The following is a 72,089-nucleotide window of genomic DNA, read 5'->3' on the forward strand; positions in this document are numbered from 1 at the left end:
GACCTCTGCTTCCCAGCACTCTGATAAGGATTTGTTGCCTCCTTAAATAACCAGTGGGATGCCACTCCCTCTTGGCCACTTTCACCCCACACGGAAGTCCAGGAGATTGGAGGAATGCTGTCATTGAGCTGGGCATGTTTCTCTCACCACCATCAATCTTGTTTTATGCCAGATGCCTTTGCCCAGCTACCTGTCAGTAGGGCTGCCTCTTACTTCAGAGACCAGCACCACCCTTACCAGATGCCTGCTAGGTTGCTTCTTTCTTCAGGAGGGATCCCTGCCTGCAGCCCCATCCCCCACAAGCCCGCCCTTAGTTGCTATGTGGTTCGGGTGGGTGGCACCAGGACAGCCTCACTCCTGACCAAGCAAGAGCAGCTGGTGCCATCCCAATGGAGTATGACCTGGCCAGTGGCACAAGAGGGTTGTCTTGGCTGCCTGCAGACATGACGGAGGAGAAAGGAGGGGCTTATGTTGCTGCAGATAAGATCAGGTGGGGTCCTGCTGCCCAATATCAGACTAGTATACCTTTTCTTTTTAAACTCTTTTAGTATAAAGAGATACAGAACTCTGTACACAAGGGACCTTTAATGAAAATCTGTAGCTGTTACCCTGTTATTTTTATTTTATTTTTGGTGTGAACAAAAAGAGTTCCTCTTGGTTTAAGTGCATTCCAGTGTACAATATAGACTTTAGTATGAGCTACTTGTATAATTTCATAGGCTACAACTATCAGTCTTTCTTGAAAGAGTTGATGCAAATGACAGGTCCTAAACAAGCTGCTGTGTGCTTCTTTCACTGCTTAATGTGCACCTTTAAAAACTGCTGTGTGCCTCTAATGTGCACCTTTAAAAAAATTATAGATTTCGGCAATTTGTACTTTTGTTGTATATTGCTGTTTAATATGTGGAGAATATTTTTGGATGTGATATATCTTGCATTCTGACCTTGGCAAGTAGTTGGGAGACCTCAAAGGAATACTGGGGTGTGATGCAGAGGCAGGCAATGGCCAACCACACAATAGCACATGATACTGGCTTTCCCTAAGCATATCCTATTTCTGATGATAGATCCAGTGATTTCAGTTGATAATTTTTGCTCATTTGGCTTCTTCAAAGGTTTAAATTTGATGAACACTATAGTCACCCTTAGAGGGGAAAAAAAAGATTTTGTGTATTTGTCAGAAATGTTATTTTCAACAAACTAATATTATTGATTTCTTCTGTTGCAGGTATCATTGTGGAAAGTGATGTTTCCATTTAAAATAATATTTCTGGAGGGAAATAATATTTTGAATACTTCACTATTTATAAGTAATGTCAATTCAGTTGCCTTTAAATACCTGTTTGTACTTTGTAATTAATTCAAAAAGCCTTTGGGTTCGGCCGAAGACCTGGCAACTCTACTACTTGTGTAGACCTAAGCTTTTCTGGAGAATAAATTATGTTATCCCTCTTAGAGTTTTCCATACAAACAAACCACATTGTAAATGGAGTAGAGGCAAAGCACTGTGGTATAATAAGTACCTCTACTGCCATGACTTTTTGCATTGCAGGATTTCAAAACTTAGCACTTCTAAGAAATTAACAAACAATCGCATGTCACGATTTAAGAACACTTTAGAATCTGTTTCAAAAGCTGTGTCTGGAACTCACAGTGAACTGGTTTCACGTATCGCTCGTCTAAAACCGCGTTCCAGTACACTGAGCAAATCAACTGAAGAAAATGAGCAGGGAAATACTTTTCACGTTAGGGTAGAAAGTGACAGACAAACTAACATCAGGTCTCAGGAAGACTGTGATGATAGCTTAGATATAAAGAAGCCTGTCACGGCAAGTGGAGACCTAGAGCTGGGTGGTATTAATCAAGGTTCACGGAAAGATCTTTCAGATCTCAAAAACAGCCTTTTTCACGTTAGCTACTTTGCTACAAACTTTGGAGAAACATACAACTTTCTCGCTGGTCACATCAATTGGTATTTTAATACAAGTGTTATGGATAAAGAGAAAAAAGGGAGCTCATTCCCACCCAAACCAGAGAATCAAGCTGGAGAAGCACTTGATTCACCAGAAGAAGATATATTAAGTAATGAAAACAGGCTGGATGTAGCATCGGCTTTAATTCCATCAGCTCAGTCTCCAGAATCTGCAAAAACAAGCACCACTCCTCCAGCTTCCAGCAAAAAAAGTATTGCAAATCTTCTTTCTTATCCTAGTAACAGCGTACAGGCCTTTGTGGATAGTTACATTGGAGGGCTGGTACCCAAATTACGGTCTGATACAAAATCTGCTGTGCAAGAAAAGATGAGTATACAAGAACCTGAGGAAGTTTTGAAAGATGATGAAGAGACCAAAAGTGCAGAAGAAAAAGAGAAGAGGCGGTCTCTTCAAAGGGAAAAGGCAAGTTCCCCCACCCCTTCCTTCCCTTTTATAAAATCACTTTACTGGGAGGCTGACGAAGAAAAAACCCATGGGGAAAACTGTCTGCCATTGATTTCCTGTAGTAGGGCTGTGGACATTGATTTTGCTGTCTCCAGTGCTTAGAGTACTTGAATGGAGATGAATTGTTTTAGCCATGGCTGTTTAAAACCCTTTATGTGGCAAAGTATATATACAGAGACTTAAGTTATATCTATCATTAGTCAAGTGATTTTAAGTATGAAGTGGTGCTCTGTTTACTCTGGGATGCGTTTGTAAATGTCCACAACAGCTACTAGCCCCTATTCTGATACATGCCTATGTGTGACACATCAACAGCCTGAGATAAGGAATGAACCATTGTCTTTTTTTTAAGCCTTATGAGCACAATTTTACTTGCCACATACAAACTATTCTTACTCTACTTCTCAGGCCTATTTTTTAAAGAATTGCCACATTAATATATGTGAAATATGTTCAGAACTGTGAAGGGCCATATGAAGACTAAGTGAAATTATCAGCTTCTGTATCTGGGAAGAGAAGCTGCCTGTTCACTCCTGCCCCACAACACAAAAAGGAATTACTAATTACACAAAAACAGACCTTCGAAAGCGTTGGTCAGCATATCTTCTGTCATATATATTAGTAGATTTTTGAGATTTTTTAAAAAAATGGCATGTAGCCTATGTATAAACTCTAGCAGGATAGTTGGGTTAGTCTGTTATTAAAAGCTTGTGATTCAGTTAATCTGTAAAATGCCACGATTCCTTTTTGTTTATGCCACGAGTACAAAGAGAATTGTGTGTGTAGGCGCTGGACCACCAAAGTTTTTTGCTACTTAAGGCATAACAAGAATGTTTAAGTAAATTATCACAAATATCCTTTCCCCCCCCCTTAGATTATTGCAAGGGTAAGTGTTGATAACAGAACCCGGGCTTTAGCTCAAGCATTGCGAAGATCATCTAGCAGAAGAGTCTGTATCAACAGGGTTGAAGAATTGACATACCATCTATTGGAATTTCCAGATAGTAGAGGAGTAGCTATTAAGGTATATATAATGTGATACTTAACAATTAATCATAAATAAGGAATATGATAATTGCTGAAAAAATTGAATTCTAGAAATATTGTGTGAATTGTGCACTTGGCTTATGCATAATGTTTCGGATCCACCAAGCAGTAATGTGGAAGATTTGGAATGTTTCATGGACCTCTAGACTTCCTGGTTCCAGGAACTTGTTGCCTGTGAATCTGCAAACTCTGGTTTGCTCTTGTCCTTCAAGAATTGAAAGTATGTTTTCAATTCTTGTTTGGATGACAATCTCAAACCATATTTTTCCACATGGGATTTAGTGGCATGCTATATTTCCTTGACCAAAGAAGTTGAGAAGGGAATTGGATAACTGCAGAGTTCCTTTTCAAAGTGAAGCTCCAATTTGACTTGATACTGAGCCATAAAACCCCAGTCATCAGTGACTTTTATATTACACCAACAATTATCTGTGGTTCAGGAGCATAATATGTAGACTTCCAAGCATACAAAATAATGTTTCACAGAGACTTGCTTGCTTTGTGTAGCTAATTATGATCTTTAAAAAAATAGAATCTAGAGCAGGGTGTCAAACTCAATTGTTACGAGGGCTGGATGTGATATAAATATCACTTGGTCAGGCCGGCCATTCCTCATCAACCCAGATCAAGAGTTGGGGGGGTGGGGTGGCTGCCTCAGCTGGCTCGCAGGCTGGATAAGACCTCTCAAGGGGCCAGATCCGGCCCCCAGGACTTATGATTGACACCCCTGATCTAAAGAGTTTTTTTTATTTAAAACATTTCTATGCTGCCTTTCCATCCAATTCAGGATATCTAAGGTGGCAAACATTTCAGACGTCAAAATACATTTAAAGTACAAATATGTATAAAATATTTGAAACAATAAAATAAAGCATAATATAAACACACAAACCAGGAGTAGTAAGGTTCATGGTAGCAAGAGTTCATGAGGAAATGCCAACCCCCCCATCAAAAAAAAAACCATCAGCTGGCAGAAGAACATGAGAGAGGGAGATGGACAGATCTCCCTAGGGAGGGAGTTTCAAAATTTTGGCACCATGACTGAGAAGGCCCTTTCTTGCCTCAAATGGCAGGGGCACCAGGAGCAGGGCCTCCAAAGATGACAAGAAAGGTCAGGTAGGTTCATATGTGAGCAGTCTGTCCTTCAGGTATGTTGCCCCAAGCCATATATGACTTTATATGACTTTCAATACCATCACCTTGAATTGGGTCCAGAAGCAACTTGAAAGCCAGCATCGATGGAACAAGGCTTAAGTGATATGGTCCCTCTGACAAAAGCATCAAACATCCATATTTAGTTTTCAAATACCTAGAGTTTTCAGTTTTGTACTATAGTATGACTGCTAGTTAAATTAGTTCTTGCTACATTTAAAATATTTTTTCTTCCCTAGGAAAAAATCATTCCCTGCTTGTTGCGTCTCAGGCAAGCAAATGACGAAACTCTTGAGGCTGCTGTTAGGGAGGCATTGGCTGTAATTGGGTATACAGATCCTGTGAAAGGTTGGGGCATTCGCGTTCTCAGTATTGATGGTGGGGGAACAAGGTAAGTCAGAAAATGTTACTTCTGCAACTTCTACTGGAGTATATCCAGCCATCTACAGACTTTGCAGAGTGGGGCTTTCCCACTTTTCCCTCCCACAGTCCACTGAGCTCTCTGAAAGTTTGTTTCTAGGGAGTTGGCAGACCCTTGGAAAAAGCATTTGAGGCAAAGTGGAGATCTCCTGTGTGTGTGTATTGGGGAAGGCCTGAAAATCAATAGACCTTTTTCCAAAGACTTAAGTGCCTGTGCAAGTCTTCAGAGCTGCATGGTTGGATCCATGCCACTTGTTCTGCCAATTTGAGATCAGAGAAAAAATATTAAATTTTACTGGTCCAACAACAGTTAAAGTTTACATTCATGCCATTGGGCACTACAGGCTTCTCATTTTTAGAAGCATTTGTTTATGTGTTTATTTATTGGATATTCTCATAGAGGAACTCTGACTTCTGTTCATGTTGATGTTTAATCAAAAATGGAAGAGTGACAAACTTAAAATGGTGGGCTAAAGAATGCTTGCTTTGGAGAAGCGCAGAAATGTAGTTTTTTCATGGACAGTTCCGGTGATTCTACGTTTGTAGGTATCTGCCATCTCCCCCCCCCCCCCGCCCAAGCTGGCAGGAAGATACAAACCCAAAACAACTTAAAGAGTAGTGTAAACTGGGTGTATCTCATGCAGTTCTGAATTTATTTATTTAGCTGGTGAAATATTTCAGTCTCATGCTGTCCAGAATCTTCTCAGGGTAGCTAGCATGAAAATGTAGAGCAATGTGAACAATGCAAATACATAACATTATTTTAAATGTTTTAAAATTGTAACAAGTCTTTTTCGGGACACAAGGCAGCTTACAAGAAGGAAAAACATGCTAGAACAGCAGTGTTAGACTTGTGCCAACCAGACAGCCCCTGCTAACTGGTCCTCCAAGAATATTATATTCCTTCTAGTGCTCCATCATGAATATTTTTCTTAAAAAGAGTAGGGCCAGCTTCTTCCCCCCCCCCCAACCTTTGTCATGGTTTCCCAGAGTGCCCAGGTCGCCACCCAAAAAACTCAAGCTCTGATAGCCACATTGTTCCCCTATAGGCAGGAACATGCAACAAACACTGATGCAGAAGTCTCAGTTGCAGCACAGATTTGTGTGGGGTGAGACTATTCTGGAGCCATCCAGGTCTTGTCTTGTGGAGGTTTTGTAGGTCAGAGCCAGCACCTTGAATTGAACCCAGAAACAAATGAGTAACTCTTCATCAAGGACATTACATGCACATGTTCAAAGCATCTCACCCTCAAGAAATCTTACAGTATTCCCCAATATATGTAACTTACCTTTGCCAGTTACAAATGAAAGTGGATAATGTTATTCCTTTCCTTGATTTCTTATACTGGAAATAGGCTCCAAAGCCCAATGCAAGTGAGAGATTAACAGTTCATTCCTAAGGAGAGTTACTCCAGTCTAAGCCTGTTCATTTCAATGGGCTTAGACTGGAGTAACTCTCCTTAAGAATGCACTGTAAGTCCTCTCTTGCACCTGAATTCTGGGTGAATATGGAGGACTTGGTAAGGAGTCCATGGCAACTGCAATGAACAGCAGTCTGCTTAAGCCTTGATGACTGAACAGTGGGAAGACAGAATATAAATATTAAAACAAATTAATAAGCTAAATTGAAATGTGTGGACTCTGTCCACATATACTTGATTGCAAATCACTTGAGAGACAATCTACACTACAATCTTCATTTGAAATATGAAATAGAGGTTCATTTTCTTATTAACCATTTAATGTGTCAGCTCAGTGACATCTTGCATTTAAACAATACAACTTCAATTTCAGTTTATAGTTTTAAAAATCTATGTTTTCGATGAAGGCAAGTGCTCTTGTGTCTTTGAAGAGTGCAAATAGAATCCTATAGAGTTTAAATCAGCACATCTGACTATAGAACCTGCAACATTTGTACAAAGCTGGCATGCTTGTTGTTTTTTAACACTTTATTGATACAGGTCGCCTCATGCATGCGGATTTCTCTTGCCTCTAACTCTATTGTCTCCTAGCATTTCACTCTCGAAGTAGCTTCCAGCTTTTTTGAAAACCAGTAATAATCAGTTTAAATTTGCAATAGATTTTAATGCTGATTCTTTGTTATACTCTGCAGTTAAACCCTCATTAAACCAGCAGTAAAAACCAGCATAAGGAAGATTAAAGAGAAACATAAGGGGAAATTAAAGTATCATTTAAGGAACATACTGGCTTTTGGCAACACTCTTGAATATAGCTAATGTTGGCAGAATTTTCAGTGCCATAAATGTGCTTCCTTTGTGATACTTATAATCCAGAGCTTTTGCTCTGTGTGAGAACTCCAGCCAATTTCCAGGTGGTATTCCACACATCACCCTGCTATCTGTCTCCAATGAGATAACAACATGACCTGTGGAACTAACAATAAAATAAAAATAGCCCACCCTGAATCTTTAAATGCTTTGCTTTCATGTTTAAGGGCCCATCCTAACAATAGGATAAAAATCTTTTTTTGGTTGAGCGAGCAGGTAGCCAGAAGCATTTGGCAAAATTTATTCTTCTTGGTAAAACATCGTTCTCATTTCCCCCCCCCCCAGTTTGCATCTCAGGTTGCCAATTACAGGGATATTTTGGTTTAATTTTGCCAGCTCTCAACTATAACTTAAATTTAACACTAACCAATTAATTGCTCATAAACTAGAGTTGCCTGGAAGCAATAAATACTTGTAATCCTGCCTTGTTTTGAATCAGTGAGCTGTGAAGGCATTCAGTAATGTATTCTCCTTTCCAATTTCCTAAGCGACTGCATTCTCGCAATCCCCATTCTCTGTGTCTGTGCCATTCAAAGCCTCTGAACTTTTCACTTTCACCATGATGGGATTCATTTCTTAAGTGGTATAAGCCAAATGTCTCAAAGCTCTGCTTATCCAGTACACAAGTCTCTTCATTTTGGCCAACAACATGACAGAACAATGCAGTGTGTTTATGCTTTTCACCATGATATTCAAAATTATGTAAAATATGAAACCGTTGCCTCTTTAAGAAACTGACAGTGCAGTCCTAATCAGAGTTACACTGTTCTAAGCCCTCAACTTTAGGGAACTGAAATGTATAACTCTGCTTAGGAAAGCACTGGCAGTCTTTTCCCATAGCATTCTGAACAATAATTGCATCCCTTTATAGTGCTTCTTGATACTGCAGAAGATGACTGAGATTGAGAAAGTCGACCTTGCCAAGGGCTGTCAAGTGAACTCATGGCAGAAGGCTGCCTGATTCAGGATGGACAGGGATGGGGAAAGGGCTCTGCCCCACTCATCTGGTGGGCAGCCGAAGAGTGGGTTGGAGGGAGAGGAGGCACCACTGTGCTTTTTCTCATGGGTTCCACTGTGCCCAGGCAGGCACAGACCCTGCTGTGACCATAGTCGTCCTTGCCATCCTAGGTGCAGCGTGGCTGGCAAGGAGAAGCATGGTGGTTCCTTAAGATGATTAGCATGGGTACAGTGGTGTTCGGCGTCTCCCTGTGCCGGCATGGTGCTGGTGACAAAGAGTGTGGTGGTGTCCAGCTTAGCCCTACTTGCTTGGGCATATAATATAGCTGGTAAAGAGGGACATGTCCATAACCCAGCTTTGTCCTGTTCTGACCTGGAGGACAGTGAAGCATGTAAAGAGGAGCACCTTGCCAAGTCTAGCAGGGTGAAGCTGGGAGCCTCCATGGTCCTTGTCACCAGCTGCAGTGTACCCAGGACAACTCAGGGCTAAGCTGGACACCCCCCGCTACACGCTTTACTCTAAGGAGTCTCAAAGCAGCTTACAGTCACCTTCCCTCCCCCCACAACAGGCACCTTGTGAGGTAGGTGGGGCTGAGAGAGTTCTGAGAGAACTGTGACTAGCCCAAGGTCACCCAGCAGGCTTCATGTGGAGGAGCAGGGAATCAAACTTGGTTCTTGAGATTAGAGTCCGCCACTTTTAACCACTATACCATGCTGACTGTCACACGACATTTGGCCTGATCTACCTCACATGGTTGTTGTGAGAATAAAATGGAGGAGAAGAGAATGAAGTAAGCTGCTATGGATCCCCATTGGGGAAAAGGGCAAAGTACAAATGAAGTAAATTTAGCTGCACTGGAATCCTATCTTTTTCACTTTGCTAGAAAGGATGTTACCTGAGTAGAAGGGCTGCCTTAAATTATTTTTAAAAATTAATTTGATAATTTAACAATTTTAAATCTGACCATTTCCGTGGTATTTTCAGTATCAGGACTGCTTTTTGTTGTTTTTCAGCATTTCAGTCAACAGTGCTGTAAATTAATGTAGTCATTTTTTTTCTTAGTGTACTGTAACTTGTATAAAGCTGCTTCTTTTCTTACCTTGCAGGGGTTTAGTGGCACTTCAAACTCTTCGTAAACTTGAGGAGCTTACTGGAAAGCCTGTTCATCATCTCTTTGACTACATTTGTGGAGTGAGTACAGGTAAATATCCCTGGAAAGGAAATGGAAGCATGCTCTATTTATGACATTAAAACTCCCCACCCCACAGCAATCTGTGCAGTACTCAAACCCTATCCTGTTTTGCAGCATTGGTCAGAAGTGTTACTTAAAAGAATCAAAGAAAAGCCTTACTGCTGGTTATACAGATGTTCCTTAGAGTTATCATATGTGTCTTTGTATACCAGTTGGTTTGTAATATAAGTCATTTTGAGTAGTGCTTTTTTGCTTTTTAATGATAACGCTGTTAGAAAAGTGAGTATCATTTTCAGTTGTGTAGATGACTTTCTGCCCTGACCTGAATGGCCCAGGCTAGCCCGAGCTCATCCGTTCTCACAAGCTAGGCAGCATTAGTCCTGGTTAGTACTTGGATGGGGAACCACCAAGGAAGTTCAGGGACTCAACACAGAGGGCAGGCAATGGCAAACCATCTCTAAATGTCACTTGACTTGAAAACCCTGTAGGGTCCTCATAAGTCAGCTGCAACTTGACTGCACTTTCCAACACGATGTAACAGTTGGAATATATACTGGGTCTTAACTATGTAAAGAGTTGTGTTTATATGGTAGCAGAAATTAGTAGTGATCTGCTTATTGAAATTACTACATGGCACAGTTTTGATGCCCTATAAATCAAATGTACCCTAAATCCTACTGCAAAAAAAACGTGTGTGTTTGTTTAAAAAAAAAAAAAAGGAAAACATGTACCATCCCCTTTATTGCTGGCTTCTTCCCCTTTCAAACAGTTGGGGAGATATCCTTGTCATTGGAAAGAGGGTGTGGTAACTGGTGACAGGCAAGGATCATTATACAGAAAAGGATTACTTGCAGGCCTTCACTGGAAATGGTCGTACTTGAGCATGCTCAGAGCACGTTTTCTTGGCAGAAAGCATGAGGCTGTAATTACTTCTGTCTCCCTCATTTGAATTGGGACAGTGCTCAACAGCCTAAATCCCAGATACCGATTAGGCTTGCTCATATGCAATGCTGCTTGTCAAGAGTTACCCCTTCCTTCTTTACAAAGCAAATATATTTCCCCCTTGTGGATGGGTGTAGGCTCACTGGCAGGGAGGAGTGGTAAGTGGGTTAGGGAGGTACAAGCCTCACTAGATGCCAGGCTCAGAGACACAAGAATCTGGGCCTGGTTTTAAAGGGCTGGGGCTTTCTGAATTCATGGAGTTTGTGCTGTCCAATTCTTACTAGCTGTCACAAAGTATTATAAATCCACATGTCAACAACAGCGTTATTAGTAAGACCCACATAACACACTCAGCTGACATGGTTGATGGACTCTGTGGTAGTGCCATCCCAGTTCTTTTGCTTCCTCATTCTCTCCGTGCTGTCAAGTTCAGCACTGTGTTTGATGTTACACTTCTGAGCTCCATCTGGCAACTGTTGTGCTGGCGTGGTGGTTAAACATCTCTCAAGCATCTGTCAGCTCAGCAGGTTACTTAAGTATCTGCCAACCACTGTAAAAAAAACCCACTGTTAAAAAATGTTAGGGAATCAGTGGTTGATAAACAATTGTGAAATAGCTGATCTCTCTTTCTGAAGTCATTGATTGTGTTTTGGTAAATCCTTTCAGTGCTGAGTAAATACTTTGGGTACGATCCAAAGCCTCCCTTCTGCTAAGTGAGAGACTTCTTTAGAAATAGCCTATTGCTTAGCAGGAAGGGTATGTTTGGATTCAGTCCAAAATGGTCCTGATTTATTGTGTAGTGTGCCATAAAATATACCATTAAATGCTCTAAGTGGTGTAAATTAGTTAAAGCAAGCTTGAAAACTAAACTGAAAATCTTGATCTTGTTGAGGAACAAAAGACTGGCTTGTGAAGATTTTACACAGATTCTTCCGTCTCCCTTGAAAGTAACAGAGGATGAAGTTTTTCTGGTTCTGATAACAGAATATGGGAGAATCATATTTTGCCACTAACTTTTTCTCCTGCCTGTTGTCCTTCAACTTATTTTGAGGTCTGGTCTGCCGTTTTTAGTACTAATGTTCAGATTTATGGTGCCGTTGTCTTGTGTTTTCTAGTGACTTGTTCCAGTTCCATTTTCTTGCCACTAATACCTATTGTGAACATCCCTCATGAGTGCTAGAAATACCATTTTTGTGCTACAAAGTAAGGAATGCCTATACTTTAGAATGCCCAATTCTGCGGATTGGCTATTTTTCTTTTTAAAGGTAAAGTTCCCCTGTGCAAGCACCGAGTCATTCCTGACCCATAGGGTGACGTCACATCCCGACGTTTACGAGGCAGACTTTTGTTTACGGGGTGGTTTGCCAGTGACTTCCCCAGTCATCTTCCCTTTACCCCCAGCAAGCTGGGTACTCATTTTACCGACCTCGGAAGGATGGAAGGCTGAGTCAGCCTTGAGCTGGCTACCTGAAACCAACTTCCGTCGAACTCAGGTCGTGAGCAGAGCTTAGACTGCAGTACTGCAGCTTACCACTCTGCGCCATGGGGCTCTATTTTTCTTTAATGAGAGTTATTTCTGAGTATAAAAAAACAATCCAAGTTACTTCTGCCTCCTTTCCCTGGCATGTTACCTAGTTTTGTTCCATGCTCGAAATGGAGCATAGGCTAGGAAAAGTTTTCAATCCTCCAGTGCTTTCATTTGTAAAAGAAATCAAAATGGGGGAGGGAGTTGGTTGCTCTTCAGACTGGTATAATTTGGGCAACAATAATGTACTAACAGGGATCTGTAAATGCCTTGCTGTCAGTTTCCTGAAATTTGTTCATGTATGGACAACAAATCATTCATTGTCATTTTTTTTTCTCTTGCCCACTAGGTGGTGCTATAAAGGAATGGCTAACCATAAATCAGTTGCATTAGTATGCCACAAAAGGTTCCTTTTTTTCAAAGCTGTGACTTTCTTTACATCTTTCAAAAATACTTGCTTTCAATGATAATATCACTTTTATTGCATTAATATGTAAAAAATCCTTTCTCATTAACAAAATTTAGTACCTGTATTTACCAAAAAGAAGATGACCCTGACTGTAAGACAGTCCCCCTTAAAAAAGTTATACACAAGCCTGGTGAAGCTTAATTCTTGTTAATATTGACAAAACTGGCTATAAATTTATTCATATAACTCTGATTTGATTTTCTTTAAATATGACTGTTATTTTTATTAAATAGTAATCACTATATTATACAAAGTGTTGGTGAAACTCTTGTGTGTTTACCCATCTGGTTGTCATATAACCAGCTTCAAATATGTAAATATTTCCAGGTGCTATATTAGCATTTATGTTGGGGATATTCCATATTCCACTGGACGAGTGTGAAGAACTTTATCGCAAACTAGGAACTGATGTGTTCAAGCAAAATGTCATTGTTGGGACCGTTAAAATGGGCTGGAGCCATGCATTTTATGACAGTGAAAGCTGGGAGAAAATGCTTAAGTAAGTTAAACCTACCTAAATATTAGTAACATATTGTTGCTGTTTACCTCCTTCTATGTGGTTTCAGAATATAAAACAAAGATCATAAGTTATGCATTCCCATGATCTAAGGATCTGCATGACATTACTAATGCTGGGGCACAGTGTTAGAGAGCCAGCATGGTATAGCGGTTAAGAGCAGTGAACTCTAATCTGGTTTGATTCCCCACTCCTCCACATGAAGCCTGCTGGGTGACCTTAGGATAGTCACAGTTCTCTCAGAACTCTCTCAGCCCCACCTACCTAACAAGCTGTCTGTTGTGGGGAGAGGAAGGGACGGCGATTGTAAGCCGATTTGAGACTCCTTAAAGGTAGAGAAAAGCAAAGTATAAAAACCTACTTTACTAGAAAATATTAGTAGCATTGTAGTGACATGGCAAAGTTGCAAATGGATATGTGACAGTACCACCATTGTGTTCGTGTTGCTGCCCAGCTATTTGAAAACTCCAGTATTTTTCTGTTTGAAGGAATAAAATGAGCTGGGGAACTTTTCTTTTTGTTGATATTCTGTCTATTCCATACCTTTGTGCATAATTCATGTTGTCACTGTAGGTCTTGTGAATCACCCACTGAGCAATTTTGCTGTTAGAATTTCAGTTGTAGCACTTTCCCCTGTGAATACTCATCTTTCCAAATGATAGATCAGAACAATTTCTTGTCATTGCTATTTTTCCTAAAAGGAAGCAAAACCTGTAATGTTGTAGAAGAAAATAATATCTTACTGAAACAGTTTCAAGAGACAACAATTACATTTTCATTCATTTGTTTTTTAGTCAATAAGAACTTGAGAAGTATCAGTTATCACATTTGAAAATATGTTTGATTCAGCAGACAACTTTCTCTTTTCTTTCTGGAAAAAACAGTATTTGAAAAATGTTTCTCTTAATCAGCTTATATGTAATGCAGATCATACATGGTTTTTAAGGTAATAGTCAAATAGTGGGTTGATGTAACTTTCTCTTTGCAACTGTAGACCCCCACAATGCACCCAACACTATCCCTGGAGGTCCCTTACACTGGTGGCGGAAGGGTGCGGCAATGTTTTGGAGAGACACCGTGTATCACAACTGGTTGCCCTCTCCAGAGCCCCAGCCTTGTTATAACGTAACCGAGTCAGGTCAAATAACTCAAACCACCTTTTAAATGAAAAGGTTTATTACGAAATAAAAAGTCAAAATGTATTAAAATGCGAGTACAGTAATCTTAAAGGCACACTGACAAAGAAAATAACAAAGTCTTTCTAAATATACTTACAACTCTACTACATAGCTGAGGTTCCTTACGCTTAAGCTAAGCTGGTTCAGGCCTTGGTTTCTTGCATTGCTGTAGTTGAGCAGAATAATGTGCTAAAGCAGTTCAGATAATGAGATAGTTAACATAGAGTGAGCATGGCTAAACTTATGGCAATTTGGATCCTGGTCAGATGAACCATGACTTCCAATCAGAAACGGTGGTTCAAAGAAATCTCAAGATGGTTCAGGCCGGACTGGGCCCTAGGAGTGAAGAATGAGATCATTCCCCCCTCCCAACTTCCCACAGATGATACTAGCTTCCAATTAGGCTGGTATGTTGGCTCGGCCTTTATCGGGTCTTATCTGCCTGGTAACAGGCTGCAGGTGCATCTTGTTATCCATGGTCTCTGCTTGGCCTCCACATTACAAGACAGCAGTTTCTAGGCATTCAAAATGGAGAATAGTGATGCTAAGCTAAAAGCTAACACAAAATGGCTTTTCCTGTCTTCACACCGTGGGCTACAACAGGAAGCAGGGATTAGGAAAAATCCTTTCTCTTCTCACTATCACTCACTACACCCCTCTATAACACTGCTACCATGTTTAGGGGATCCCAGGTACAGAGCATGACACAATGAGTGGGGGGGGGGTCAATCATAAGCCTCCCCTTCTATTGGTGGAAGTGCCCTTACACTAACAGAAAGCAACAATAAGATCCAACCCAATATTTATGTATTTATTTACTTTATTTGTAGCCCAGCCTCTCCCATTAATGAGATTACACAGGCTTTGTCCATATTTTCAGGTGCTGGATCATCCCATGTGTGACTTCTTCTCATCTTACTCATGCAGTCACCCACATATATAGATTGATACTCAGCAGCATCTCCAAGTAAACTAATTTCAGCTGTATTTTGAAATTTATAATCCCACCTTTCTCCCAGTTGCTTGTAAGAAAGGTGAGCTTATAAATGTTTTAAATAAAACATCTTGGGGCTGTGTGGCTAAGGGGAAGGTTTTGTAGCAGCCCATACCTCCTGATGATCTCTCTCGGCGGCTTCATATAGAAATTAAGTAGCATGGGGGATAAGATCGAACCCTGCGCCACCCCACAGGTCAACAGCCATGGGGCAGAGCAGGAATCTCCCAACACTATCTCCTGAGACTGCCCCTCCCCTGACAGAATTCAAATTTTATTCCTGGTACTGAGAGGCAGCTCAGTAGGATACTACGGTCGATAGTATTGAAGGCCTCAGAGATCCAGCAGAACTAGCAGCGTCGCATTCCCCATCTCTATTCCAAATACTGGCCTGAAGTGAGATTGAAATGAGTCCAGAAAATCAGTCCCTTCCCAAAAAAAAAAAAAAACAACACCCTGGAACTGAGGCGACAAACCACTCTAGCACCTTGCCCAAGAATTGGAGACTGGCTGGAAACTTTCTAACATACTAGTAGGGCTCAGGGGCGGGTTTTTTCAAAACAGGTCTAATGTGTTTTGTCTACTCTAACTGGCAGTGGTTCTCCAGGAATTCAGGTAGAGGTCACATTTTAACTAGAGATGATGGGGACTGAGCCTGGAACTTTCTGAATACAAAGCAGATGTTCTACTACTGAGCCCTGGTCTTTCCCTTGAGGCTTTGATGTATTGCAATGGGTGTTAAAAATTGTGTACTTCTAACATTCACCCACAAGCTTAGGCCAGTAAATACTTTGAGCAACAGAAGTGTTCTGCTGAGAACTTTCAATTGTACAGCCATTGAGGCAAAGTCCACACATCAGCCAAGGCTGAGCATGCAGAGCGCTACTTAGATCATTGACTCTACTGCCAATTACCTATTTGGAGATAGAAGGGAGAAATTGCGGGGGGGGGGAGTGCTTTGAATGCAGCCCTTGCCAGCTCTACCCACACCTAGATAGCTGACTAGTATGCTGCACTCACAGGCAATCTGCTGCCCATACAAATGGCACCTGTTGGCTGTTGCTGTTCCTCATCCCACATAGAAATGTGTGTTCTTAGCTAGCTCAGAGTAACTGTATTTCCTTTGAAATAAAATGTAAGGAACAAGGTAAGACATATGGCTTGTTCAAAGATATTTAAAGTTACATTTTTCTCGATTTCTCTAGAGACCGAATGGGATCAGATGTTATGATTGAAACGGCAAGAAATCAGAGGTGTCCCAAGGTGAGTGCACATTTTCAATTTTTACTGTCTTGCAAGCAGATAAGATAATGGGTAGCTCCAACCAGCTTTTCTGCTGGTGAGAAAGAAAGGAAGGGTTCCTTGATTAGCAGAAAAGGTTATGCTGGGAATCATACAATCCAGATGCACAAAAGCCATGCGGCATGGAGGCTGTAGCAAAGGGGAAGGAGGAATAAAAGCTTTTTATTTTAAAAGCTTCAAATGCCCATTTTAAACACTCTTTCTCAGGACCCTGAAACTTCAGTTTGTCCCTAGTGATGTTGCAGTGTATTTAATTTTTCATTTCATACCATCAAAACTGAGAGTTACTTGACTATTCTAGATTTGCAACCACTAGCACCTTAGAGACCAACAAGATTTTTTGGGATATAAGCTTTCAAGAGTTAAAGCTCCCTTCTTTAGAGAGCTTTGACTCTCAAAAGCTTATATTTCAAAAATCTTGGTCTCTAAGGTACTACTGGACTTGAATCTAGCTCTTCTACTGCAGACCAACGCAGCTACCCTTCTGAAACTTGACTATTCTAAGGTGCTTTGTTCAGATTATTGGTGGGAAACAGGAGCCGGGGCAGGGGATCCCCTGTCCCCACTAGCTTGTTGGTAACCCTGGATTGGTATTGTGGATTAATAAAGTGTAGATAGTGCCACATTCTCCTTCATAGATCAGTCTTGCAGCTTGGAAGTGTTCCTGGATCCAGTATTTCTGGATGTCCTTGTATAAGCTTTTGCTAGGAATTTTGTACTGCTTCTGTCTAGTCACCAATTGCATCCATTTTGGAGAGTGGAGGATCTAGCCCTTGTTGGGCATGTCTGCCTTTTTCCATTTAAAGACTCTGTAGTGTACTATAGGGCTGTTGATTTGGTTCGGCCCGAACTGAAAAACAGCCGAATTTCTCCTGATTCTGTGGTTTTTAGTTCGGGACGAACTGAACTCAAAAATGGCGGACAACCGGGGAGCCGAATTCAGTGAGTTCGGGAGTTCACGAATAAATCCGGCCAATTCGGGGCCGTCAGTAAGCAGCATAACCGTCAGTAAGCAGCATTCTCCTCCCCCAGCCAATCGGTGGCCAAGCTGGGTCTTCTTCTGGCCAATCAGTCAGGATTGAGTACTGGAGGAATCAGCTGATGTGCGGCCCGGCCTGTCAGGCTGTTATCTCAGTTTCTATGTTGCCTCTGTTCCTTTGCTGAACTGTCCAGACCTCAAGGACAGCTCCACATACCAAAGCCTGGGAAAGTGTGCTCTGTTTAGGCTTTGGTGATGCTTTGTAATCTCCCGCTGTTTTCAAGCCTTATATTGCCAACTAGCTAGCAAGACACTCATAGCTGTCATTTTATCTTCTGTGCACTGTATTGCCTATTTGACCAGTAAAAGCCATCTGCTTGGATTCTAAATGTCTCTGTGGTGATTTCTGGTTCTTTGGGTCAAGAGCTCACATTATGACAGCTATCTTCTTCATCACCCTTTTCATCAGTCAGGCTGGAGCCCAGGAGGGTTCGCCTGCCACTCGGATGGGAGCTAAGACAAAGCTCTCCGAGTGAGTTTACCGTGCCTGGAGCCCCGTGTGGCTCGCCTGCCGCTCGGATGGGTGCTACGGCAGAGCTCTCCGAGTGAGCCCGGTCCCGGTGGATCTGTTCCCCGGAGCAGGAGCTCTGGAAGGGTCTCCTCCTTGATACCTTCCTTTGGGGAAGCCCTAGACTACGTTCATCGGGCAGAAGTGGAACATAGCCGCCTGACTGGACTTGTAAGGACGTAGCGTGGAGGCCAGCGCCCGCCACGACCTCCTAGTGTCAGATTGTCTAGTGGAGGATGCTCAACTGGCCCGGTTGTGCGGAGCCGGGTTAAAAGTACTGGCAAAACGGATGGTTGCGCTCCTCCACGGAATGGCCTCGACCACCGCTTCAATGGCCGGGATTGCTAAGCTGTCAACCCCCGTCTTTGGCGTCAACGCAGCGACCTTAGCGGTTCAGGTCCTGCCGCAACTGGATCTTCCGGATCAAGCCGGCTCTATGTCGGCATGGGAGCAGGGAGCTCTGCCACTAGTGACCACGACCCTGACCACCAAACTTGAAACGGATCAAGTTTTAGCGGATCGTAAGGGAACCAAAGAGGACTTGCACTATGAGGAAACTCTCTGGACTGCAAACTTCCGAATCAGCCAGCCCCGTCGCTTAGGTGATGCGGGCAAGGATATGTTTTTGCTCCGACAGCACAATCGGGAACACATAGACCGGGTGGCCCACTTGCAGGGTCAAATGCACGTTTTGCTTCACGACAATGACTGCTTGCAGCAGATACAAGCCGACCCGGATGGCTCGGCCCCAGCTCCACAACCAGGGTCTCCGGATCAGGCTCAACCGCAGCAACCTGCGGCACCTCTGGGCGGAACGCCCATGTTGCCAGTAACTCTAGCAGTGCCTGTGGCGCCAGGGGACCCCAGAGCTCCCGTCCTGCCACCCCCAGGAAGTCCAGGGGTCCCGTTGCTTGGATCTACACCAGCACCCGTACTACCTCCAGTTCCATGGAGACCACCCAAACTGAAGATCTCTTTTGCCGACTCGGCAGAGATACTACCTTGTCAGCGACCCAAGGTGAGGGGAGACCAAAAGCCTCCCCCCGAAGTCTCCGTTCCCTGCCCGCAGAGATCAGCACGGCCCCCTCGAGATCGCGAATCCCGATTCCAAAGGGGAGCTTGCCTCGTTTGCGGCGCGATGAACCACTTTGTTTCAGCATGTCCTCAACGCCTGAACTCCCTCGACCGAATGCATTGCCCCGAGCTCGGGGACGACCTCAACGCAGAGGCACCGCGGCCACCCGCAGTACAGCACCGGGACGGCCCACACCCTCTGCACTTCCTACTTCTGCAGACCCCTCCGGGTCCTGGATTACAAGTGCCCCATTGGGGGACAATTCTCCGTCTTCGGACAGGGATCCTCCCTGGGATACCCTAGCGTTAACCCTGGACTCGCTTCCTGACCTTTCACAAAACCGGGGAAGGTCTCAACGCGGAGGCGCTGCGACCGCCCGCAGTACAACGCCAGGTCGGTTCACACCCTCTGCACTTCTGTTCAGAGACTCTCCCGATCTTCCTGTTTCTACAGACCCCTCCGGGTCTCGGATTATAAGTGCCCCAGTGGGGGACAATTCTCCATCTTCGGACAGGGATCATCTCCAGAATACCCCAGTGCTAAACCTGGACTCGCCTCTTGACCTGTCTAATAACCGGTCACAGTCTGCGGTGAATGGAACGTCCCCGCAGACCCCCGCAGTTTCTCCTGTAAAACCTACGAAACCGACGAAGGTGAAAGAAGTAGAAAGTACGGTGTATGTGGACGCAGTGTTACAACACTATAAAGGGGGTCCCCAACTGCCTGTCAAGGCACTTATTGACTCCGGTTGCGCTCGCACTCTCATCAATGAAGCCACATTTGCAGCACTCAAAGTCAAGTCCGAGGCTTTACCAGCCCCCGTCCATTTTGGCCAAATGGATGGGAGCCATTTCAAAGGGGGCCCAGTTGATCATCGCACTATAGGGGTGGCGATGGGAATTGGCTCCCACTGGGAGCAAATAGACTTTACCATAGCCCCTATCCGATTTGAAGTAGTCCTGGGAATTAACTGGATTAAAGGTCATAGTCCCAGTATAGACTGGGACACGAACACGATCTCCTTTGCCAACCCCAAATGCGACCAGCACCGACAGCAAGTTGCGGTGCTGTCTCCACCCGCTTCGGCATTAATCTCCGAAGTCCCATCACCGCCATCCCTCCCTGATGTATACCAGGACTTTGCTGATGTCTTCAACATTAAAGAATGTGATGCCTTACCCCCCCACCGGGCCACTGACTGTGCAATTGAAGTGGTAAAGGACTGCACACTAACCAAGAGTAAAATTTACCCTATGAGCGCTTCCGAGCGCACTGTACTACGAGACTTTTTGGACAAAAACCTTGCCAGAGGGTTCATTCGCCCATCGAATGCCCCAAACTCAGCCCCTGCATTTTTCGTCCGAAAAAAGGAGGGTGACCTTCGCCTATGCATTGACTTCAGAAAACTCAATGCAGTTACTCAAGCCAACGCCTATCCTATACCACTAATATCAGATATTTTGGGGCAGTTGCAGGAGGGTCGTATATTCTCCAAGTTGGACTTAGTAGAAGCCTACTACCGGGTCCGCATCCGCGAAGGAGACGAGCCCCTCACTGCTTTCTCTAGCTGTTTTGGAATGTTTGGATTCCTCGTGATGCCTTTCGGGTTGAAAGGGGCCCCGGGGGTCTTCATGCAACTCATCAACGAAATCCTCCATGATTTGCTGTATTGCGGGGTGGTGGTTTATTTGGATGACATTCTTATTTATTCAAAAACCATGGATGAGCATGTAGTTCTGGTCCGAGAAGTTCTGCAGTGCCTGCGCAATCACCAACTCTTTGCAAAGTTGGCTAAATGCGAATTTCATCAGAGCAAAATAACGTTCTTAGGATACATAATCTCCCACCATGGCCTTAGCATGGACCCTACCAAGGTCCAATCCGTTCTCGATTGGACCCCTCCTACCAACCGCAAACAAGTGCAACAATTTCTAGGTTTTGCTAATTTCTATCGCAGGTTCATCCCTAACTTCGCCCAAGTGGCGCTACCCATTACCGACCTGCTGAAAACCAAGGGTAAAGAAAACTCGGCTACTTTACCCTCTGCTAAAATACTGTGGACTGATAAATGCCAAACCGCTTTTGTAGCCCTCAAACGCCTCTTCACTTCGGAACCCGTGCTACGGCACCCAGACCCGAATCGAATGTTCATTGTGCAAGTCGATGCCTCCGACATGGCTATGGGAGGGGCTCTTCTTCAAAAAGGACCGGATGGTCTCCTTCACCCTTGCGCTTACTTCTCGAAGAAGTTTGCGCACTCCCAATTGAACTGGCCCATTTGGGAGAAAGAGGCATCGGCCGTTCACCATGCACTTACTCTATGGCGACAATTCCTGGAGGGGTCTAAAGTCCCCTTTGAAGTTTGGACCGATCACAAAAATCTAGCTGCCCTCACGGGGTCCCATAAATTGTCCGGAAAACAGCAGCGTTGGGCAGAATTCTTTGCTCAGTTTCGTTTCGTCCTGAAGCATGTCCCTGGGAAACAAAACGTTCTCGCAGATGCTCTCTCCCGGTTACCTCAATACCCGGCGAAACTCGATCGGCCAACAAACTCTTTATTTACACCCGCACAAAGAGAAGCCCTGCCTGTACTAGCTGTACAAACTCGATCCCAGATGCTGCCGCAACAGAAGCACGCAATAACCGGAGCGCAAGCTCCTCCAGCCCTACCGGCTGCCCAGCCGCCTCCGCAACCGAAACTCATGATGGCCGGCGCTCCCGCTCCTCCAGCTCCACCGGCCGCCCTGCCGCCTGCAGTCTGCACACCACCGCAAGTAAGCGCTTCCCCCTCGTCAACCCCCATGACTGCTCCTGATGCCACTATGACCAAGGGGGGGGGCCCCCATCTCCGAATCCTTCTTAAAGTCCCTTCGGGAACAATGCCTTATGGAACGCTCAGATCAAACCCTGCCTCCTGGTGTAATCGAACAAGGAGGCTCTTGGTACAAAGACTCGAAATTGTATGTGCCCAAAGCGCTCCGAAAAGACGTTTTACACTTGGCTCATGGAGTAAAGACAGCTGGACACTTTGGGTTCCTGAAAACCCTTCACCTGTTGCGCAGACAATTTTGGTGGGGGGGAATGCGTTCTGACATTGACTCTTTTATTCGCAGCTGTCCTGTTTGCGCCACAGTGAAACGTTCTCAAGGCAAGCCCCCAGGCCTACTGCAACCACTTGAAATACCCAACAGACCCTGGGAAGTGATTGCTATGGATTTTATGACGGATCTCCCTCTCAGCGGGGGAAAAACTGTATTATGGGTTATCACTGACTTATTTTCTAAGCAAATACATTTGGTTCCATGTGCGGGGATCCCCTCCGCTCAGAAGTTGGCCCGCCTCTTCTGTCACATGTCTTTAGACTACATTCGTTTCCGCGCAAAATAATCTGCGACCGCGGAAGTAGTTTCGTTGCCAAGTTTTGGAAAGCTTTTCTCAAATTGGTGGGGGTGGAACAGGGGTTATCTAGTGCATACCATCCCCAAACGGATGGTCAAACCGAACGTGTCAATGCTGTACTTGAATGTTATTTGCGCTGTTATGTCAACTACCACCAAGATGACTGGGTAGAACTGTTGCCTTTTGCAGAATATGCTTACAATAATGCTGTACATCAGTCCACAGGCTTCAGCCCGTTTTATGCGGTGTATGGACAGGACTTCGGTCCTATCACCCCGATAGAAGGTTTGGAGGGGGAGGGGGATGCCGACATTGCCTCTTGGGCACACACCCTCCGTACCACATGGCCCTGGCTGGTTAGCAACCTTGACCGAGCCAAGCGCAAATACAAGGCGCAGGCCGACAAGCATCGTTCCCCCGGGGGGGACCCGCAAGTGGGTAACCTGGTATACCTTTCCACAAAAAACCAGCGTTCCACCCGTCCGTGCCATAAGCTCAATGCTAAGTACATTGGCCCATTTCCCATCATTCGCATCATAAATCCTGTCACGGTGGAACTGTCTCTCCCCAAAACCCTGAGGCGTGTGCACCCCGTTTTCCATATCAGCCTTCTAAAACCCCATGTTGCTTCCCCGCAATGGCACCCGGAGCCGCCTCCTAAACAGCCCATAATGGTGGGGGGGGAAAGAACATTTCGAAGTCTCTAAAATCCTGGATTCCCGCATACACCATGGAGTCTTGCAATACTTGGTCCGCTGGAAACACTTCCCCCCTGCCTATGACGAATGGGTTCGCGCACGGGATGTCTCCGCCCCCAAACTCGTCAACGCCTTTCACATTGCCTACCCAGACAGACCAGCCCCCTTGCAGAATGGGAGGGGGCCTTAAGGGGAGCAGGATGTCAGGCTGTTATCTCAGTTTCTATGTTGCCTCTGTTCCTTTGCTGAACCGTCCAGACCTCAAGGACAGCTCCACATACCAAAGCCTGGGAAAGTGTGCTCTGTTTAGGCTTTGGTGATGCTTTGTAATCTCCCGCTGTTTTCAAGCCTTATATTGCCAACTAGCTAGCAAGACACTCATAGCTGTCATTTTATCTTCTGTGCACTGTATTGCCTATTTGACCAGTAAAAGCCATCTGCTTGGATTCTAAATGTCTCTGTGGTGATTTCTGGTTCTTTGGGTCAAGCGCTCACACGGCCCGGGAGAGAGAGAGAGAGAGGGAAATCCTTGTGTGTGTGTGTGGGGGGGGGGTGCTTGTGCACATTCGCTCCTTTCTGTGGCTGCAGGGGGCGTATTTTTGGGGTACAGACCCCAAACTTTCAGCAGAGATTCAGACAAGCCTTTTAAAGAGACCACCCAAGTTTTGTAAACATTGGGTCAGGGGGTCCCGAGATATGGGCTCCCCCCTTTTTTCTTTCCATGGCTGCAGGGGGCACATTTTGGGGGGTACAGACCCCAAACTTTGAGTGGAGCTTCAGATGAGCCTTCTTAAGATACCCCCCCAAGTTTTGTAAACATTGGGTCAGGGGGTCTCGAGATATGGGCTCCCCCCCTTTTCCCTCCCCCCTTTTCCATTTCCGTGGCTGCAGGGGGCGCTTTTTTGGGGATACAGCCCCCAAACTTTCAGTATAGCTTCAGACGATCCTTCTTAAGATACCACCCAAGTTTTGTAAAGATGGGTTCAGTGGGGGCAGAAATATCGGCTCCCCCCCATTTCTCTTTCCGTGGTTGCAGGGGGCGCATTTTTTGGGGTGCAGATCCCAAACTTTGAGTGGAGCTTCAGACAAGCCTTCTTAAGAGACCACCCAAGTTTTGTAAACATTGGGTCAGGGAGTCCTGAGATATGGGCTTTCCCCTTTCCCCTTTCCCCTATTGGGATGAATGGATCAGCCGATCCTGTATTCATCTCCAGAGCAAAATGTCTCGTGCCTAAATGGAATCATCTTGGATTACCCAGTCCTCCCCAGCCCCTCCTGATGGAACAGAAGACAGCCACAGTAAGACCCCTTTGGGGGCTTTAATCTATAATTTTTCTCCTGTGTGTGTGTGTGGGGGGGGGAAGCAGAGTCTGTGTGTGTGGGGGGAGGGAGCAGTTTCTGTGGGTGGGGGGGGAAGCCAAAGGGGGCTTTTGCCGGTTCTGCCTGGGGTGTGTGTTCCCCCTCGAGTCTCTCTCTCCCTGGTTTGAGTGGGGGGGGGTTCAGTTGTTTGTCTTAAGATTGGTTAGGTCTATTTGGATGCTTGCTCAAAACTGGTTTTCAAATGGTGACTTAAAGAATGCATTTGACTTCTCAGCTGTTTGTCGGGGCTGGGAGCTTTGTGCGTGGGCGGCAAGCTCTGCTCAGAGATGCACATTAAGGGTGGGGGGGACCCCTTTCGGGGCCCATATCTCAGCCCCCCCTGACCCAATCTTTACAAAACTTGGGGGGTCTTTCAAGAAACGTCCTTTGAAGCTCCTCTGAAAGTTTGGGACCTCTACCCCCAAAAATGCCCCCCCAGAGCCGCGGAAAGGCGTGGTTGTGTTTTTAATGGCTTTATTCGGCCGAATTTTTTCTCCGAACTTTGAATTCCCGCCGAATTGCACGGACCCGAAGCGGGGGAGTTCGGACTTTGGCATATCCCAAATCTAAACGGGCTGAATTCAGCCGAATCCGAACTATACCGAATTTTTTTTAATTCAACAGCCCTAGTGTACTACATAGACGTGCCCTTGTAGACATTTCAGAAACTTCAGTTGGTCCAGACACAAGCTCATGTAGTATCTATTTTTATGAACTTTAGTGGTTATGACTTAACTTCCAAGGCAAATTTAAGGCCCTAGTTTAAAAATACTAAGTGACGAAACTGCTTTAAGGGAGGACCTTCTCCGATATATCACTGCCACCACTGACCAGGGTAAGATTTGCCTCATTGATAAATATATTTTAATATTGGTACTGATACTGTAGAATCCTGCTGCCATGGAGATCCACCAGACCTGTCATAGTTGTACTTATTAAAAGATTGGCAAATTGGAACTGGTTTTGTCTAATTAGAACTGCGGTTAATATGCTGCATATATGGCTTCTAATTAAAGTTTTTTTTATATTTCACTATTGTAAGCTGGTTTTATAAGTGTAGAAGAAATAGCATTATGTTTCATTGTTAATTGGCTGTACTAAAAAGTTCATCTTATTGAATGCAAGGTTTCCACAGAGCTATCTTGACATAATACAGTGCATGTACATGATCGTTCCAAACATCAGTCAAGATAGGATTCTTGCAGTATTGCGTCAAATACTGAGTAGTGTTAGGTTGTGTTGGCACCATTCAAAACTACTCATTTGTGTCTTTTATATTCAAATAATACAAATGGAAACGTGTTTCAGCATACAAGAATGTTTGGTTTTGTGAAGGTACAGATTTTTTTAATTGAAGTGTTAATTATGAGTGGGCAACTGACAAACAGTACAGCAGTAGCATAAATGCTGGTTTTAGATCACTGAGGAATACTTTTATGAACCAAGGCATCTCTGTGAAATAAGATACAAATAGTAATATAGATCCACTGATTTGCTAAGACTAATTTTGATAGTATTAGTCACTTTATATGTATCACTGTGTAAAAGCCTTCGCACTTTCTAGTTCTTGTTCTTATTAGTAAATGTTGCATGGTAGAAATATACAGATTGTGGGCCCATGAGGCATTGTGCCAGAGGAGGAGCAGTTCAGGAATCTCGCCTACACCTTCCAGAATTCTCTAAACTCCTGGGAATATGAACTGACAGATCTCTTCTCACACTTTCCCCATGTTCCCTTTAACTGACTCTCTGGTTCCCAATATTTTGTCTATTTGGGAGCCTATTCAGTCCTCAGAAGGTTGTTTTAGCTTTACGTCCAGCCAATTTACGAAGTCATTTTTTCTGCATACCTGGGAATCCCTAAGTATGTAGCGATCCCCACCTTGTCTGAGGCTGACCCAGTTCAGCAACATTGACATTTTGTACTGAGGCCAGCCAGCTTACTACTGGATATAGTGATTCACCCCAACTGGAATTCCTGAAGCTTGCCTATTGTTTGATGTTAATCTCCCACTATCCTGGTATGATTAATTCTACTAGAATCTTTCCTGGTTATAAAAGAAGCCCTTTTCAACAGGAAACAATGAGCGTGCTTTAGTGATTACTGTTAGGAGTTAATGTATTTAAATATGTCTAAAAGTGGGAGAGATTCATTCTGCTTACTAATTTTTGGGTTATACAGCAATTTGGTTTCGTATTCCACTACAGCATTACTTCCCCCCCCCTTATGTATGAGAACAAAAGGCTTGTATTTAGCTAAGAATTTCTAACACAAAGCTACTGAGTAGTTTGCAAATTTATCATCGCTTTCTAAAAGAAATTCAACATGCTTCTGTCTATGGAATAGTTGTAAGATAATTACCTATCGTACAATTTCTGACAGCTGTAGGTACATATTTTAATGTTCCACCTCCCATTTTATGTAAAGCCTCCCAACTGTGAGATGAAAGAATATGAAACAAAATCTTCCAGATGTCATCCACTGAGCTGGATGCTTTCTGACAGTATTCTGGTTTTACCTTCCCTTGCTTTCCTCTAGTCCAAGAAGGAAGCACTGTTTTAGTAATTCTTCAGCTGATGTCTCCGGGAGGGCTTTGAAAAGCTTCCTAGGATCCAAAGCAAGAGGGCAAAAGAGAATTAAATGGCTTTAAAGGTTGGTGATGGCTGTGAGAGCCACAAGGACAACAAAAAAAGCTAAGAAATAGTTAGAATTGTGTGTGTAAAGTGCCATTAAGTCACAGCCAACTTATGGCAATGCCAGCAAGGGGCTTTCAAAGCAGGTGAGAAGCAGAGGTGGTTTGCTGCCTTCCTCTGCAGAGTCTTCTTCGGAGGTCTCCCTTTCAAGCATCGACCCTGCTTAGCTTCCAGTATCTGACAAGTTCAGGCTATATACTATGCCATCTTCCCTCCAATTAGAATTACTGTCCACTAAATTTAACTCTATATACTGCAGTTTAACAGCAAAGGCCTATCAGTGATCTTAACTGGAAATCTGGGTTCTTGATTTATGCCAAGCTTTATCTTCAGAGAATAATTTGTTGCTTCCTCTTAAAATGTTAAGTTCCTAAATCCTGAGAACTTGATGTTATCAGAACAATTTTATCATTCTATTTTACTATGATCTGGGACACTGAGCCAGTGTGGTGTAGTGATTAGAATGTCAGTGTCAAGCTAGAATTTAGGAGGCCCAGTTTTGAATCCTTACTCTGCCATGGAAGTTTTCTGGGTGACCTTGAGCCAGTCACACACTTTCAGCCTAACCTACCTCATGGGGCTATTATGAGGGTAAAATGGAGAACACTGTAAGCTGTTTTAGGTCCCAGTTTTGGAGAAAGTCAGGGCATAAATCAAGTAAATGTAACAGAAACAGAAATGGCTGCGCCGATGAATCACCATGGGCACCCTTTGCAGCAACAAGGCTGGCTCCAGAGGAAAGGGGATCTCCACGGGGGCAAATTTTTCCTCTTCGTCCCCTTTGTGTGGCTGGACATTCCTCGCCCGCCCCTTCTAACTTTGCAGCCTATTGCTGCGTTCAGGGCGAGCAAAATAATGTGCTGGTGTCGGGGGCTGATGACGCAGGTGCCCCTGTGTCACTCTGCCCCCATCGCCAATTTAAAGCCAGTGCACCCCGGCCAGCCGGCCTGTTGGTGTCTGCCGATGTTGAATCCCACCCACCCTCCCTCTATTTGTGGTTTGTTCTTGCTTTTCTTTCATCACAGCTTAGGCAGTTTTTGGCATTGGGACAGATCCAGTTTGGGGAAGATGCCCCGGCGTGCCTGCCTTCCCCCATTTGGGGACCCCCTTATGGGGTCTTTGGATGGAGTATATAATCAATGCCCAGCTTGGGGGCTGTTTGTAGCTCCACTCCCAGGTGGCATAGGTTCCACTCAGATTTATGTCCTGTGGAGCCACTTATACGCCACTCCGGTTGCTACCCCAACAGGAGGGTTGGGGTCGGTTTATTGATCTATTGGTCTATCGATCTATTAGATAACAGGGTGGTCAGCTGATGTTGAGGATCTGCTCCCTATGCCTCGCCAATGCTCCATCTGTTGTAATCAATAAAGCTGTGTCCTTTGTTAACTCAATAAATCATTGTCTGTGTATTTATTTATTTTTATAAAAAATATTTTTATAACTCAACAAAAACAAATCAATTACAATAATAAAAATAAAAAATACAAAAGAGTATCAATTATATAATCTACTTAATATGATCTACATTACAAGATTATAGATTTCAAAATACCCTTTTGACCCTCCACCCTCTATAAAAAAGTGACCCATCACCAGACTTCCGGAGAAGTGTCTAAACAGTTTAAAGATTACTCTATTAACAATAATATGAAAAAAAGTAAAACTAATTTCTATAATTCACTAACTAAATTAGTAATATCCATTTTTGCCAGTTTATCCCAATATGTGATGGCCTTCATCCATGTTTTTTTGAATTCTTCCATATCTTTTCTGTGAAGGAATTCTGTTAATTTGGCCATCCTCATATACATCCACAGTTTCTCTCTCCAGTCCCTAATTGAAGGTTTATTTACTTGCTTCTAAATTTTAGCTATTGCAATTCTTGCAGCAGCAAAACTATATTGACATATAATCCTATCATTTCTATCCATTTTTTCTTGAGGAATCCCCAATAAACAAAATGCAGGATTTCTTTTTACTCTCGTATTAATCAAATTAGGATATAATATTGATTTGGAAATATGGGAACATTTATGGAAAAAAGAATTTACATTTACAATAACTAATGAAATTAGAGAGAATTTGTATAAAATGTTTTACAGATGGTATATAACTCCCGTGATGATAAGTAAAATGAAAAAAGAAGATAAGGGCTTATGTTGGAAATGTGGAAAGGAAAGAGGAACTTTTATGCATGCATGGTGGATATGTAAAAAAATTAAAAGTTTTTGGAAAAAAGTTATAAGAGAAACTAATAGTCTGGGTATTTATTGACCTCCTTTCTGACGGGGCCACTTTGCCCATGGGACTGAAATAATTGGCACAGTTCTGTTATGAACGCGTCCAATGTGCCCATAGTAATTGTCATCATCACCATCAACTTTTAGTCTCGGTAATAAATTGAGAATTTTCAGATTTAAATATCTGACATCCTTTCGTCTGAGGGTCAGGTTTAAATATTGTTTCATATACCAAACGTGGGGTGATAACAGGTTTTAAAATTAAGCCTGGTAGCCCGTAACAAATCCCACATACCTTTCTTTTCCTACACTGATCAACAGAAATAAGAAGCTAAAACACGGGTATGTGTAGGAGATCTGATTGGGATAAGATTAGTGTTCAAGCTCTAGTAATTCTAATGGATGTGATTGATGGCTCAGTTCATAGCTGAAGAAGGGTTATGATGCAAGTAGATAAAAAAACAACTATTCTCTGGCCATAGCCTAGTTTTCATTAATTTATCTGCTATGTATTTTATGTTGGTTCTTGACACAAGGTTTTTGAGGTAGCTAGGTAAGACTACCCAGGAGTCTGTTAACATTGGCGGGGGGGGGGGGGGGTAATGGATTTATTATAATGTGGATATCTTTCAGAGTACTTAGCAGTCATCTTCCAAGTGGAAACTACTGGGCTGTGATTGTAGCTGTGATGAAATGAGGTCTGGCTGTGGCTGTGACTGGATGTAGAGATGCTTTCACCAGCCACTCCCAGTCCTAACACAGAATGGGTTTGATTAAAAATTGAAAAACAGTAACTCTTCTATTGAATAACTCTTCTGTTGATCCTTGCCCGTCCTGGCTGCTAAAATCATGTTAAGGACCGCATCAGCAAACCCTTAGCATCTCCTTTGGGTGGTCCCTGACCTCTAAAATCCTAATGCATTGGTTACTGTATGTCCCATTTTGTTGATTGTATTGACTTACTATCCACCTTGAGTCCTTGTGAGAAAGGCAAACTATAAGTAATGTAAATAAATAAAACTATAAGTAATGTAAATAAATAAAATATTGAGCCATTTTTGTTTGTGAAGAACATTTTCCTTTTTGGTATCAGCAGAGAAAGGACAGAATCCTTTTTCTGAAGTTGTATCTATCAACTCTAATTTAAATAAGGGTTCTTTATCTTCCTTCATTTCACCTAACTGGAACTTCTATTGAACATCAGATGGCCCCAATTTGAATGTATTTTTATAAATCAGACGGAAGTTGATAAATCCTACATCAAATTTTGTTCACTTTTCAAAAATCATTTATGTTCCTATCAAAATCTGGCCAGAATCTCTCATTGTACACAAGTGCAAGGAGTTCTCACCAGCCCCTCAACACCAACTGTCATTTATTAACCAGATCCTCATGTATACTTATTTTGTGTGTATGCAAGAAGATGTTTTAAAACAATATGTTCATTTTAAAAAGGCATCCCATTTAAAACAGAGCTTCTGCCTGAAATGTTGATGAGGTACTGTCAGAATTATACATAATCTCCCTGACATTTTGTGGTTGGCTCAACCTCCTTCAGCAGTCATTTTGTGGTTGTGCCCACTAGAACGACCAAGATGTCCTCAGGCTCAAAAAGGTTTGGTACCCCTGAGTTATGAACTGTGGATCCAGGGACCAATTTGCAGTTCAGTCTTATGGGAAAAGCTGCTTCTTTGAAGCAGGCAGAGCTGATTCAGTGGCTGAAAAGTCTGTGTGAATTTGAATAAATTTGCTCTTGACATGGATCAATTTGAACGGGGAGAACCATAGATTAGTCTCTGGATCTTAATGTATAGCGTAGGAATATTGGTAAGGATGCCCTATCCCTAACCATCTTAAATGGCTATTTTAATGAAGAAAAAATCTGATTATGAAGGAATGTAGATACTTTTTAAAGCTCCAGCAATATACCTCATAAACTACCAAGCCATACATAAGCAAACATGACCAATCGGGGTACCACAAGAGCAGACATCATGAAATTGTCTCAGTATATCTCCCTGTTTACTAAGAGAGTAGTTTGTTGGGCTTGAATTTCATAAAGCCTGAAAATTCTCCTAATCTGCTAAAATATAACACGACATTGGCTTCAGATAGCTTATTGTTTTTAGCTGGAGGAAATAAAATCAGAATGTAGTTGATAAAAAGTGAACTGTACACATTCAGTTTGTCATAAATTAGACTTGTAGGAAAATAGCTGTGATAATCAGACTAATCAGTTTTTTGTGTGTTTCTCTCTGTTGCTAGGTGGCTGCAATTAGCACTATTGTAAGCCGAGGGACACCATTGAAAGCCTTTGTATTTAGAAATTACAATCACCTACCTGGAGTCAAGTCTCACTATCTTGGAAGTTGTCAGTATAAATTATGGCAAGCAATCCGAGCATCATCTGCTGCACCGGGTTACTTCCAGGAGTATGGTCTGGGCAATGACCTTCATCAGGTTAGTTGTAACATTTCCTTTTCATTATTTTGACTTCTGATATACTGTAGCATTCTGAACAACAGAGGATTGAACACTTGCAGAAACCACCATAATAAAATCTAGAAGGAATAAGGGCTGCTTCACACTTTATTATGTTGATGTACAGTGTGGTGTAGTGGTTAACAGTGTCGGACTAGTATCTGGGAGACCTGGGTTCAAATGCCCACTTGTGCCATGGAAGCTTGCTGGGTGACCTTGGGCCAGTCACACACTCTTAGCCTAACCCACAGGGTTGTTGTGGGGATATAGTGGAAGAGAAGAGAATGATGTAAGCTGCCTTGGGGAGAAAGGCAGGGGAGAAATGAAGTAAATAAATTTTAAAAAATCAAATGTCAGTATGTATGTATGACAAAGGCATGTTTTCACTCATATCAATAGCTGGAATATGCACACTAGAGGCTGTTCTCCCTACCGTGAGTTCATACATTAGAAAATTGCAGTGCAATCCCATGCAGAGTTGCGGTGGAGTAACTGCATAAGATAGCCGTGTTGGCCATTTCATAATGTGAAGTAACCTGTGTGTGTGTAAAGTGCCGTCAACCTAGAGAGAATGAATTGTTTGTTTCAACATGTGGCATGCTCAGGAGAAATCTTGGTCAGGAAATCACCAGAACACATGTGATCTGAGTTAATATAACTTACAAAAATGTGCCTATCATACCAGTTGCTCAGAAAAGCATCTAATAGAGGATATTTTGTGAGCATAGGCTACTATGTGAATATAGCTACAGTCTGAGAAAAACAGAAAACACTGTTGTGTCATGATGGTCTTTTTCTGTGTCATGACAGAAAAATGTGAACCTGATTATTATTTAATTGACATTATTTAATGTGAACCTGATTATTACCAAAGGCTGCACATGCATCGTTTTTCAGTTTAAAAATGTGTTGCAGACCTTTTCACATTTGTGTAAACGTTGGAATTAGCTGAAATGCAGTTAGTTGTGTTTATTCAAAAAGGTGACATGTATCTCTGGCACTGTGATGTAGTTGTGCAACTACACAGTTCACTTTGCTGGAAGAAATTTCATCGAAGCATTAGAAGATTTCATCTACTGGAAAGCCCAACTTGAACATGGTACATGAATAGATCATAACTTAGTGGTTTAAGATAGTGATTCCTGAATCTTGTTGTGTGTTAAAAAAACTGCAAAGGCAAGTCATAATTGTAGTTTTGCGCTGTACCAAGAGAAGTTCCACAAAAGCCTGTCACTACCTACAGATCTTGGAAATGTAGATTTCACTTAGGAAGTTCTTGACTCCATTTTTCTTGGGTTTGTATAAGTGTTACAAAGATCTTTCTGTTCACAATAAATCACTTACATGTGTGCAGTTTATCCCTATTTAATACCTATAAGGTATTTTCAGTGCTGAGTCTACAATTTGTATAAGATCTCTGCTGAAAAGGACTGCTTCCTGTATTCTGTACTCCTATCACTTACAAAAAATTCAAGTACGTAATAAATGTACATGTAAATTTTTAGTTGCACGTTTTAGATGTTATGAAGCTCAGTACTTGCCTAAGGCGAGCCCTTTGTTTCTACTATCATCCCTTAAAGTAAGCCAGATAGAACTAGCCATTTCTAGTTGGTTGCATTATTCATTAGTTGGCTTTGTACAATAGCAAGGATGTTCATAGTCCCGAGTCTTCTGATTTCATTAACCCACTAATAACGAAGATATGATATCAAGCAAAGTTCTGCATGTTTCAAAGTATGTTGACAAACCTTAACAGCAAGGAGCCTGCAGTGGGGACTGTGTGCTGGTGCTAATTAATGGATACAAGAGCCCTTTGATATGTGGCATTAAATTCATTGTCTTTGGTTCTGCCTTCCGCCTAATGAGCCAGTTAAATATGCTCATTCTTTGATGTGTGACAGAATTCAGAGCGACTTAGAACTGCTTCAGATTTTCTAATTTGCTACAGGGCAAGCACTTCCTAGTCTTAAAAAAAACACAAGTATACATGTAAATCATATGATGTACATTCTGTTTTCATGTTCTACATCAAAGTGTTGTCCACATAGAAATTTCATAGTACTTGAAGAATTTCAGTTTCTATAGAAACATTTATAAGTCAAATGTTAAATGGTTATTTAACAAAAAGTAGGGAGTTGGAAAACTTATCTGGTAAAATCAACTCAAATGTTTATGGTTACAACTACTATACTAAAGGAACTGAGATGTTTCTGCTTGCAAAAATCTGTCTTTCCCACTTCTTTGGTTTTCTACAGCTGCTTCTCCCACGTGCAACCCCAAAAGCTGCTCTTGAAAGGATGATTGCTTTTTAAGTGGGAAATGTGTGGAAACCGCAGACACCTTTGCAGGAATTAGTTTTGTACTCACACAAGGAACCATTTGAGCCTGCCCGGGGAAATGTTTGTTTCAGAACAGTTCACTTAAAAGCAAACCAAATGATTAAGCCACATGAAATATGGGGTGGGATGACTTAGAATTTTCAGGGAGAGAGTTGGGTGTGCAAACTCTCAGTATATTCAGGATTTCTGCAACTATGGTTGTATTCACAATATGGCAACATGGCTAACTCACAGTAACCTCTTTCATTCAAGCAGCGGTCACTCAAGCAGAGTCTTGAGGTTTAACTTGTATTTTCTTGCACTTATGGGCTTGAGTTTTCAAACCAAGAGGTAATATTGGTGAAGTGGATTTGAGTTCATACAGCAATTCAGTATGGCGCAAAAAACAAGGATGAAAGGCCATGCTGCTTCTTGGTAGAGCTACGGCTATCACAGAGTCATTTCAGGCAGCTATCAGAAGGGATAAACCAGAATACAACCCACCATGAGTCATGCATAATGACCCTCTCAGGACATTTTATCCCATGGCATGTGAGGCAAGTAGATAAAAGTGGGGAAATTCATAGCATCATCTTAAGTTGACTTTCAGTCATGATTAAAAGCAGCAGCTAAAAACACAGATACTGTGGACCACCAAAAAGACAAATAAGTGGGTTCTAGATCAAATCAAGCCCTGGAAACAAAAATGACTAAACTGAGGCTATCGTACTTTGGTCATATTATGAGAAGACAAGAGTCACTGGAAAAGACAATAACGCTAGGAAATGTTGAAGGCAGGAGGAATACACAACATGAGATGGTTTGACTCGATCAGGGAAGTCATGGTCCTCTGTTTGCAAGACCTGAGCAAGGCTGTTAATGATAGGATGTTTTGGAGGTCATTAATTCATAGGGTCGCTATAAGTTGGAAGTGACCTGATGGGCACTTAACACACACAAACACAAAAGCTCTTGTCCAGATCACAACAGGAACTTTACAATTGAAGACAGGCTTTTCTTAAAGACTCTTTGACATATGCAGTTGTGTGTGATCAAAAAAATGTGCCTGCAGTAGCCTCCGCAGAAGTTTTCACAGTAAAGTAGCATAGCAGCAGTTGTCATCAAAAAGCACTAATCCCCCCTTCTCATATGTAGTATTTTAGTGGCATAACGGAATGAGAGTCCTTAATGATGGAGTGACAGATGCTAATCTATCCTAAATTCTTGGCAGAAAAAAATTAATTTGTGATGATGTGTTAACACGTTATGCAGGAAAATATAGATATTCAAGCAGGGGACCTGCAAGGACTTGTGGGAGACATCTCATTTTTTCTTCCCCACTATTTCCTTTTTTCCTTTCCTTGAAAGCCCTCACGCCCTCTCTCCTTACCTCCTACTAGCCAACCTACTTTTTATCTGCCCTGTCTTCAGCTTTTCCTTCCTCCCCTACGCCTGGCAGCCTCTCCACAGGAAAAAACTGGCCATGTTTCACAACATTGGTTGGGCCAAGCTCAATTCTTTGGTGGAGAAACACGCAAGGACTTGTGGAAGGTACCTCATAGTCCTCCATCTCCCCTCCTAACACTATTTCATTTTTCTCTCCTTCTGGCAGCCCCATATCCTCATCTTTCCCTGCTTCCTTTCCCAGCTACCAACAAACCTACCTTCCATTGCCTTCCCATATTCAGCTCTATTTGTTATTTATTTACATAAGAACATAAGAAAAGCCATGCTGAATCAGACCAAGGCCCATCAAGTCCAGCAGTCTGTTCACACAGTGGCCAACCAGGTGCATCTAGGAAGCCCACAAACAAGACAACTGCAGCAGCATTACCCTGCCTGTGTTCCATGTGTAATACAATACACATGCTCCTCTGATCCTGGAGAAAATAGGTATGCATCATGACTAGTATCCAGTTTTACTAGTAGTCATGAATAGCCCTATCTTCCACGTACATGTCCACTCCCCTCTTAAAATCTTCCAAGTTGGTAGCCATCACCACATCCTAGGGCAGGGAGTTCCACAATTTAACTATGTGTTGTGTGAAGAAATACTTCCCTTTATCTGTTTTGAATCTCTCACCCTCCAGCTTCATTTATTCTCTGCATTTCTCCACAGTAGGGGACCAAAGCTGTGTACATCATTCTCCTCTCCTCCACTTTAATCCTCACAATATCCCTGAGGTGTAAATTAGTTTAAGAATGAGTGACTAGCCCAAGGTCACCCATTGAGCACCATGGCAAAGTGGGGCTTTGAACCTGGGTTTTCCAGGTTCCTTCTGAAACTCCAACCATTGTCCCACACTGGCTTTCGTTAGGTGACTACTGTTGACCTGTCGCAAGCAGCCAGGCCTGGATGAGTCATACAAGTAGTGTGGTAGCTAGTTGCCCAGTGGTTGCGTCTGGCCCAGGTTCTGATGCACTTGCCCTTGCAGCCAAAACAGTCCTAGCAATGGCACTCCCCTTCCCACTGCCTTTTACTGACAAAAATCAAGGCTTAAGGCCCATGGTTGACTAGCAAGAGCCCCTGAGGGCTCTTTCATTTCTGAAAGCTACAGGTGCTCCTTCTATCATTTTAAAGGGTTTTAACCTCCAATTTTTATTTATTTATTTTAAGATTTCAGATTTATTGGAACCTGGGACTTTTCTTGGGTTTATGAAAAGATCTGTCCATGGCCCTATTCTCCTGATTTGAGTAACCACAGATGGGGCCATGTTGAAAATTAGATATATTGATACAAAAAATGTGCCTTGGAAGATGTGCTTAAAAACCTGCCACATGTTAAGCTATTTTGTTTATTAAATATTTATGCTTGCTTTTGTCCCCAATGGGTAACCAAAGGAGCTTACAGCATTGTTCTCCTCCTCACCCATCTTTTATGACTAATACTAGACTTCTGGTTAGAGAGGGAGACCAGAGGTCTTAAATGTGCTGCAGCCGTGTCCTACACCACTAAAGAACAGCCTCTGAACTACCCAGACCTACCCGTACAAATGAGAGGACCAGGCACAGGTTTTGGCTTGGACCAGTTTTAAGGGTTAACCTAAAGGTGTCAACCCAAATTTAGAATTTCCCTCTTGAACTGTCAGTACATTTAGTATTGTGGTGAGTTTCCTTCCTCCACTATTGGAATTCAAGGCTTTAATTCTCATTCATGAAAGGTATTTTAGTAAAACTACTGCATTTTAAATGCTGCAAAAATATCAAATTTGGTGAGCAATAATCTGTTATTCCAACTTACTAATGATCAGTGCATTCTTTTCCTAGTTAGGACTGAACATTTATCTTGGTTGTGTATATATAGTAAAATCCAGAATATACTGAAGTAATTGAAACACTGCAGATATTAATGTGTATGGAAGATTTAAATATGAGATAAAAGAACAGTTAAGAGCAATTGCAGTAATTCTGAAATGTACATTTGTTAGGATAAAGACAGAAGTATTTTCAGATGCCTTAAACAACATCTGCAAACATCTTAAGGTTGCGTGTTAGATTTTAAAGATGATAAATTTGGCAGGGGAAAAGTTTATTCACAACCTCGCCTGCCTCTGTGATATTCTTGCGGTAGTTCAGTGTCTCTTCTTTTTCCACAAATACAATGATGGTAAACAACAGAGCAAGTCTGTGAAAACGAACTAGAAATGCAAAGCATGTCTGCACAGGCATTGAGGTGAAATGGTTGCTATGGAGCCAGCAGACTCCAAGTATCGGAATTGGCTTTGCTAAATCACATCTTTCAGTACATGATACCCAGTTCACATAACTTAATGTGTGAAGTAGTTTTTTTTAAGTGCTGTGTACAGTCTGACAGCCGTTGTGCATTTTTTAAAGGCTAAGGCAAAATTTTGAGAGAGTGAAAATGTACAGTATTGTTAAAAGAAAGAAGAACTGAGTTACTATCCTCCTGTTAGGTTCAATGGGAAAGTAGTTTGCTTTGCTACTGTTGACAACCTCTGTGCTGATGGGCACTTAAGCAATGCCAAACGTTCTGGTGACTGCAATGCATTTTTAAAAGCACCACAGTTTGTCCTAGGCATCCAGATATTAAATTGCACAAATGAATTCGTCTCCTGGCTACAAGATCTCAATGAAATCTTAAGAATAGAAGTAAATTGATATTAATTCCAAAGGCATACAAACAGTGTTGGCAAAACTAGAAAATCATCTATCTTGTTCTTAGCTCTTCCCACCCCCCACAATGAACACTAGGAAAATCTACAGAGTTATGAGAAACAGTCAACCAGAAATACAACATAAACTTACAACAGTGTATTTCAGTGGGGCTTATTTTTGAGGACGGCTTGTACTTCTCTCCCTACTTTCACATGTGGCTTTTGGATAAAACACAGTGGGAATCTTTACTTTAAAAAGAAAAAAAAAATCCTCGCCTTGAGCTTGCAAGGAATAATCGAAGCTGAGTTACAAGTGCCAGTATGCTGCCCCATTACTTGTTTGAAAAGGACCCTTTTAAAAAGTGTGAAGGAAACAAGTGCCATAGATAAATTCTTTTGGCAGTTGCAAGGCTAACATTTAGAAGTTCTAATCTAAAGCTTAGCAGATATTTTAATATCCTAGAAACAGCCTGAGTATCAAAGATCTCTTGTGTTTAAATTATAATTGCTGTCCACTATTTCTTTTTCTTTTTTCTTTTTTTTTTGCAGAAGCAGTAAATTTGAATTTAGTTTACAGCCAAGAGTAGCACCGTGAAGATTAAATCTTGTAAATGTTGCCAGTGTGCCGATAGTAACCGCAGGGCAAGGGATCGGTGTAAGAATGCAAGAGCACAAAGAGATGGCTCATGTATATTTGGGGAGAAGTGAAGAGAGAAACTTGCAGTTGGAGTCAGAATAAACAGGGAGCAAAGAGAAGACAAAACAGAGGGCAAGGAAAAGCAACATGAGAACTGAAGGGAGAATAAGTAGGGTACTTGTCAGTTTTGGCCACTTGCCATAAAGCTCAGTGAAATCCAGGGCTTAGGTATACACTCTGTATGGGTTTTTAATAGATATTTCATTTCAGTCTGTACATCATAATGGTTTTTACTCTTAATGCCACCTAAGGATCTTAACTTGACATTTTATGTCCTTCAATATGTTGACATGTTGAAGAGTGAGAGCTACTAAAGATGTTATTGAGCAGTCAGTCTATTCTGTAAACTTTTAGAATTCTGCTTTAATTTTTTAGCAGCTTAAAGTTTAAACTAGTGTTCACTTTAAGTAAAATGGATATTCAAAGATATACTTTGAATTTGGGGAGTAGAGAAGATACTGCATTTTGGGTATGAACAAAGGGATACTGTATTTATTTTATTATATCCCACCTATCTTCCTCCCATGAAAGCTCAAGGCACTTCTCAGGAGGCCTTAGAATTATTTGCTATAAGTAAATCTTTTGTAATTCTTAAAAATCTTTTTTAAAATCTTTCATTTAATGAAACTCATGAAAGATGAATCTCAACATCCTGTGTTAAGATGCACATTTAGAAGTTGTTTTGACAAATTAATTTCAAGGGAAAAGACTGTAGTTCAGTGGAATGCTTTTCATAAGCTGTAGTAACTCATACTCTATGCATTTTAGCTATTAACTTCAAAATGCTGTTAAGCACAATGAACAGTCTGACAGATCCATGCTGCAATGATTTGCATTTTGATAGTCTGACACATCTCGAGAGTGTCATGTTTGAGGGGGGACCTCAGGCTAAATAACATTTCCTTTAGCGCAGTCACAATATGTGCAGCAGGCTGTCAAAGTTAGTTTTAAACCATGTAGGGCAGGTTCTGCAACTGCCGCAACTGCTGCTTTCCACTGTTTGGGGTGGTGCTGCGTCCTCCATTGTGGAATGGCCACCACAGCTACTTCATGATGTTTGGGCTTGGTGCTGCCTGTTTCAAGGCTGCCCTTTTGCCCGAGCATCTCCTTTGCCCGCTGGTCTCCTTCCATAGCTGTCTTTCGATGGGAAGCGAGGCTGGAATGGGCCCAGCCCTTCCGCTGGCACCCCAACGCTTCCTCCGGCCAGGCTATCTTCTCTTCTGGCTGGTCTACCCAGACAGCCCTGACGCCACCCAGGCCTCACAAATTCGCAACCCTAAAATTCCAGACATCTACATGCCCAGTATTTTTCCAGTTTTTTTTTCCTGGACAGTCAGTGAAAAGACTGGACTGTCCAGGTCAGTACTAGAGACCTGGCAACCCAAGCTCTTCCATGGGTTCAAAAGAGAGGATGGAGTCCCCTGCCATCAGAAAAGCTATGCTGGGGATCATGGAGCAAAAGATGTAGGATGGGGCTGTAGTTAGATGGGCTATTAGGTGAGGCTGAGTAAAAAAATTGCCTGGATCCATCCCACAATTGCAGTTTAATGAATCCAGTATATTTAAAATAAAATGTTCTTATCCCAGATAGATGGTATTTGTACTTACCACCTTGAGATTTTTTTTAAAGGTTCTTAGAATTAACTCAGTAGACTCATTCATAAAGCAACACAGTGTTTACTATATCGTGTTAGGGTACAATCTGATTTTAGCCAAAATTTAAAATGATGTGCACTGAGAGACTACTGTTCTTACTTCTGCTGTAGGCAAAGGGTATTAAGTGTTCCATAAAGAGTTCAGAAAGCTTTTGTAGATTGTACTGAAAGCTTAATCAAAGGACTTTTTCATAAAGCAATGATCCACATCACTGCTTTATTTACTGCAGCTGTAGTTTTTACAAAATGAGTGGTTTAGTAGGAATTCACTTTGTTGTAGTTTGAACATGATTTTTTAAACTGTTGATATGTATTAGATAATCCTATCACATCACAACACTGTCTCCTAATCTTATGGTACACCTGTTCAAAAACTGGCTTTACCTGTGGATAGAAACTGCTTTTTAAAAAATATTAGAATCTCTATGAAAGTCCAAATAACATTCACTTAACAAAATGAAGTGCCTGCAGCAGTTTACGTTCTCGTCCTCTCCTTCTTGTGCTCAGTTTGGCTTTGTAATCAAAGCCACTAACTTCTCAGTAAGATATTCCATAATTCTGACAACCTTTTTGATATGCAAAATTTATTTCCACAAAAGTCTCCTAGTTAAAGGCACAATGAGAGTGTTTTTCATCTCAGAAACAGATCTTCTATAGTAAGAAGCTTCTTTCTTACAACTACTGGCAGCTATTAGGATTTCATATCCTGTCAATTAACGTTTCATTTGATTTCTAGAAGACCAGAGCTTTGATGGACTATTTATGCTATTGTGATTTGCAGTAGTGTTGCTCTGAGAACTGATCTCCATCCTCTACATGTAAGAACATGGTTGCCTTTCTGATCAACATTGGTGTACAGGGCTGGTTCCTTACCTTCCTCTGTTTCATACATCTTGCTGAGCAACACAGATATGAAGTTATCTCCTAACCATGTGTGTGCCTAGATCCTGTTGACTGAACTATTTCAAGCACACACTACTACTGTTTTCCCCTGAACCTCCCTTTCAAGAGATCCATCTAGCAAACTACAGCTTGGTAATTACTTGTTGGCATTTTGTAGAAGGAAATGTCAGATTGCATGGTGGACTGGGATTTAAGGCTTGTACTACAGGCATGAAAGACTTATGAGGATTGCAGAGCCAAACATCATAATGTTTAAGGCATGGCTGACTGGAAAAGAGAAAAGCCCAGTTAGGTCTTAATTCCTGACTTTTTCAGGTTTCCGCAAATTAAACTACAGCTTAGGATAGCAACCTTTACGGCTTACAGTTAGTGTTATAGATGGCTCTAGAATAATGTTCTTTGTGAAGGAAAAAAGCTTCAGTTACATCAGACAACAGCCAAAGTGTGCTTATATTCATATAGTTCTTACTCTGCTGCTCCCTTTACATGAAGAAATTTTTTTCATCTTACATCATAGTTCCTTAAACATAAAAGTGTGTTTTTGTACATGTTTGCAAACTCTGTGTGGAGTTTGCATTGGACCATTTTGTCCTTGATAAAGAACACTTCTTACCATTTTTGCTCCAGAGGAAAGTGTATCTGTTACTTTTGAAGACCTCACCAGTTACAAGAAATGGCACAATGTTCCTTCTTGCAGCAGCCCTTCATGCTTATCATGATGCCAATTTAGGGAGTTTCCAGTATTTTGGAGGGGGTCTTCTAAAAGCTGCCATTTGAAAGGGAAAGCTGACAAACCAGTGGGTTCATGAAATGTGACATGTGACATTTAAGATCCTGGCTGTGTTTCTTTTGCCTGCTTCCTAAAATCCCCTCTCTTTGTTTCTAGCACCTTATGCATAAAATTAACATTTAAACTTTCATCCATTCATTAACGGATTTAATCCCCTCATTTAATAAATGAATTCTGCCTCTTTTATATTCTGATTTCAAATGAAATAGATCATTTTCAGAATTAGACAAACCCTTGTAACTGCAAGTATTATGTGATGATGTATGGCAAATTCTCACTGCTTTACTTCTGTTATTTGTCTCCTTGCATTTGTATTATTCTCTTCTAAGTCCCATGCGATCAGTTTTTGCAGCTTGTAACCAAGAAATATTTAGTATGGTGGTATTAAAGTAATGTATATTATGATGGACCAAATCATACAATCTTTATATAGTAGAATTAACAAACTGGAGACCTTTAAGAATAACAAGGGAGAGAAATCCCACCCCTCCCACACACACTTCCTCTCTTCCCAGCTCTTTCTCTGTTCTCTCCCTCTCATTAGTTACTGCCTGTCTTCCAACTCCTTTCTCTGCTTTCTCTTTCTATCACCTTCAATGCTTTCCCCCCAAACCTGCAGTCATGCCAGGATTGCCTAGGCCAAGGCTGCCATGTCTCAGTTGCTAGGCAACTCCACAGCGTCAACAGTGATCATGCCAGATCTGTCAGTATTCTCCATGGGCGGGGGGGGGGGGGACTAACTCCCTTTATTGTATAAGGGTTTTTTGTTTTTTGTTGTTTGGGATTTCTCTGCAAATCGGGGGGGGGGGATTTGTTGGAAATCCCCTGAATCTGTACATGGCCCCATTGTACAAATGTTGTGATCCACACTCTGGAACCATTGTTCAGAATTAAGCATAAAGGTACTAGTAACATTCAGCATATACTATACTACACTAATGCTGTCTGTGTAAAGGTGACCTCTTATTGTGGCTGTTGCTTGTCTTGTTAGCAGAACAGATATTTTCCATGTAGTTTTCTTTCATGATATTGTATCATTCCATTTTATTTTGCTATCTGAAGAGAGGACGTAACTATCAAGCACCAAATCCAAACATGAATGGCTGTGTGTTGAACTGAATGCATTTTATACAATATTTTATTTACATCTTCTACTATTTTAACCCTGCATCTATGAATACTGATTATTCAGTCATCTCTTTTTTTAAAAACAAAATTCACAGGATGGAGGGCTGCTCATGAATAATCCTACAGCTTTAGCAGTACATGAGTGCAAATGTCTTTGGCCGAATATGCCTCTGCAGTGTGTAATATCCTTGGGAACTGGCCGATACGAAAGTGAAGGGAAGACCAATGTCACCTATACAAGTCTGAAAGCTAAGCTGAATAATGTCATCAGCAGCGCCACTGACACGGAAGGTTGGTTTCAAATGATTGATGTTGTCTTGTTGTGTAGCTCTTCATGTGACTTGGATGAAGGATTTTTATTGAGAAGCAACATAACAGAAGCTGAATTGAGGTATGAAAACATAGGATGTAAGGAATAAAGGCTAGTTTACCAGGAACATCATCAAAGGGCATTCTGTTTCCATCTAGGGCATATTTCATAACCTACATTGGAGCTGGGATTATTTTGTTAATCCCATCTCCCACCTGTTTAACAGAAGGACTTTTGGTTCAGTTCGTGTACAAAGATAGCATAAGAAGAGAAAACTAATATCAATTGTTTGAAATCAGTATGGGTTTATGATGCATTTTAAGGCTTAACCTTTTTCTCTGATTAATACATTGTAAGATATTTGGTAAATTGTAGCAGCTGATAAAGTTTGCCAAATATCCATTTAAATTAACTGCTTGAGATTACACCTTGGTTATACTACTACTAAACTGTCATTGATGAATACATCACATCTGAAAAGTGTGGCCATAATGCTGATGAGCTTTTAGAGATACAGAGCTGACGCATAAAGGCCACCAATTTCTTAATGCAGAAATACTTGGATGAAGGTTTTCTAGGGTTTGGGGTGGCAGTAATGAATGAGTAGAATAAGAGAACATATTACTTTTCTTTCTGTCACCCCCCTCCCCCACTGGATCACTTTTTTTATCAGTGTAGAAGTAAAAGGCCAATTCAGAATAGAGATACATTTTAAAAGTTTATAAAATTACTTTTGAAAAAAAATACTGCTTGCTTTTAGTAAATAGATGACCTGCAGAATTAACGCTGAAAATCTTCACCACCAGAAGTCCAGTCTATACAGTTAAAGTTGTCATGCTTTGAACAGAGACCATGTTTATCACTAAATCTTAACAGTGGGGATTTTAAAAAATGCAAGGAAGTGGGATGCAGAAAGATTAGATAATGTAGTTCTACTGGGCTTCATTTACCTTAGCAACAGTAATGTGACAACTCTGTATTAAGCAAGGAAATATTACAATAGTGTGAAATATTTTAAAAGATGAAAAGGACAACATAAGGAAGAGTAGAAAAGTGACCATTTTGATTACTATACAAGACATAATTCCTCTTTAAAGAGCAAAATGAAAAGCCAACCTTACGCAGTCTGAGAAGCTGGATGAAATACGATTTCATATTTTTTACTAGGATATCCAAGCACCATCCCCATGTATTAAGACTGAATGACTTGGATCTAGTGATGTACAAGCAGAAACATAAATGGGTTTAAGCAGTTCTGCTTATACAAGATCTTGTACAACACCTAGCACCTTCCTCACTATATATTAAAATGCCCAGAAATTGGTTGCATGAGGTCTTGCAGAAGTGGAAACGCAACTGGGGATACAAAAAGTTTGACTTGATGCAAGCAGCTATTTCATTCTTTTGTGTGTGTCTGCTTGGCAAAAACTGTACTGCAATACAAACTTATCCAGTCCAGTATCTCATGTTTCTTCTGAGTTTGCTTGATCACACTTCACATCCACTTATAAGGGTTACCATTGACTGTGTTGAACTAGCATATGTTGAACTTTAGTCTTAGCTTCCCCCCCCCCCCCGCCCTCTGTTTTGTTCACCAGATCTATGCAATGTGTTGCAGTTACTCTTAACAATATTGCAAAAATCTGCTTTTCCACTCCCAAAGCGAAATATCTGATGTTCTCCCACACTGGTTTAATATTGTGTTCATTCCTGGCCTTCCTTTAATTCTCAAAGGAGGTGTGAACACTTGATCATCTCATCTCTGTAATCTGCCCCCCAAATCTGTTTGTGTTCAGAAGTATTTTGACACCCCTCCATAAATCCCTACGCTGGTGTCCCATCTTCTTCTGTTTCCCCTATCTTTTCCATTGTCTCCCTTTCCTTCCCTCCATTTCCCTGCCCTTTTATCCTGATATCTCTGATTTGGGCCTCAAGTTCCTATGGCCCTCAGCTGGCATAGGTTCTCTGATCTCTTGAACAATTATGCACATTCTATTACTGCCCCTTATGCTTGCAGCTCTCTCCTAGAACACTGACATGATACTTCTTTATGCCTCTGCTTTCAAAATTCCATTCCATGATTCCATCCACCGCTTCTGTGAAGTCTTTGTCTTAACCCCTTTAGTCATCCTCTCCAGCTGAAGAAAAGCCTAAGTTTACATGACTGCATTTGCTGACATCACACTTCTCCCTCTTTAGCTGTCTAAATTTAAACTCTGGGCAAGGACATAAACAATGTCAAGTGCCCAGTGTGTTCTATAAAGTAGGGTTGCAGTGGTTGAGTAATTGGCTTACTTGATTAAAATAGTTTAACTAAAAGTGCCACACACACACACATATATACATCCAGCCACTAACATAACTTCCAATTACAATTATACAGATATATAATTATCCAGTTTCTTAGGCTGTCGTTCACTGCAAATTATTTTAGAAGTAATTCATAGCCTCCATTTCACAGGTTAAGTTTTGTAGGTTCTGGAAGAGTGGCTCTGTATAATGTCAAAAGACCATTTATGGCCCCCTTATTTTTCATGCAGTGTTTAATGTGCATCACACATTTAAACAATGCCACTGTACTTGTGTAAAATATGTTGAGTTGAAGGCAATAGGTGGTCTCCGTGGCTTAAATAACCAGCTTGGTATTATTTCATCCTTTTTTCAGTGATACGTGATCAAGGAGGAGACCTTATTGATCATGAATTCAGAAACATCTTGCTGTCGGCATGGTGTACTTGTGTGATACAGATTTTTTTATGTGTATCTTGCTTTGTATCCAGTTTTCTTCCCCAGTTGGGACCCGAAGCTGTTTATCATCTCACTGTCCCCTCTTCCACCTTACCCTCACAACAGTCTTGTGAAAAGATACGATGGGCCCAAAGTTACCCATGAACTTCTATGTCAGAGCAGCAATTTTAACTCAGTTGCCCCAGGTCCTAGTCTGACAGCCCATTCCTGACCCAAAAGGATGAAAGTCATTAGGCGGCCAGGAAGGTGCTGCGCCGGCGTGGGTGCCCCCTGTACTGGCGCCTGTGCCACTCTACGCTGTGGGAGGCGCCATGGGGGGTGGAAACGGACACCATCCTCCTGACACTGCTGCAGCATGTTAGAAAGCGTTGCAGCTCTACAGGCGAGTAAGCACAGAAGACTCAGCACGTAGTACAAAAGTGCTCTTTTATTCACAGTGACAGAATGCTCCGCTTGGTCATCAACTCTCCACAACCCACACCCCAATACATATATAACACACCTATATACATATCTGGCATAGTCTCTCAGCCAATCACCTGTTGGCTGCCTTGTCTCCAGGACTATCTAGCTCAGTCCAGTACAAGCCAGTTTTTCTGCTCAGTCATTGAGCTGTCATGTGACACCACCAATCACCTGGCTGTCACATAGATCTTTTACATCTGCTTGCCATCTGCTTGCCATGTGCAGTCTCATGTTCCAACACTCCTCCTAGACTGACATTGCAAGCCCCAATTTGCTTCTAAACAGTTCAAACTTTTCTGTAGGCAAACACTTGGTAAAAACGTCAGCAATATTTACATTTGAAGCACAATGTTTCAGAACCATTAAACCATTGTTTACCGCTTCCCTGACATTCTGGTATCTTATTGTGATGTGTTTACTTCTTGTTCTAATACCTTGATATCCAGCCAATTGCTGTGCTGCAGTATTATCACAGTAAACACATACAGGCATTTCACATTCAAGATTTAGGTCTTTAGCCAGTTGACTCAGCCATTCCAGCTGAATCTCACTGTCACTTAATGCAGAATATTCTGCCTCACATGTGCTGGTAGCTACATGAGTCTGTTTTAAAGACTTCCACATAACCAGTGCCCCATGTAAAAATAACACATACCCAGTGGTAGACTTTCCTTCTTCTCTCTCTCCCCAACTGGAGTCACTATACACTGTGATTGTTTCCTCTGCATCAGCCTTTAAACACAACCTGGCTGAAGCTGAGCCTTTTAAGTATCGCAGCACCCTTTTTGCTGCATTCCAGTCTTTCATGTATGGACATGCACATTTCTGGCAAAGCAAATGTACTGCCATACAAATGTCTGGTCTTGTCCAACATGACAGATATAACAATGAACCCACCAACGATTGGTATTGATTTTTGTCATGGAATACCTTATCATCCACCTCTTTCACATACCCTGTTGTCATGGGAGTCTCAGTGCTTTTTGCCTCTGTCATTTTAAATTTTTCTAGGAGCTGTTCAATCTTTTTCTCCTGGCACAATTCAAAATATCCTTCTGGGTTCCTGGTAATTTCTACCCCCAGATAATTTTGAATGTCACCAAGATGCTTCATTTTAAACAGTTTTCCAGTTGCCTCCTTAAACCAGTTTAGTTGTTCCTTTGTATGACACAACAAACAAAGATCATCAACATATAAAAATACAACACAGTCAGAGCCCTTTACACATTTGGTAAACATACAAGGATCAGCAACACCTTGCTTAAACCCAAGATTTGCCAATGCTTCACTAATGCATTGGGACCATGCACGTGCACTCTGCTTTAATCCATACAGAGCCTTATGCAATTTTAATACTCCTTGTTTACCCTTGCATTCAAACCCAGGTATCTGCTCCATATATATCTCTTCACTTATTGTTGCATTCAGATATGCAGTGGTGAAGTCAAAATGGTGCACTAACATGTTATCTCTGACAGCTTTACACAATGCAGCTCTTATAGTATCAGCCTTCACAGTGGGAGCAAATAATTCATCAAAGTCTTGCCCTTCAACTTGGGAATAACCCTTAGCCACAAGCCTGGCCTTACGGAGTATCTTCCCTTCTGGACACTGTTTGACTTTGTAAAGCCATCTGCACCCTATGGCTTTTCTCTGAGCTGGCAGTTTTGTTATAGAGAATACCTTATTCTCTTTCAGGGAATCAAACTCAGTTTGCATGGCTTCTAGCCAGGCCTCCTTTTCCCTGCTTTCCAAAGCCATTACCTCCTGAAAACTCTTTGGTTCTTTGACTTGTACATGATTGACATCAGTAGTCTCAAAACCATACCTCTCTGGGGGAATTCCTTTAGTGCTCCTGCTTGACACCCTAGGAATCTGCCTCCCCTCTTCAGCCCTTGGTGATGAAGCCCTCTGAGGAGATCCCTCCTGCTTCACCCCATCTGCATCCTGTGAGAGATCTGTCAATGGTAGCCCAATTTCTTTTGGCTCCTCCTGTCCATGAATTCTGGCCCAGTTATTTCCCTCACAAAAATTCGCAGCTCTGCTGTAGCTGAGAGAATTATGCTCATCAGCAAACCTGTATGATTTCATGCCAGACTGATACCCAAGGAAGGTTAGTTTTTTAGCTCTCGCTCCTCCTTTCCTTCTCTTGGATATTGGCACATCAACCCAGGCTTTTGTACCAAACACTCTGAGGTAACCTAAGCTAGGATCCCTCTGGTACAAAACTCTATAAGGTATGTCTTGTATGGACCTGGTCCAGATCCTGTTGGAAACATAGGAGGCGGCCTTTATTGCTTCTGCCCAGTATGTCATTGGCAACCCAGCATCCTGCAACATGGAATACATTTTTGTTTGTAGCATTCCCCCATGTCGCTCAGCAACACCATTTTCTGCTGGCACCGCCACGTTGGCAACCCTGTGCCTCACACCTTGCACCTGCAACCATTTCTTAAACTCATTTGACATGAATTCTCCCCCAAAATCTGTTTGGAGAGAATCCAAGGTACATTTAAGTTGTTTCTGCACTCTTTTGGCCCAATACTTAAATGTTTCAAACACCTGTGACTTCTTTTTCAAAGGATATACCCATGAGAATCTGGTGCAATCATCCACCAGAATCAACGCGTAATGGTTACCTGAGTGACTCTCCCTGTAGGGGCCTATTACATCTGCATGCACTACCTTTAATGCAGTGTCTGAGAGTCTCTCACTATGCTTAGCCACTGGGTAAGCCTTAGATTTGGAACTTTTGCATACCTCACAATCCAGGTAGTTCCCACACTCTTTAACTTTTTCCTTCCCCAGTAAGGCTAGCGTTTTCTTTATGGTCTCATAATTTGCATGAGCCAACCTTCTATGTAGCAGATGTATGCAATTGTCATGGGGGCTCTTATTAGTTATCATTTTTGCCTCCACATGCCTATTTTCTACCACATACACATTATTACACATTTCCCCTGTAAGAAGCACTTTCCCACCTTTGGATATCTTACAAGCCTTGTCTGTAAATGTTACAGTATATCCAGCCCTGTCAAGGGCACTTACACTTAACAGATTGTTCTCTAGTTCAGGGACACATAGCACCTTTTTAAATGTATAGTTCAAAGCTGGGAACCACACACTCCCCTCACGTGTCACCTCAGAATTCCTTCCATCAGCGAGGCTTACATGCGGCAAACTTGAGTCCCGTGTGTCTTTTAAAAGTTCCTGATGCCGGCAAATGGTCTGTGACGCACCAGAGTCTAAAATCCAGACACCGGCTGTGTCACTGTGCTCAGTCAGCACCAATGATGCCTTCTGACCGCTCACAAACTCACGTGACGACTGGTCCCTTCGGCTTTTCTTCCTTGCTTCTGGGCAGTCGCGCTTTAAGTGATTTGTTGCCTTGCAGATGTAGCAACGTCTGACCCTCAGAGCCACGTGCTGCTGTAAATCACCCGGCTTTCTCTGCTCCGCATTCCTCTCTCCGCCGGCAAACCTCCGCGTCTCCCGGCTTGGCAGGTTTCCCTCCGGCTTGGCAGGCTTCTCAGGATTTGTTGCAAGCAATCTCTTCTCATGTTCCAAAATTCTTCCTATAACATATTGCAGAGTTAGTTTATCAATTTCAACCGACTCCAGAGCAGTAACTAACATATTATACTGCTCAGACAGAGAGCTCAGGAGTATATAAACTTTATCATCCTCCTGTAGAGTCTTCCCCCTCTGCTCCAGCAGTTGGAAACATTCAGTCAGTTCATTTATATGGTTTCTCACAGGAACTGACGGCAAAAGAAAAGTTCTGTACAAACGTCTCGATATGGCTATCAAAGAGCCAGCTGTTTTTTGTACGTAGACCTGAGATAATGAGTTCCAGGCTGCTTTCGCGTTCAAAGCTCCCGTCACATGGACAAGCTGGTCGTCAGCCACGCTCAGCACTATGCTTGCCAGTGCCTTCTCATCTTTCACCACGTCCTGCGGCGTCTCAGGATCCGGGGGGTTGGAGACATAAATCCACAGTGCCTCTCTTTTAAGGTAGTGTTGCATACGTAACGCCCACACATTGTAGTTGGTAGAAGTGAGCTTCTCCACAAGCAAGGACATTGCAGCTTGAGCCATAATTTCTCCCGCTCCCTGCTGCTCCTGCTCCGTGTCGCTCTCCTCCTCCGCCTCAGACGCACTGCTGCTGACAGACCTGCTGGGCACCTCCTCTGCTCCGTCTGACTCAACCTCAGACATCCACTCGCCTTCTGCTCACTACAGCCCTTGTTCCACAGATAGTACCTCTGCTCAGAACCTCCAGGATGTAGCGCAGTTGAGCTGTTCTGGGCCCATAACCCTGTTGGCGTATGTTAGAAAGCGTTGCAGCTCTACAGGCGAGTAAGCACAGAAGACTCAGCACGTAGTACAAAAGTGCTCTTTTATTCACAGTGACAGAATGCTCCGCTTGGTCATCAACTCTCCACACCAAGGATGCCAGCTGGGACTCCTGCTGGCGTCCCACTGGCGCAAAGCCCTGCGCCAGCATCCCGGGGGGTGTTCCCAGGCCATGCTGGGGGGTGGAGCTGCCAGTAGACAGCTTCCTGAATCCTTCTGCCCCGGGTACATCATGAAAAAAACCAGTGTTGCTGCGTCAGCTTTTTGCTGGTGCGCCCTCGCTGTTTTCAGTGGGGCAAAATGCCCCGTTTTCAAAGAAAAAAACCTTGTAAAAGGCTTTTTAAAGCCTTTTGGCAGTCAGGGAACAGCTTTGGATGTGCCGTGGCCACACCACTCCAGCCACCAACGCCTCAGGTATTGTCTGTGACACTAACCATTTTGCCATGGTGACTCTAAATATCTTACACAATATATGAAAAATACTGATTAACAGATCAATAGTCACAAAAGAAGGGATGGAACTTTTTTCTTCCAAAACTGAGTTAACAATTTCACTGTTCTTGTTTTTTAAAACCAGAAGTCCACACTATGCTGGATGCTCTTTTACCTCCAGACACATACTTCAGAATTAACCCTCTGATGAATGATGACATACCTCTAGATGAAAGCCGCAAAGAAAAGCTCAATCAGTTACGGACGGATGGCATTCGATATTTAGAACGGAATGAAGAAAAGCTGAAGAAAGCTGCCAAAATATTAACAGAGGAAAAAACAACTTTGCAGAGACTCAACGACTGGGTCAGATTGAAGGCTGACATGTACGAAGGACTACCATTCTTTTCCAAGTTATAAGTGTGTAAAGCATGAAAAGTCATATTTCAAAGCATATTTCAGAGGTTTGTACTGTACTAAAAGGGACTGAAATTTTATTAGTTGTAATTCCTTATGAATAGCTGTTTATAAATTCACAGGAAGGGAACACTTTAGTCAGTGGTGGCACAGGGCAAACTTGTTGACTTGGATCTGAAGATTCTACGGCATGAACAGAAAGCACTTGTTCACATGGCAGGGGGATTGGGGGTTGTCTGATCTGAATAGAGGGGGCTATTCAACCCCCAGAAAATTTGCCCTTGAAAGCACCCTGATTTTTCAAGATCCAATTGCCTTTGGGGAGGTGTTGCTGTGTTACAACACTTCCTTGCCTAATCAAAGTACATTCTGCTCCCTCAGTGGGGTTTTTGAATTCATGACCTTCTTTACATTTTTTGAAAGAGATTTTACTGAGTCATTGTTTTCAAACTTCACAATGATACAAATTAAAATTCTATACTGGAATCATTTGGATTTTTATCTGCTGTTTGTTATGGTCTGTTTAAATTTGTGATAATGATGAAAGACTAATTTGTTATATTCAGAAAATATATTCCAAAATCATGCTGACACAACCATAACATATTTACCATTTGGAGATGTATATGTCAAACTGGACAGCCTCCTCTGCACTTAAGCAACAATAAGTAAAACCAGTTTAGCCCACAGAAACCAATGGAACAAAACTATGTTAAATGTATGGATTTCTCAGTTTTAACTGGGTTGCAGATTGAATTGCAATTATTGTAAATTTACAGAATGCTTTGAGGTCATGGCACTGCCAACAAATGCCATCCCTTGTTAATATTGCCTTTTGGCAAAATCTGTGCATGTGGACAAGTCTTTACATTTTCAAATAATGTTAAAACGTATATCATGTACATGAGTCTATGCACCAGTTTATGCAGTTCAATATTTAGCTGATTACACTGAGGTCTAAAATGGCAAACATCCACCTGTATTTTGTTTGAAACATTAAAGACTTTTCATTGGTTTTGTTGCAAGGTGGTTTCCTATTTAAATGTAACACTGAAACATACTGTAAAGTCCTGTATGTCTTGCAAGGAAGAAAATAAATTCTTAAAATGATTTGTTATATGTTAGTATGGTTTCTTCATTGATGTTCATAAACAAATTTGGAAGGTAGTTAAAATGTTGGTGCTTCTTTTTCCTTGATTGGTTTAAAGATTTTTTTTTTTTTAAGCTGTACTATGTGTTTGGGAGGGTGACTTCAGTATATGTACTTAACAGGACATGGTTTTCTTACCCAGTTAAATATACTACTTGCTAATATACTAAATTGGTATTTTGGGGGGATCTCAAGATTTGATTTTCCATAAATAAAAAATCTTTACATGCTGGTACATGAGAATACTTTTTCTAGGAGGCAGGTATAGATTAATATCAGAAGAGAATGCTTATCTTGGAGCATGTGAAGTTTTTAGTTCAATTGCTGACATTTCTAGTTAAGGTTCTTTGTTGGTAGGTAAGGTCTAGGATGTCAGCCCTGGTTAGTAATCAGACGGGAGACCGCCAAGGAATGCCAGTGTCGCTATACAGAGGAAGGCAATGGCAAACCACCTCTGAATCTCTTACCTTGAAAGCCCTACAGGGTCGCCATAAGTCAGCTGCGACTTGACGGCACTTTACACACCCAAGGCCTAGGATGATAGATCTTAGTTGCTGTCAGTGAGCATTGACAATATAAGGGAAAGCAGACCATTGGTCTAAATGAGTGCGGGGCAGATATACTTATGTAATTGTTAACCAAAACAAATATGCTTGAGATGCCAAACAAGAGATTTAGTGGACAAATTACTCTGACTTAACCAGTCAATTTACATAGCCCTTATTTTTTTTTTCCTGTTATACCTGTCACCATGTTTGAGTTTCTTTTTTGAAACTCTACTGTTTATTAAGCTGTGTGCTCTTTGGAGAGGCAATGAGAAGAGTAACCCATAGTAATGTGAGTCCAGTCTTGAATCCGAAAAAATACATTATTATGCTTTCCTCTGTGACTTGATCTAAAAGGAATCCAACATCTGCTAGACTAATCTCTTTGCCCAAGAGTGATGTCTGAGGAACTGATGGCAACAAAAGGTAGGACTTTAGCTTCCCACCCCCTCCCCATCATAAACATTATGTTGGGAAATCAGAGCAAGGAAATGATACATTCTTGATCACAGGACCAGTCTATAAAATCACTGTTCAGTAATTTACTGTTCAAAGCAAATAAGGTGTGTTCTCTAAATATACCCACTTTCTTAAGGAGTTCTAAAATGGTTTCAATTATAACAATTATAACAACTATTGACATCTGCTCTAATTACTCTATGGAGATCTACAGAGGTTTAGTCATATGTTCCAGTTACTTCAACACACAGGTTTTCCTAATATCTAAATATCCCACAGGTGTTATGATTAATATGCAATTTAAGGTTCTATATTCTAGCAAAACAATGTTTATATAGTAAATAGTTTTATATATTCCATTACCATATAAGGAGCTAGTCAAATATAGAATTTAAGCTGCACGTACTGCCAAATGCATGTATTTAGTGCCGCCAAGTCACAGCCAACTTATGGCTACCCCAGCAAGGGGCTTTTTAGGCAAGTGAGAACCGCAGGTGGTTTGCCATTGCTTTCCTTGGCAGAATCTTCCTTGGAGGTCTCCTTCCAAGTCCTGACCCTGCTTAGCTTCTGAGATCGGGCTATACCATGCTGCCTTCCCTCCATACTGCCAAATACTGTTCCTTTAATAATGAAGTCCAGAGTTAGAATTAGGTGCTGTCTTATCTAAAGTGAACATGGTATCTTTAGGCTTCTTATCTCAAATGAACTGGCTGCTTATTCAGTCACAGTTCTTGTTCAAAGTCTGATAAAATGCTGCACTTGGGCTTGTGCAATTAACCTTTCTAATTATCGTATTAGACACTTGCAAGGTAACTTGTTTGATCTCCAAAGTCTTACGATCAATGTGTGATGACTGACTGAAGCAAATTTACTAGGTCACAGCTGCTGGAATATACTTAATTACTTCACTAATTGTGGAAGACTGTACCAATTTCATATCCAGTTCTCTACATATACCTGTTCTTACATAGGTATTGTAGCAGCTTCACTATCCACCATTTACAAGAAATGATCACATGCTGCTTAAATCTCCTTAATGATGTTCAAATGGTGGATAGTTCCTCTGGCAACTATGTAACATCTTGTTTGAATGTGAAATGTTTAAATTGGTTAAATGTGTCAAGGATGAGGTACTTAAGCTTATCAGTTTTTCTGCTGATCTTTTTGTCTTCAGTTCATGCCACAGTTTTGAACTTGGTGTGTGTCAAGGGAATGTGCTCCTCATAGTTCCTTGCTGCTTGTTTTCTTGGTTCAGGCTTCTGGCCTGCTTATTTTGTGATATCAAACTCCTCTCTGGAATGTAAGCTTGATTTGCAGCTGTGGGAACATCTCACTTCCAAAGAGATAACACAGCTGCGAGGCATTTACAACTCCCTTCCTGAACTCCTCTCTAAAGTGAAGGCCATTTGGTAACCAAGGCAATAAACTTCTTCCAATTAGGCCCTTATCGTGTCACAGAGTGGCTCCAGGTTATTTGTGTTCTGCAGGCATTTCTCACCTTGAGCCCCTCTGATGTAACCTTTTGGTCCAGGTTTGACATTTGATTAATTGACCGGTTATGGACATCCGCAGAACCTGGTTGGGCCTTTTGAGCTCACCGCACTGAGGCTCTGAGGATATAGGTAACCAACTTGAGCCATAATGTGTGGTTGTCTGGACATGCATGCGGCATATCGGACTCCATCAAAAACCCATTTGAATTCTTGACTATTTTCTAGTCAACAACCCTATGAGGTAGGTTAGTCTGAAAGAATGAATGGCCCAAGGTCACACAGTGAGCTTCATGCAAGAGCTGCAAATCTGAGCCTCCCAGATCCTGGTATGGCACTCTAACTGGTAATACCATGCAGGGGGAAGGGTTAAGTCAGTCTTTTATGTAATACCCATAAACTCAGCACAGCCAATCACACAAAGTTTACAAAAATATCAAAAACATGGCGAAAAGCTAGACCATAAATACTATTTCAGCAATTTACAAACTTGACCAGTTTTCTATAAATCTGTAGAAATCCTGTTTTTTCCCCTTCTCTTCTTTGGTCCACGTGCTGAGCATCAATTTTTCAATTTACATAATTTGGCAGATTTTCCCCCCAACAGCACACCCTCATGTAAAACAGAATTTAGCTGCCAGTGTCTGGCATATTGTAGGTTTTTTTTAATCCGTCTGTTTCATTTTGATTATAAATATTACCAATGTGAGCTGAAAACAAGAATTATGCTTAATTTAGTTTGTAGATAACAAGCAGTAATAGACTGGTTAAGACTTCCCTGGTATAACTCTTCAGGGATCAGCTAAACATTGACAATCCCATGTTAGTTTACTTCAGAAGAATTTTTTCTCTACAAATATCTAAGTAGTAGCACCACTGTGGGAAGAATTAAGCCTCCCTGTTTGGCATTTTTTCAGAACCCAGCACATCACCATGTAAAAATTACAGTGCTGTGTAACATAGCAATTAGAAAATCATCAGTGGCAGTCTTATGTCCTAATGATTCAAACCTAATTGTCTAGTGCTAAAAGGGGAAAAGGTTAAATACCATCATTTAACTTGAATTAAATGGTAGTTTCATGCAGCTCTTTCTGTATTGCAAGGTTTAACCTCCTGTCTGTTAGCCAGCTGTTCTCATGGAGAAGGATTCATATTACAGTGTTAGATAAGTTCAAGCAGAATGCCCAGTTTAAATATATAAAACCATATAACTAGCCTATATTTCATATTCTATATTCCTGCTGAATGCTAAGACAAACAGGCTGCTTGACAAGGATTTGATTTCTGTACATCCATCTGATTTCTGTACATCCACAGTCAGTACAGGAGGTTAGCTGCAATAGTGTTAAGATTGTTCCAACAGGCAAACTTGTGTTGTTGGTGAGTGGATGCCCAAATCTAGGACTGTATCTGTTAAAATTATGGTCTAAACTGATATTCCACAGTTTGAAAATATGCTGTTTTGCTGGCCAGCCTGAGTTCAGGAGATGCTTTCCCCCCAGTTGTCCTAGATGCCTCACTAAAGTTCTCTTAGAAATGGTAATATTTTCCACATCATTAACTTCAGCTTTGTTTTGCTGCTTCTTCTCAGGCTAAGACAGTGTTTCTATGCTGAGTTGGTCTGTTCCCCCACCCCATGCTTTGTGTACACATATCTAAAACACTAGTGATTTTAGAAGTGTAATTGTGTTAATGGGTAGATATAAGCATTATGCTTAGGTCTGAAAATGATTTATGTTCCTATTACTTAAATGAAACCACTCATTTGACCCAGTGGCCTTGAGCAGTTTCACGCTAATAAAGTTAAAAACAATCCTAATAGCCTGACTCCAAACTCGCACTCCTTTATTTATCCATATTTTTATATCTTGCTATAACTGGGAGGGAGGGGGGGACTTTGCAACAGCCGAAGTGGCCTAGTGTTCAATGCCTGCTAGGAGCACTCTCAGTTTCTCTTCAGTAGGTATATTTGCCCTCCCTTGAAGAAGCGACAAAATCCATAATTCTCTTCTATCGGAGTGAAACATACATTCCAAAAGACAATGCTCCAATGTATCAATTCACTCCAATTGACACAAAAATAGGCCTTTTATGCACAGGCTGTTTGTATTCTGATCACCCCTGACTACTTCAGGGATTTGTTTTCATTATGCATGTCTTCTGACCTTTAGAAGTCTCTCCCCACGTTTTACCCGCATTTTCTAGATGCTGTTTCTGACAGCATCCAGAAAACATGGGGGAAATGCAGGGAAAAGTCTCTGGCAGACCTCTATCAATACTGGAGTTCCATATAGCATCTGTGTTGCTACTTTAGACTTGAGTACCATAAGTGCTGCGAGAAGATATTGCTTATCCTTATTAAAAAAGAATCAAATTATAGCCTTAGTAGATATCCAAGCCTTTTTTGCTTATTTTCATGATGGACCTTCCATGATAGACTTGATTGGAAATAAATGCCCAAATAACCAATCTGATTTACTTGCTCCAAAACTTGTTCGCCAATTTTCCAAGTAAATTAGGGGGGGGGGACCCAGAATTTTTGACTTATCATAATTAACAGTTAGTCCCTCTTGTCCGCAGTTATCAGCAAAGGTTTTTACTAAGCATCACAGCCCCACAAAACCACATCATCAGCATAGAGGGAAACTGGGGAGTTTGACAACATAAGAGCATGTGAATTAACTTTATTTAAAGAGGTTGTCATATCAGATAAATATAAATTAAACAACATAGGTGCCAACAACCATCCTTGTCTAACACCTTTATGTATTGGGAAAGCCCTTGAAAGGTGACCCTCCTGGGTACACCCCATCTGGGCTGAAGCAGATTCATATAACAGGTGAACCAGATAAAGTTATTTAGAGTCTACAGTCAGCTTTTCCAATTTTTCCCACGGTTGTCTACGCAGGATTGAATCAAATGCCACCTTCAGATCCATAAAGGCGACACATAAACGACCGCTTGGATAAGAAATATATTTCTGTACTAGATGATAGAGAACTACACAATGATCTATTATTGGTCTTCCAGACAGAAACCCCACTTGCTCTGGACCAATTAACCCTTCTCAAAAACCCATTCTTTACGCTTTTGTTGAAACCACGAAACATATAATTTCCCAATTGGAGAAGACTAATTGGTCTATAGTTAGATGGGTCCTTTCTAATTCCTTTTTTATAGATAGGAACAATTATAGCCTTTCTCCAGATAGCAGGAATTTTACCTGTTTGGTTAACAACTGAAAACTTGGGCTAGCAGACCACTCCAAAATTGTATCTCAGAATGGAAATGTTCAGCAGGAACCATATGAAGACCAGCTGCTCTTCCCACCTTTATTTTTCTGATCAGAGGCCTCACTTCTTCACTAGTAACTGGAGGCCAAGAGGGTAGTTTATTCCCAATAACAGAGGATGGTTCTGTTGACATAGGGACATGATCAAACAGCTTTCTAAAATGGTGCAGTTACGTTTGGGCAGGGATACAGAAAGGCACAACATTCGTATAGTCTATTGTAGACGGTAACAGTTTCCAGGATTCCTTTATATTATTACTCTCCCAGGATCACATCAAGGAACTCCAAGCTTTTCTAATGGTCTTACACTTTTTGCATCAGCATACAGATCTAAAATCCTGCTTAAATTGAAATAAAGTAATCAGGCGCTTTGGGTCCCAATATTTCCTATATTCTCTATAGGCTTGGTGTAATAGCTTTTATGTACTTATACTCCTTATCAAACCACTGATTCTTCCTTCTATAAAAATTAGTTCCACTCAATAAATTTGATCACACAGCAAATGCTAACTTCAAGAGACCCAATAATTGAACCAGTAGCTCTGGCAATTGTTCCACATATGTTACTTCCCTAAAGTGAAGATAATCCTCTGCCTCAGGGGAATTTAAGTTTTTTTGCAACCTCTCATCCACAAAGAGAGACAAAGGTTCTTCTTCCTGGAAGTCTATAGGCTCCTTTATATAAGGGAGGGGAGTAGAGTCAACCATAATCTGGAGTGAAACAGGTAGGAGCTCTAATACACAGGGTAGCTGATCTGGAGAGACTAAAAAGTAATCAATCAAACTAGCCCCCCCTTGCTGTCAAACAAATAACGTCTCCTAGGTCATTAATTCCTTGCCAGGCATTTAAGATAACCAAGTCACCTCTCATGACAAGATCTATTAACATTCACCCTGCAGGATTGACTCTCCTATCCATGAAATTCCTATCATACATAAATTTATAGCCCATGGCTTCCATATCATAGCTCATCACCTTACAAGCCTCTAACCACTGCTCATCATTAGAGCCAATACTAGCATTTAAATAACCAGCTACTAAGAACCTGCTGCTCTGACCTGGATGGCCCAGGCTAGCCTGACCTCGTCACATCTCAGAAGCTAAGCAGGGTCAGCACTGGTTAATATTTAGATGGGAGACCACCAAGGAACAGCAGGGTTGCTGTGCAGAGGAAGGTACTGGCAAACCACCTTTGTTAGTCTCTTGCCATGAAACCCCCCCAAAAAGGGGTCACCATAAGTCGGCTGCGACTTGATGGCACTTTACACACACACACACACGAACCTGCTGTCTGGATAAGACTCCCTCAAGATTTCCATCAACCTACTCAACATCTTCCAGTATCTCTTCATAGTGTCTCTATTTATTTAAACAAGAATAGAATTGGAGATCCACCTTTCTTCCCTCTTTGAGCCATTGATACAAATGACTCACATACCACCCCCCCAAATAAATTTCCTTTACCACCCATGTTTCTTGGAGAAGGATAATATTAAATCCTTTTCAGAAAATTCTCTACTTCCAAATGCACAACCTTTGATTATCACCCCACAATGTTCCATGACAAGATTTTAATAACAGAACAATCTAGTCAAGCTTGCAAACTCTTCACTTGAATCCCCAACTCTTAACATGTAGTATGCCGCCCTGAGTCTGGCTTTGTTGGGGAGGGTGGGATACAAATGTAATAAAATAAAAATAAATGACTACCAATAATAAGAGAATTAAAATATCAAAAACATTAATCAGCCTTTAGCCAAGCACTTAAAACTCTCCCTTATTAAGAAAATATTGCATTACCCCCACCAACCCAATTAACAAGGAAAAGGAGGAAGAACAAGAGAAAAAAAAACAAATTAAAATTCCAAGTAAACCTGATAAAAATAGAATTTAAATAAATAAAGATTAAAGTCCCGAGAATGGAACACAGCCTTCAGGCATCCTATGGAATAATATCAGAACTGGCTCCTAGATATATACCAAAGAAATAAACTAAACCTTCTCCTATCCTCATAGCATGTTAACACTTCATGATAAGTCCTTTAAAGAAGGATGAACTAGACCAGGGGTCAGCAAACTGCGGCTCCCGAGCCACATGCAGCTCTTTGGCCCGTTTAGTGCGGCTCTCCGAATTTGGTTCGGAGCCCCTACTCTCGCGCCCACTCGCACCGGTAGCCGGGCTGCGGAGCCGCGGGCCTGAGAGCGAGCGCGAGAGAACAGGTGAGCGGGCGTGCTGTCTCCCCCTCCAGCCGCCGTGGAGAATGACCAGGTCCCCCTTTCCCTTGCCCTCAATGGTTGGGAGGCTAAAGCCTCCCCTCCCCTCTAGCCGCGCAATTGCTGGGCGGGCGTCTCAGCGGTTTCTGCCCCCCCCGCCTATCAGCTGTTGGGCGGGGCGGTCTTCCTTTGGTAGACCTGGCCTCCGGCTGAGTCCCATTGGGAGGCCATGTCTACCCACTGGTTTCTTGACGGTAGACCTGGACTCCGAGGAGGGGAAAAAAGTCCCCCTTCAGAGGCCAGGTCTACCAATTGGCTTCTATGGGCCTCCGGAGGCCAGGTCTACTTCCAAGAAAGCCAATGAGTAGACCTGGCCTCCCAATGGGACTCAGCCGGAGGCCAGGTCTACCAATAGGCTTTTATGGCGGTAGACCAGGCCTCCAGACGAGGACTCCAGATGGGGAGGGGGAAATGGCAGGGACTTACAATTTAATTTTTATCAATAAATAAGATCACTATTAAGTATGATATCAAGTTTTATTCAGTGTACCTATAGTTTAATTAAGACTTAAAACTTTAATTAAAGTTTATTAAGTTAATAAACAGTGTACCTACCTATATAGTTTAAGTTTAAGAAATTTGGCTCTCAAAAGAAATCTCAATCGTTGTACTGTTGATATTTGGCTCTTTTGACTAATGAGTTTGCCGACCCCTGAACTAGACTAAAAGAAGATAAAAGAAAAGAAAGAAAACATTTGGCCAACTCTTTATATGTCTTGCCCCCTCCCTTATGTTATTAAGCAAGGAATGTAGAGAGGAAGGAGAGAGAGAAAAAGAAAAGGAGCTAACAGTGCCAGTAAAACTAAAAAACAGATATAAGATGGTCCTGCTACCGTGAACTGACAAATAGTTAATGAAAAACCTCTGATTTGGTGTTTATTTTTAACCTCAGATAGTGAACATATGCTTGTATTAACTAAAACAAGTTCCATTATGATACAAAGAATAATAAAAGTGTACTGTATCCAGAGTAGTAGAAATATTTCTCACAACTAGAAATACTCATTAGTCTTAGATTGGCATAAGATAGGGGGGGAAAGAACAAATTCTGTTTGAGACACTTTGTTTTTCTGTCCTTGAATGTAAATGGGGGGGGGGGGGTAATTGTGCACTACTGCTTGACAAGCAGAGGTGTCCCAAGAGTAGCTTCTTTCACCAATTTAGATTGGTTCACCACCTGTGACTGTTCCTGAAGAGACTGTTCCTGGCTGCAGCTACATATGTCTTGGTACTATCTAAATTATGTTATCATAAGTTGATCGACTTGAAGCTGCCTCTGTAAACTTTCACTGGTGCAATATACAGAGTTCCTTCTTGGCTACCTTCTGAGAACATTAGATTCCCTGTAAATATTTACAAGATGAATCAGATTGTTCTTGTGAACTGTCCCCAAATTCTCTGTGTTAGAACATTATGCCACCCCCTTCTTTTGGACGATGGTTGCCTGCTTCCCAGAACCTTGTTTATGAATGGTTTTGTACCATTGCTCAATATTTCCTCATTGCTGGTGAACTAGGAGTGTAGTACTTTGCCTTTACCATTTTTGTGATCTTGATTGGCTTAATTGATTGGCTTTTTATTGAAGCTTTTAAATTAGATGGTAATTGTTTTCAAGTGCCCAATTCTGGACAAGACAGAGTGATCTTTGTGTACTTTTTAAAAAGCCTACACTGAGATTCTTTTAAAGACAAGTAATTTGAATGCATCACATTAGACCAGTATATCCTAGATGGCATGCTGGGAAACCTGACCTCATTACTGTATACCAAATAGTGTAGCATTTTACAACAGGCACTTTGGTCTTTAAAAAAAATCTTTGTAAGATGTCAGTTTCTCTATATTCTATGGAAAGTACTGGAGCCTTGTTTCTGTATTCCAGTAATATGTTTCCTACCACCATTATTATTGAAGCAAATTTAAAATAATCAGAAGTGCAGTCTTTTCACAGTACTGATATTGAGATTCACTAAAATAAAACACTGATGGTTCTATTTAAGCTTTTTGTCTTTACACAGCACCTGATAAGTATCAATGATGTGCAGTTCAGCAAGAGAAAGCCAAATAAATTGTTCAATTCGTTAGATTATGGATATGGAATAGATTGTGTATTGCTGTTAATCTCTGCAAAACCTGAAAGACAATATACATAATTTATAAGTAATTGGTTGGGAAGTGGAAATACTGTCCTCACATATGGCTCTCTTCCTGTCATGACAGTCAAAACTGGGTGCTGAGGCATTTCTTTAGATGATGCTGCCTTTTGAGGCTTCCTTAGCTATCACAGTATGGAATATTCTCTCAAAAGAGATCTGCTGCACTGGCCAGTGAAGGAGTACATTGTCAAGACTTTTGTTTTTGAACTATTGAGAAATAAATTGGTGCAGTTTTTGCTTTGTGTCTGTCATTCATGAGATTTATATACTGTTTCTCCAAAGGAATATTGTCCCAAGTGGTTTACATAAAAACCATACAAGAATCAAATCAGTACAACAAAGTGTAAAAAGCAAAGTCACAATAAGATGACAAACCCACCATGGAATAAAAGAGGGCTCAACAGACTGGTATGTCATCAAAAGGTGGACCATAAAAACACCCAGCCAGACACACAAACAGCAGAGTAACCTGTAAAACTACCTGTGTCCGTAAAACTTAACACCAAAGTTCAAAAGGTCAACAATCATTTAAAAAATTGAGGCAATAGCCATTTAAATTTTTAACAACTTAACTGACTGCCTGTTTGAGCGTTAGCAAAAGCTTTTGGTGGGTGTGCCCGGTGCTAAAAAGTCATCAATCCAGGCACTGGGCAAAGGAAGAAGAGAAGAAGTTTTGTAAACAATTCATCATAACAAAAAGACCCCTTTTCTAAAGATGGAGGAACATGCAATGGGGGGGCGGATATGTTATGTTATATGCATTTACATTATTTTATTTACAAGCATACCTCAGAGATATTGCAGGTTCAGTTCCAGACCATAAAGCAAATATTACAATAAAGTGAGTCACATGAATGTTTTGGTTTCCTAGGGCATTAAAAAGGTATGTTTCCGCTATACTGTAGTCTATTAAGTGTACAACAGCATTATGTCTAAAAAATTTTACTGTAATAATAATGAAAAAGTTTGAAATATTGTGAGAATTACCAAAATTATGCTGTTGGGAAAATGGTGCTGACAGAATTGCTCAAAAATGCAATATCTGTGAAGCGCAATAAAATGAGGTATGCCTATATTGTTATATTAACTGCTCTGGGTGCAGTTTTTAAAGGGCAGAATAGAAATTTAGTAAAGAAGTCAAGGAAAAATCCTATAAAAGAGTGCCCTCACTCACACACACATACACACAAAATAATAATCTGGATTTAGAAGAGAATTGTGGGGAAATTCCAATATTGTTTAATGGACATGAAATCCTATGATGGAAGGATATGATAGAGTAGTACTTGGAAGAGGGGGGAAGGTACTAAAGGAAGTTTATCGCATAAATTCTAGGATCCATGGCTAGGTATGAGTGGGGGTACTCTGTGTCTATGACAATTGTTACAATAGTTTTCCATCTCATAACTTCTGGGTCTTATTGTTCTGATATTTCTACATTGCATTGTGGCTGAATTTTTCATCTTAGGGCTAGATTTCTTATATCGTAGTAAACCATATGGGTTTTCCAGTTGATTTTAGACTGTATTAGAAGTTGACATTACTTTGAAGCGTCGTATTATATACCCTTGTATATAATTGGAAGCCTGTCTCAGTTCAGTGGGGCTTGCTTCTAATAAGTAGGCATAGGGTTGCAGCCTCAGAATTCTAAATTGTGCTTTACTGTAACCCAATCTCTTGTGTTTATTCACACTGTAGGTGGGAGGAGTGCGACCACAGCAACCTGGATTTAGCAGGTGCAAACATTCCAGCACTATCCTGTTCAAAGGTGCTTTACTTTGGAACTCATTAAAGCAATTTCAGGAATCTGAAGCCATCTGATGAACAATGATATTTCTCACTACCAAATGCATGACTCTCTGTTTTCCATGGAAGTGCTTGTTTGACATTGCCTCCATTTCCCTCCTTGTGTAGGGGGAAATAATGTTTCATCAGGTTGTTGTTGTTTTGTAATTCAGGGAGGGAAATATAAACCAAGAGTTGTTATGTATAACAACCCAGTGTAGTGTAGCTAGAACAGGACTTTTTTTGTGATGGTACTCACCAGTACTAAGCACCAGCACCTTTTGGGGGGCTCTCTCAAGTCCTCAGGGGGTATCTGGTGAAAACTGATGCAACCTTTTATATGAGTACTTGCACCTTTAAAAAAAAAAAAAAAGCAAAAGCAAATGAACAAAAAAAGCACTGAGATGGAATACTGGACTGGGATCTGGGAGAGCCAGGTTCAGATCCCCTCTCCACCATGGAAGCTTGCTGGGTGACCTTGAGGGGGTGATGCTGTCGACTGCTGTGCAGAAAAGTGGGGCATACTTTACCCAAATAAATAAATAAAAATAAGTTACTGTTCTCCGACATAAATTCAAAAGATGTCCCTACCCAAAACTATTTGGTAGATGTCCTCTATGAAAACAACACTGAGGTACCTATAGGCTTTGCTTCCTGCAACCGATTTGTAGGGGCTACAGTAGACATAGCTGGGGACGAGAACGCAAACTCAACTCAGCTGTGTCCAGGCCAGCTGCTATACCTGATTCAAGCGCAACACTGCCCCAGAGATATTAAAAGGGGCATGCGTGTGGAAGGTGTATACATTTACCTCTGCATCCAATATCAGAATGTGTTCCCTTAGCTCATGGGTTCTCAACAAGGGGGGACTTCCCCCCCCCCGGGGGATTTTAGGAATGGGGGGGATTGGGACCACTATTCAGCAAAATATGATGTCCTGTAGATTATGTACAGTCTGTAAAATTGTAGTTTTTTTTTTTTTTTTTTTTTGAGTACGACTATCTTGAGAAAGGGCCCTAACCTGGATGGCCCAGGCTAGCCTGATCTCGTCAGATCTCAGAAGCTAAGCAGGGTCAGCCCTGGTTAGTATTTGGATGGGAGACCACCAAGGAATACCAGGGTTGCTGTGCAGAGGAAGGCACTGGCAAACCACCTCTGTTAAGTCTCTTGACATGAAAACCCCAAAAGGGGTCGCCATAAGTCGGCTGCGACTTGACGGCACTTTACACACACATCTTGGGAAGGTGGGGGGAATGGTATTCTGATCAATGGGGAAAGGGGAGAATGGCGCAAAACCGGTCGAGAACAGCTCACTGCCTTAGGGTGTACAGACCGACGGCCAGACAGCGACAGCAGCAAGCGGCCCGCCTAACGAGGGCACAGCGCGCGACGTGCGAGTGTGTGTGTGTGTGCGCGCGCGCGTTTGGGCATCATGAGGCTGAGAGGCGCGCGCTCGCCCTGCCCTCCCGGCGCGCGCGCTCCTCCCTTCTCCTCCTCCTCGCCCCAGCCCAGCTGGTGGAGCGGCGCCGGGGGAGGCGAGGCGAGGCGCTCGGGGACGCGCGCGCCCTGGCCAGCCGCTCTCCTTCCTTCCTTCCTTCCTTCCACGCTTGCCGGACTCGAGGGAGGAGAAGCGGGGAAGGGAGAGGAGGAGGAGGAGGAGGAGGAGGGGGGGGGGAAAGCGCGTGCTCCCTCACGGCTCCCGGCCCGGTCTTCGCGACAGGTGAGTGAGTCTGAGGGGAGAGGGAGGCGAAGATGCCCCTTGGCTGGGGTGGGGGGGCTGTCACTTTCACCCAGTCAGCCCAGAGGGGCCGGCAAGCAGGCGCTGGGGGTCCAGGTCGCCTCCTCCGCGGCCAATCCGCCCGCTGCCTCTCCTCCCCATGGCAACCGGCTGCCGCGGGGGACGAGGAGCGCCGCGCCGGGAGGGACCCACCCGACTTCTCGCCGCGCGCGCGGAGAGACGCCCCCCCCTCTCCCCCGGCGCCACCCCTCTTCCCTCGCGGCCGGCCGAGAGAATAATTCGCGGGCTGGGGCGGAGGGACACAATAAAGGTCGCGAGGCGGAGAGCGGGGGAGACGCGCGCGCGCGCACACCCGCACACCCACATCCCTCTGCACGCCCCGGCGCGCTGCTCGGGGACTGGTTGCACGGGCGGGCGTGACTCCCCCTCACCCCTTCCTCTGATTTACAGGTTTGGTGTGCAGGGGGGGAAAGGGGCTTGGAATCAGGCCGGGCAGTTTGGCAAGCCGGGTCCTTTCGGCTGCGTGTGCACCTTTCGCGTTTCTCTCCCCCCCCCCCCGCCGCCCCTTTCTCTTTTTAACGATGGCAGGGGTGGATCTGTCTTTGGCTGTGTGGGTGTGCCTCCGTCGTGCACGTCCGTCGGCGTGTGACAGCCGGGCACGCCGCAGCAGCCCACCCTGCCGGCGAGCCAGGGGGGTCCGCGCTGGGTTTGCTGCTGGCCCTGCCTGCGCCGGGGAGGCGTGTGTGCGTGTGTTGGTGGGGGGGGGGGGAGACCTTTGTGCGCTACAGGTGTGTGGGTTCCCTTGGGGCTGCGAGCGTTCACGCGGCGATCCTTCGTTCGGGTCCTTCTTTCCGGGGATTCGGGAGCGGGCAAATCATTCTTTGGCGGCCGACGAGCGTGAGGCACGAGGGATTTGGAGCGCCCGTTGCCAGCCTGGGGAAATCTGTCAGCAATGCTGATTCTATGAACTTAGGCAGTTCATGAGAGGGAGGGCATCTTGGCCATCTTCTGGGCACTGGGGGTATGTGGGGGGGGGAGGTCGTTGTGAACTTCCTGCATTGTGCAGGGGGTTGGACAAGATGACCCTGGTGGTCCCTTCCAACTCTACGAGTCTGTGAAAATTGGAGGAGCATCTATTGATCGGAGCGAGGAGGGCGGCGAGCCCCGCCGGCGGCGATCTCCTGGCACGCAGAGCTCAGGCTCGCCCACCCAAGCGGAGGTTGACGAGAGGGGGCATTTCAGGCATGCTCAAGGGGGCAACAGGCTGCCGGCTGGCTCCCTCTCCCCCCACCCCCAGCTCGCTCGGCTCCTGCAAAGCGGACTCCGCTGAGCGCCAGGCGGAAGGCCGCCGGCGGCGCGCTTTGCCAGCCGCTGCAGCTGCATGTGCCGGGGAGCTGTCTGTGCTGAAGCGAGCCAACTCGGCCCGGGAGGATTAGGGGTTTAAGAGGCCCATGTAGGCTACAGAGTGGGGCCCCTCCCATCTCCATCTGTGCCAGACAGATTTGATGATGATAATTCAATGTCCTGATTTGAGGAGGGGCTCATCCACAGTGGTTTGTAGACCTATAGCTGCTTGGGTGGAAAGACCAGGTTGCCTTGTAGAAGAAAGGGAGACAAGTAGGTAGTAGCCTGTTTTCAGACAGTGCTTTATTGCCCCTCCCCAAATGGAATCTCATAAACAGGATTGTCAGGGCTTATTTTATCTTCCTCTTATGAGCTTCATGTATCCTCCTTTGTATCTTTTTCCCCTTAAACCTATGTGACTGTATGTGAGCATATGGTATCTGATAGCAAAAGGATGTCAGTATCTATTATTAAAAACAAACCAAAGTGCAGAATAATGTCATGGCATCTAACATTCCTGTAGCTAATAGTATTTTGCAGAGCTAGCTAAAACCAGAGCGGTTGTTTGCAGACCATAGGGCTGAAATTGGGTGTGAATCTGTCAAATGCATGGGAGATGCTGAGGTGATCTAGGGTCCTTTCACTGAAACTTGTGCAGATAATGTCCATGAAAGACAGCTGTACAACACATTTTTGCTGCAAGTATTATTGAGCCTAATAAGGAAACCTAGGCATTAAAAAGTTTTGTTTGAGGATAAAAATGTGTTTCAAAACAGGCACCGGTGTACATTAATGTGTGTGTATGAAATTCCGTCAAGTCGCAGCCAACTTATGGCGACCCCTTTTGGGGTTTTCATGGCAAGAGACTAACAGAGGTGGTTTGCCAGTGCCTTCCTCTGCACAGCAACCCTGGACTTGCTTGGCGGTCTCCCATCCAAATACTAACCAGGGCTGATCCTGCTTAGCTCCTGAGATCTGATGAGATCAGGCTATCCTGGGCCATCCAGGTCAGGATACATTAATGTAGTGGGGATATTTTATTTGATAATTACTTACATCCCTATAGCTCAGTCAAGTGTATAGTACTGTTTTAAACTGATTATGTAAAGAAAGCAGTTTACTTTTCTGTTGGAATTCTCAAATGAATACCATTCAAATCATACTGTTTGACTATAGTAAATTGTTAACCGGATTCTAGAGAACTGTGCAGTTGTGTTTGTTCAACATAAAAAGCCTATAATATCACTAGTAACTCAACTTACCAAGAATTTTTTTTAAAAAAAATTGATTAGATGCACCTAAGTAGTTCCTTGGGTCTTGGACCATATGTGGAACCTTTATTATCTCTCAAATTTATATATCCAACGTTTCGTTGGACGGTGGCTATGAGATTGGCTTGTTACTCAGATATTGTTTCAGTACTCAGAACTGTTAATTTCTCTGCTGCTTCACTATTAAACCCAGTTTGTTCTGCATTATTCATAAGTTATGGATTGGTACACTTACAGGGCTGTCCATACTCTTGCAAAGTCAAGGCAGTGTTCCTGCAACTGAAAGAATCATCCTTTTAGTGTTGCTAGGGTGTCAAAATCAAGGCATTGCCTTTTAATTTGCGTAACTTTAGGGGCAGAGTTTGTCTTGTTTAACAGATGCCCATAATTTAATTATAATATGCTATTAAGTGTGATATGGGTGTCAGTATGATTCCCCAAACCTCATTGTCAAAAGGCCTTTTATGCATGGGTTGTTCCTATCACGGTCACCCCTGACTACTTTGGGGCTTTGTTTTAATTATGCATGTATTTTCCAACCTTCAGAAGTCACCTCGCTCTCCCCTCACATTTTTCTTGTGTTTTCAGGATTCTGTTTTACCCTGAGTTTAAATTCTTTCTTGACCTCAAATCAAAAGCCGGTCCTGTGCATACTTGTCACTTCAGGTTTTTCTCCCCATACCCATTCTTGCTTATCCCTCCCACATGTCCCCCCCCTCAGCCAACCCCTCCTCTTGAAGCCATTATTGAGTGCACTAGTGAGAGAATAATGCTGGAATACCATGAGGATGCTTATTTGGTCAATTTCACAGTGAGTGTGGGTCAGTTTCAGTTCTAGGAAGGATGGAACAGAGCTGTGCACTCCCTTTATACATGTCTTCTTATAAACATGACAGTCTTTTTTTGTGAGTGCAAGATGGAACAATGAATGTCACAAATGACTAAGTGTTTTTAAGTTCTTTCCTCTCTCTACAATAATGGCCTCCTGAACAAGTCTGTTTTGTTATATTTTGCAAAATGATAGAAACATATGGGCCTTTCTGATAGTTTCAAGCAGACCATTCCATAACACCACAAAGAATGCACATGAATGGGAAGTTGGTGGTTTTTTCTGTTTTCACGTTAGCACCTTTGGAAGGCTTTGCTCAGATGAGTGGAGCTGTCACAGGAGAACATAGCAGAAGAAATGATCTTGCAGGTATGTGAGTGCAAGGGCTTTTTTAGGTGATAGCTAGCACCTTGAATTGAAGACAGTGACTGTTCAGTAACCAATGGAGTATCTGCAGAAAGGAGTGATGTGCAGATTCAGCTTAGTGCCTGATAGTAGCTGGGCCGTGACCTGCTTTACCATCTGGAGTTTCTGAGTTGTCTTTAAGGGCAGTTTCCTATAGAGTGCATTGCTATAGTCAAGCCATGAAGTAACCATTTGATTGATCTGCATGGCCAGGTGAGCAGAGTTAAGAGGACAGCCACAGGTGTCATCTGCTGGCCTCCCTACCCCCCTTTTGTTGGTTGACATGCATTGGTATTATGGGGGTTCTGCCTGACTGCTGAGCGCTCACCTGTGTTGTGTGCTATATACTGTTTTACTGTTATAGCTAAGACTGTTGATTTTCCTCTTAATGATATTGGATATGATTTTAATGTGTATATATTATGTTTTTATTTATAATTTTATCGTTGCCACCTTCCCTGTGCCTGGCCTTGGCTGGGGAGGGCAGGATAGAAATTTGAATAATAAATAAATGATGTGTGTGTGTGTTAAGTGCCGTCAAGTCGCTTCCGACTCATGGCGACCCTATGAATGAAAGTCCTCCAAAATGTCCTATCTTTAACAGCCTTGATCAGATCTTGCAAATTGAAGGCTGTGGCTTCCTTTTTTGAGTCAATCTTGCAAATTGAAGGCTGTGGCTTCCTTTATTGAGTCAAAATAAATGATAGGAAAGGGCATATTGGAGGGGATGTTGCTATGTATATCAAGGAAGGTATGGGGTCTAATAAACTAGAAACCATGAAAAGGGCAGACTCATCCACAGAATCCTTGTGGATGACGATTCTGGGCCCCAAAGGTAATTTAGTACTGGGGATGGTCTATCGGCCCCCTGACCAAAACGCTCAGGGTGATCTAGAGCTGGAGAATGAAATCAGGGAAACATGCAAAGGTGATGAAGTAGTAATAGTGGGAGATTTTAACTACCCTCATGTTGACTGGCTAAATGCATGCTCCAGTCAAGCCAAAAAGATAACATTTCTAGACATCCTCAATGACTGTGTCCTCAAACAGTTGGTCATGGGCCCAACCAGAGGGACTTAATACTGCCAGCGATCCTGGAC

The 72,089-nt window shown here is 42.4% G+C and overlaps 1 protein-coding gene across 1 annotated transcript; it reads left to right on the forward strand.

The window, feature by feature from the left end:
- Positions 1 to 1,228: 1,228 nt before the first annotated feature.
- Positions 1,229 to 52,292, forward strand: PNPLA8 (patatin like phospholipase domain containing 8). Its single transcript, XM_056847248.1, has 9 exons — positions 1,229 to 2,396; positions 3,313 to 3,462; positions 4,877 to 5,028; positions 9,410 to 9,504; positions 12,759 to 12,930; positions 16,326 to 16,383; positions 31,703 to 31,897; positions 43,621 to 43,816; positions 51,982 to 52,292. Exons 1-9 carry the CDS (start codon positions 1,314 to 1,316, stop codon positions 52,254 to 52,256), a joined length of 2,376 nt encoding a protein of 791 aa, XP_056703226.1. The 5' UTR covers positions 1,229 to 1,313; the 3' UTR covers positions 52,257 to 52,292.
- The last annotated feature ends 19,797 nt before the right edge of the window (positions 52,293 to 72,089 follow it).

Source organism: Euleptes europaea, chromosome 3, assembly GCF_029931775.1.
Source record: "Euleptes europaea isolate rEulEur1 chromosome 3, rEulEur1.hap1, whole genome shotgun sequence".
NCBI classification, from domain to species: Eukaryota; Metazoa; Chordata; class Lepidosauria; order Squamata; family Sphaerodactylidae; genus Euleptes; species Euleptes europaea.

What these genes read in the sequence shown, in the direction of transcription:
- PNPLA8 (XM_056847248.1), top strand. Translation starts at nt 1,314, where the DNA reads ATGTCAATTCAGTTGCCTTTAAATACCTGTTTGTACTTTGTAATTAAT. An exon ending in ATTGATGGTGGGGGAACAAG is followed by an intron (nt 5,029 to 9,409) that starts GTAAGTCAGAAA and finishes CTTACCTTGCAG; the next exon opens with GGGTTTAGTGGCACTTCAAA. An exon ending in TGGGCAATGACCTTCATCAG is followed by an intron (nt 31,898 to 43,620) that starts GTTAGTTGTAAC and finishes CAAAATTCACAG; the next exon opens with GATGGAGGGCTGCTCATGAA.